The 72089-nt window shown below is 43.2% G+C and overlaps 1 protein-coding gene and 1 long non-coding RNA gene across 3 annotated transcripts; one reads left to right on the top strand and one right to left on the bottom strand.

Moving 5' to 3' along the window:
- Positions 1-21731: 21731 nt before the first annotated feature.
- LOC115679380 (stemmadenine O-acetyltransferase-like) lies at positions 21732-23165 on the bottom strand. The gene has a single exon (XM_030602963.2). It carries the CDS (start codon positions 23088-23090, stop codon positions 21765-21767), a length of 1326 nt encoding a protein of 441 aa, XP_030458823.1. The 5' UTR covers positions 23091-23165; the 3' UTR covers positions 21732-21764.
- An 11099-nt stretch (positions 23166-34264) lies between these two features.
- LOC130138069 (uncharacterized) lies at positions 34265-36666 on the top strand. 2 transcript variants are annotated; one of them, XR_008816482.1, is made up of 4 exons: positions 34265-34849; positions 34987-35112; positions 36221-36505; positions 36564-36666. It is a non-coding gene; the product is annotated as an uncharacterized LOC130138069 (long non-coding RNA). The 2 variants fall into 2 exon arrangements; XR_008816481.1 differs by lacking the exon at positions 36221-36505.
- Positions 36667-72089: the final 35423 nt, after the last annotated feature.

Raw genomic sequence — 72089 nt, 5'->3', positions numbered from 1 at the left:
ATATTATTTTATTCCCGAAACTTTGACGTGGATTTTCGAGGGCTTGCGCGATGAATTTCGCGATTCCGACGCCATATTATGTTGGCCACGCATATATGGAACGCGTATGTGCGAAAATTGGAATTTCGGTTCGGGATTGGAAAATTACGAAAATGCCCCTAGGCCATTTTTGATTAATTCCGAAAATTGGATTTAATTTTGGGATTAACCAAGGTGAGTTAAGGTTAAACCAGGTCTGGTCAACCATGGTTAGGGGCAAAAGACCATTTCACCCCTAAATTATTGGATTAGGGCAAATCCTAGCCTTTGGATCAAGGGCAAAATTGTCCATTGGCTTGATTTTTGACACATGGCACCCTAGGCCCTAGTTTTTGACTAAGATAAGCATTTTTTCTCTCTCCTCTCTCACTCCCACGACCAGACCAGCCTTCAGAAAATTTTCTCTCCATTTTCCCCTCACTTTCTCTCATTTTCTCTCAAATTTTCACTCTCATTTTCTCTCCCGCCGGAGCACGCCGCCGACCGCCGTGCCTCGCCGTCGACCCCCTTGGTCCCCCGCTTCAGCTCAGCCTCGGTTCCGTCCATTTCTCTCTCCCTTTCCCCCTCTTTTTCTCTCTTTTTCTCTCTTTTTCTCATTTTCCATTCTGTGAACAGTACCTCCGGAGCTTCGCCGGAGCTCCGATCGCTGTTCCGTCGACACCCGGCTATTCAAAGCATGTCCATACGTCGCCGTTCAGCCCGGTCCGTACAGCGACCCCCGTACGATTACCGTTCACGGCGTACGCGTTTCGTTCATCCGGACCGTGCGGCCGTCGCCGCCATGACCGGCGCCTCGCCGGCCACCGTTTCCCAGTCGTCCGTACAGTGTGTCCGTACGTGTGTACTATTCACGCCGTCCGTACGGTGTGCTGTTCACCCGTCCGTACACCCGCCGCCGTCCGTCGGGAATTCCGCCGCCGGTTTCACTGTTCATCAGTGATCGGCCGCCATTCCCCGTCGTCGTGACCCTTGTTTTGATGAGTAAAATTCCTAAACCCGGATTAGGACTGATATTGCGTTTTTCTGGACTGGTTTAGGTGTTATCGGTGCATTTTGGACTGGCTTAGATAATAGCAGTATGTAATTGAGACTGGGTTGAGAATTGATTGGTAGAAATTATTATCGGAAAAATTTAGTGGATTAATGAGAATCGTTGGGGAGGATAATGGGGTTTAATGACCAATTTAGGAGTTCGTCGGTGTAATTGCCGGGTATGCCGGGTTGACTGATTGTACGTCAATTGTGCTTAATTGTGGTTGATTTCGTACTGTTATGTCGTATGTGGTGTGGCTAATTTTGTGGAGTGTGATTGGCCATTGTTTGGTTTGCAATGAATTACTAACTTGTGAATCGCACGTTAGGCCGCACGGTATTAATTGGGCCAATTAAGCACGTATTGTGACATTGGGTGTCCGAATTATTGGTGCTCGTGGTTCATTGCATTGCATAACATGGACACGCATTGTGTATGCCAAGAGTGAGGCATGTGATGAAATTGTGCGAGAATGCGTGTCTCGCCATGAGCATGTGATCACCTAAAATACCCCGAAGCGTTATACGCGGGTTCGGATAATAATGAGCCGTGGTGATCACCTAAGGACCTTCGGGTCGATACCGTCCTCATGCACTTTGAAGCAGGACGATGCCCGGTACGTCCGGAAGGCGACCATCCTCATGCACTTTGAAGCAGGCTCTGGTTCGCAAGGAGAACAAGTTGTTGCGCCTCTTGCACTTTGAAGCAGGCTAGAGACACTGGGCCAGATCGGATGCTGCGCCTCATGCACTTTGAAGCAGGCTAGACGCACCGGGCCGTGAAAAATTGATGACTCGAGTCGTAATAATAATTAATTTGGGCAAGTGTGCCAGTGTGGGCCAGTGGGCCAAAGAAATGTGCATGACATGTCAATGACATTTGCATGCATAAACATGCATTGATTGGCATGCGAGTGTGTGAGACTCGGTGTGTGAGCATGTGATTGACATACGTATAATTATGTGTGCCACGCATGTGTCGTGATTATTTTATGTGGATCTGCCTAACCTGCAGGGTTAGATAATTGTTTGGCTATTGTGGTATTGTGATTTGAATAATTGTTTCCAGTCAGGAGATTGCATGCTAGCCTAGCCTAGGTTTAGGGGTTGAACTCACTGAGATTCGTCTCACGGTTGTGTAAACCGAAACATTTTCAGACCCCCAGCAGTAGGATGCCGAGGTCACCACCTCTTTTTGGGAATATCGCCTTTTATCCAGCAGTCGTCAAGCATGCACCCCGGTGGGGATGGAGCAGACCAGAGAAGTGGCTGTTTGGATTATTCTCAGCTGTTGGTGTTTCCTTTTTGGTTGTCGTGAACACTGTAAAAAGAGTTTTAAAATAGTAATATAAGTATGTACATATTTTCTGCGTTGATCGTTGTTTATTGGATGGCTATCCTTGGCTCATATTGTAATTGTCTGGGTTTGTTTATTTTATACTTCCGCTTGTGCTTGATCTCTGTATGGGCGTGGGTCGGCGACGCTTCCTGGGACGTCGCAATTTATCGACCGAAGGTGGGATGCTCACGCTTCGTGGGGTACGGGGCGTGACATGATTGGTTCCCAATGGGAACCAGACCAAATAGACCAGTTCCCAGTTTCTGGAATTGGGAACTGGACCAGTGCCCCTTGGAATCGGACCGGATCGACCGGTCGGGTGAGGTTCCCAGGTGGGCCAATGGAACAGATGTGATATTCAGTTTTTTTTTTTTTGGGTTTTTTGATTTGTTGGTAATGCTCAAGATGAAATTGAAGATGTTCCTGATAATCAATGCATTTCTACAATTAGTGAGGTGCATGTAACATTGTTGGTTTCATAGAAATTTTTCCAATTTGTGGCAAATTTGGTTAGAATGAGCAACTACTGTTGTGTTTTGATTTGTTCTTATCATCTCACTCATGTACATAAGTAAACGTAATCGCTCCAGCCTTGAAGGGCCTTCCTTTGTGAAATGTGATCTACTCGCTAAGTGAAAATCAAAGGAAATCAAAACATCAAAAAAATGTAATGGAATCAACACAACATATTAAAGAGAAATAAAAGACAGGTAAAGTAATGTGCCAAGAAAGTAAATCTAATACAAGTCAAGCAAAAAATATTACATGCATTTGTTTTAAGCCTCAGGACATGGTCCCCATGAGCTTGAAACCCCATACAAGTTGGGCAAAAAATATACATGGCCTTGATCTAAGCCTCAGGAAATAATTTCCATGAGCTTTGTTCAATTGAAATTGAATTCTAAGCCTAATCCTAAAGAGGCTAATCTACCTAACTTTAGATTAGTTAGGAGGTTTCAATTATGTGAACCTATTGACTATTCAAAAAGAAGACTATTCTAAACCGATTTGAATGAGATCTTATGTCTATCAATTGAGGTAAGGATATGAGTCTGAACTAAGCTAAGGATTACCACCTTTATTCAAAGAGATTTTCCTAGATCAAGAAACTAAGTCTATGCCTAAGTAAAAAAACACCTAGTGTCTACCCCCAAACTACAAAATTGAACCTAAGCCTATCATAATGCCCTCTAGATTGAACCAACGCCCCAAGATTACATTGAGCTCAACAGTAATGTCACATTTGGCAATCACTATATCAACATTCATAAATGGAATTGGATCAAAGAGATTTGCCGATCAAAGCCAAGTGATTGGTCTGAAAGAAAACTTCATATGCGATCTATTATCCAAATCCACCTCATAATCGTGACGACTTATAACAATTAAGTAACTAAATGATTATGAATGACCACCACACACTTGTATGGCAACAATACATTGAGGCTCCGTTTGTTTCACCGAAAATATTACATTTCTGAAAAATGTTTTCCAGGAAGCCATTTTCAGGAAAATGGCAAAATTTCTTGAGATTTGGTTGAAATCTTAAAAAGAACTAGGAAATATTTTCTGCCATTTAGAAAGGAAAATTTGATTATATTTTCCTAAATACACATACCCGATTGAGGCGCTAATGACTTGTTCATGAGCTTCCAGGGAACTAGGCATAGGCACCAAGCCTAGCCTCGATAGACCCTGACTCGGGCACCGGGGAACTAGGCACAAGCACGTGGGTCCTAAGCAAGAGCACAACCACTGGTCCCGTGTCCATGGAAGCCGAATATAAGAACCTGGTGCTTGTGCACGACATCTTGGTGCCCCTGCCCAGGAGGCCCCAATGCCTATGCTTGCATCCCTTACACCCGAGCTAGGTCTGTCACGCCCCGCACCCTACGAGCGCGCGGTCATCCCTCGATGGTCGATCATTGAACGCGACGTCCCAGGACGCGTCGCCGACCCAAACGAAACACCCAACAATAAAAGCAAGCGGAAGCGAAACTAATTAACCCAGACAATAAACAATGACAAAGGGATAGTACGAAACAATAATTGCATACCATCATAAAGTAGTCACTATACAAAATGATAACTCGGGCTACCAATTTAGAACCACAGTTTTCAAAAGGGGGCGGTGGATGACAAACTTATCTCCTCTACAAAAGGTACTCAAAAGACAGGGTAAATGATCTATTCTTCAATCCCTGTGGTGCTCTGGCGGCGTCTCCGAATCGATTACGGTCGCGGATCTGAAATGGTTATATAATAACCGTGAGAACGAGTCTCAATAAGCAACCCCCTAAACCCCACGTAGGCCAATGCGTACCCAGACAAGTCATACACGCAATCTACCCTATAACATATAAAATTCACATCATTGTACTCACCTCGTCATCAAGTCCATGCCAACTCTACACGTTAGTCGTCACGTGATAAGGCAATAATAGTAATTAAATAACACATCACAAATTGCTCAAACACCAACCACGCTTTCACTCAATCACTCCAACTAATTCAACCAGTCAATTCAATCACACTCAATTCGCGTGCGTGGCCGAGTAACTTTCCCACGACCTCCCAGGTCCTTTCACACGGCCCGCGTCAACACGCCTCAGGCCAGCCCTCAGATCAAGCCGGGCTCAGTCCCGCGTAACCACGCCTCAGGACATTTCTCTCGACCCGCGTAACCACGCCTCAGGTCATCACTTGCCTTTCTAGCCATACCCGCGTAACCACGCCTCAGGTTGGCAGCCCTCAGATCAAGCCGGGCTCAGTCCCGCGTAACCACGCCTCAGGACATTTCTCTCATGCACATGCACCACCACACAATCTGTCATCTAACACGTCGTACATTTCACAATCAAATTACCAAGCTCACACCAATGTCAATCTGACACACTATAACAACCAATTTAATTCACACTCCCCACATCAATCCACCGATTCGACATTCATGTCGGCACATTCAAATAATCCAATTCACCCACAAGCGCCACGACAATTCAGTCAGGCATATTTATCTAAGTCAATCGCTAAATCAGCCACACAATTATCGCCACAATAATTCACCAATTAAGCACAATCAGTCTAATTAGCCCACGTCTAATTAAATTCCTAAGCCGGTACTAAATTTCACCCTAAACAAGTCTAAAAATACCCAAAGTACTAGGTAGAGTTTAGGAAGTCACTTACCTAAGTTTGGCCCGGGAAAAGTCGGCTCGGGCCCAAAATGGCCCGGTGAACAAGACGGGATCGGGCGCGGCGCGGCCAACAGGCGCGGTGGCCGGCCAATGCGGGCACAATGGCCGATCGGCGTGCCCGGGCGCGCTGGCGCGATGGCCGTGCGGCGTGTCAAGGGGCGCACGGGCGAACGGACGGGCGACGCGCCTAGTCGGACGGGCGACGCGCCCGGGTCGGACGGGCACGGCGCCAGGCGAGCCGCCACGGCGCTCGGCCATGGGCACGCCCTCGGCCACGGGCACAAGCACGGGCACGGGCACGGGAACGGGCACGGCGACGGGCGTGCGGCTTGGTCGCGTGGGCGACGAGCCGGCTACGGCTCGCTGGGCTGGGCCGGGTCGAGCCGGGCCGGTTGGCCGGGCGACCGCGGCGGCACGACACGCGGCGGCGACGAGCTGAACAGGGGGAGAAAGAGAGTGAGCCGGGAGAGGTGAGGGTGAGGGAGAGAGGGATCGGGGCGAGGGGGAGAGATGGCGGACCGGCGATGAGCCGGCCGGCGGCCGGGCGATGGAGGAGCCTACGTGGCGAGCAAAGAACGACGGGGACGGGCCGGGCGACGCGGCGCGACTCGCAACAGCCGGTGGGACGGCACGGAACGGACGAGCTCAGATCGGCGAGCTCCCAGGTCCGCGAACAAACGAGCGGCGAAGGCGACTGGCTGAGCTCCCGCGGTGGCGGGCTGGACGGCAGAGCGGAGCAAGGCGGCCGGCCGGGCAGCGTGTGACGGGCCGAGACAGTGAAGTGGCGGCGAGCCGAGCTCGCGCTTGGGAAGAAAGGGAGGCGGCGTCGGGGCGGGGCTATCGGGCGACACGGCGGCGCGAGGAAGACGGCGGCGGCGCTCGGCGGTCGAGGCGGGCTCGGGCGGCGGTCGGGCCGGGCGAGGGAGCGGGCGAAGCGGAACTGACGCCGGCGAAGAACAAGGAAAAGAAAGAAGAAGAAAGGAGAAGAAGGAAGAGAGAAGGGAGGAGAGAGAAGAAGTGTGTCGGGGGGGGTTGGTCTGCATGGGGAAGACGTGCGCGCAGAGGAGGAAAGAGAGAGGGAAAGAAGGAGAGAGAGAGAGAGACGTGCGCAGGAGGGGACGTGCTCAGCGCGACAGAGGGAGGAGGGAGAGAGAGAAAGAGAGAGAGAGAGACGTGCGCAGGAGGGGACGTTGCACGGGGGTGGGTGACGCGGCGCAGAGGAGAAAGGAGAGAGAGAGAAAGAAAAAGCTAATATTTATCCTCGAGCGTGAACCAACGGACACGGTTCAAACTAAATATTATTCTAACTGTCGCGATTCAAACTCGGAAAAAGATCTAACTGTCCCCGAAAAATCCCAAACAATAATATAAGACAACGGGCCAAAATAAAATAACTCGAAACACACTACGAGGGAGGTCTACCAGTCCAAATCCGCACCCGGTCAAAAATCCACTTTTCACATACTCCGGGTAATACCGACGCTGGCCACAATAATATCGACACCGTCCAATTAAATTCGTCCCGGAACTCCGAGAAATTCGACACCAAAGTTTGGGCTCTAAATAACGGCCAAATTCGATCGAATGCGATTCTAGCGAAATCTCAAGATTTAAAAATAATAACCGGGAGTGATCAGTTCCCGGGCGAGATTTTTACTATAAGCGCACTGACGAAATACCCGTTTTATAAATCCCAAAAATGGGCCGAAATTCGGGATGTCACAACTCTTCCCCCCTTACAAAAATTTCGTCCTCGAAATTTACAGACCAACCCAGCTATTCAAACAAATGGGGGTATTGGTGTCGCATCAACTCTTCGCCTTCCCACGTCGCACCTTCAGTTCCATGGTGCTCCCAAATCACCTTGACCATCGGAATTTTCTTGTTCCGCAGCATTCTTTCTATTCTGTCCTCGATCCGTACTGGCTTTTCCACATATGACACTCTGTCGTCCATGTCTATCTCCTCGTAGTTCAGCACGTGGGTCGGGTCCGGTTCATACTTTCTTAACATTGACACGTGGAATACGTTGTGCACTTGAGACAAATTTGATGGTAGCGCGAGACGGTAAGCCAAGGTACCAATTCTCTCTAAGATCTCGAATGGGCCCACGTACCTCGGGCTCAACTTCCCTTTCTTACCAAACCGAGATAATCCTCTCATAGGCGATACCTTGAGGAAAACGTGGTCCCCCACTTGAAATTCCAAAGGCCTACGTCTCCGGTCCGCATAATTCTTTTGGCGGCTCTAAGCGGTCTTAAGCCTATCCCGAATTACCTTGACTGTTTTGACTGATTGCTGAACCAACTCGGGACCTGTGATGCTCCTCTCACCAACTTCATCCCAACAAACCGGTGTTCTGCAAGCCCTGCCATAAAGTGCCTCGAATGGTGCCATTCTGATACTTTGCTGGTAGCTATTGTTGTAGGCGAATTCCACCAAATGTAGCTGTTCCTCCCAACCACCCTTAAAATCCAAAACACATGCTCGTAGCATATCTTCCAAGGTCTGAATTGTCCTTTCAGACTGGCCATCCGTCTGGGGATGATAGGCCGTGCTAAACTGTAACTTCGTTCCTAATGCCGCATGAAGGCTTTTCCAAAAGGCGGCAGTAAATTTAAGATCCCGGTCTGAAGTGATTGTCACTGGCACTCCGTGCAGACGAACTATTTGTCGCACGTAAATCTCGGCATACCTTTCCAAGGCGAAGTCCTTTCGTACAGGTAGAAAATGCGCTGACTTTGTCAATCGGTCGACTACCACCCAAATCGAATCATGACCCCTTTGACTTCTCGGTAATCCCATTACAAAGTCCATCGTGATGTGTTCCCATTTCCACTCGGGAATTTCCAATGGCTGCAACATTCCACCCGGCTTACAATGTTGTGCCTTCACTTGCTGACATGTTAAACACTTGGCCACGTGCTTGGCTACGTCCACTTTCATGCCGTTCCACCAATAATGCTGTCGCAAGTTCTGATACATTTTCGTACTACCCGGGTGAATACTGTAATTGCTACGGTGTGCTTCAGACAAAATCTCTTCCTTCAGTTCTGTATCACTGGGTACACATAACCGTCCACGGAACTTTAGAATTCCATCCTCGGATACCTGAAAATCCGATTTCCTTTTTGTGGCATCCATACTCAAAATCTTCTGAGTCTCCGGGTCCGTCGATTGTAAAGCCTTAATCTTAGTCTGTATTTCTGGTTCAATCCTCAACGCTGCAAGTAGACTTGAGACATGATTCACTTCAAACTTAAATTCCGAATCCCGAACTCCCTCCAACAGAGTCCACTCCTTGACCATCATATGCGCGATGCTCGATTTCCGACTCAGTGCATCCGCTACCTTATTAGCTTTTCCAGGGTGATACATAATCTCGCAGTCGTAATCCTTAAGGAGTTCCATCCAACGGCGCTGTCTCATATTTAATTCCTTTTGGGAGAATAAGTACCTTAAACTTTGATGGTCCGTATAAATCTGAAATTTCTCCCCACACAGGTAGTGTCTCCAAATCTTAAGAGCGAAAATAATCGCGGTCAATTCTAAGTCATGCGTCGGATAGTTCTGCTCGTGTGGCCTCAACTGTCGCGATGCGTATGCCACTACTTTCCCATGTTGCATTAGCACGCATCCCAATCCTCTTAATGACGCGTCACTGTAAATCTCATATCCTCCCGGGCCTGACGGGATCGTTAACACTGGCGCGGTCGTCAATCTCTGTTTTAATTCTTGGAAGCTCCTTTCGCACTTGTCCGTCCATTCAAACCTCGTCTCCTTCTTTAGCAACCGCGTCAACGGCGTCGCTAATGCCGAAAACTTCTCCACGAAGCGTCTATAATAACCTGCTAGTCCGAGGAAGCTCCGAACCTCGGTTCTATCGTTGTCGGTCTCGGCCAATTCGTGACGGCTTCAATCTTTGTCGGGTCCACCGCAATTCCTTCCCGGATATCACATGTCCTAAGAACGCCACTTGGTGAAGCCAGAATTCGCACTTACTGAACTTAGCGTAGAGTGCGTGTTCTCTTAAGGTCCGTAGAACCTCTTCCAAATGTACCTCGTGCTTGACGGAACTCTTTGAATACACCAGAATATCATCTATGAACACGATCACAAACTGATCTAAAAATTCCTTGAATACCCGATTCATTAAATCCATAAAGGCTGCAGGGGCGTTCGTCAGTCCAAACGGCATTATCGTAAACTCATAGTGTCCATACCTCGTCCTAAATGCCGACTTCGGCACGTCCTCCTTCTTGATCCTCAATTGGTGATAGCCAGTCCTCAGATCGATTTTTGAAAACACCGACGCCCCTTGCAACTGATCAAATAGGTCATCAATCCTTGGCAACGGATACTTATTCTTAATGGTCACCTGGTTCAATTGTCTGTAGTCAATGCACAACCTCAAGGATCCATCCTTTTTCCTCACGAATAACACTGGCGCTCCCCATGGAGACGCACTAGGGCGAATGAAGCCTTTGTCCAACAACTCTTGCATTTGGACTTTTAATTCCTTCAATTCCGACAAGTGACATCCTATAGGGTGCTTTCGAGATCGGTTCCGTCCCCGGGGCTAACTCAATCGCGAACTCCACTTCTCGATCGTGGCGGGCCCGCAATTCCCCGAGGAAAGACATCGGAAAGTTGCACACCACGGCTATGTCTTCTAGTCTCGACTCTCCAGCCGTCGAATCGATTACATTTGCCAGAAATCCTTGGCACCCTTCATCCAACAGCTTTGTTACCTCGAGCGATGAAATCCAGGGGATCGAGGTTCCTCCTCGGTTTCCCACAAACTCAAATCTAGGATGTTCAGCCGGATTAAACTGGATCACCCTGCTACTACAGTCCATAACAGCTCTCTGCTTGACTAGCCAGTCCATACCAATAATCGCATCGAAGTCATGCATACATAATACCGCCAAATCTTTCCTTCCTTCTCTATCGCCAATCACTATTTTACAATCGGGACACCCAAACGTAATCAGCACTTTATCATTCAATGGAGTAGTCACACACAAAGATAACATCAAGCAATTTTGGCTCAATCCCGATAATTCAACGAATCGCTCGTATATAAATGAATGCGACGCCCGGATCAAACAAGGCATAAGCAGCATGATCACGAGAGAGACCGTGCACTGTGACCACGCCAGCGCGTCCCCGAGCCTCCCTCCTTGCCATTGCATATACCCGTCCTCGGGCCGGCGGCCGATTCTCGATTGGCCGGCTGGATAGCTCTAATTTGATTTCCATTCCGGGCGGCGGCGGCGGTGCGAGTGACCCGGCCCGCTTGTTGTTTGGACATTCTCTCATCTCGGTGGCCCCTTCCACCACATGTAAAACATGCTCCGCCCCTATTTGGACAAGGTCCATTCCCGTGTTTTCCACCACACAACCTACACGGGGCATTCTGGTAACGGTTTGGCTTCCCGATATTCCTCCGAGCGGGTGGAACGAAGCGACTATTTCCCGTCATGGGTCCTTTCCCCAGTTGACGGTTGTCCCTAGCCAGAGCATACCGCGATCCAGAAGCGGCAACTCGATCCATCTGATCTCGCTCAATTGCCTGAGCCCTTTCATATATCTCATTGTAGCCTCTCAAGTTCAACGAGATCATCTGACTGCGAAGGTCCGGCTTCAGCCCATCCCGGAACCTCCTAGCTTTGTCCATCGGGTCCTCCACCATCCTGGGGGCAAATTTGGACAGTCTTGCGAACTCGGCCTCATACTGATCTACCGATCTCTGACCTTGGCGGAGCCCCATAAATTCAGCCAATTTCTTTCTCCGGCACTTTCCGAGAAATACTTGCCGTTGAAGGTCTCGGTAAAAACAATCCAATTCGGGCAAGACAGTGGGAATACTTGACCTCCGGTGGCCCTCCACCAATCACTTGCATTATTCTGAAGCGATAGATCAGCAATGTCACTTTCTCTTCTTCAAGACACCCCAAAGACCTCAAAAGCTTTCTCTAGCTCTTCTACCCATCTTGGTGCAAATCGGGGTCGCCTCTCCCATTAAACTTCGGGGTTTCAACCTCGAAATTGCTCAACTAGCTTGACATCGGCCTGTTCGCATTCACTCGCACTATACCCGGATTTCCACTAATCACATTATTCCCCGATTTCCATTATTCCCTATGATCTCACCGGGTACTGCAGCAAGCGGCAGCCGCGCTCCTTTCTCCCGTCTCGTCTACCCGATAATAATCCCGCTTCCTCAAGTACCCTCCACACTTCATCCAACTGGGATCCCCACAACTCCAGCTTGCGGGGCTATACGACCTCGACCTCGACCTCTACCTCGACCTCGATCGCTCATCTTACCGGTCCTCACAAGGCTCACTTGCTAAATTCCACGCAGGAATTAGAAACCTAGGCCAACTATACCAGTCTAAGCCCTAGGCAGTGCATCACAACACATTTCATTAAGCAGGCAGCCAACCACAACAACACCCAATCACAACCAACAGAGTTCGTGCACTTACCTCAAGTCCTGACGCACCTGCACCTCACATAATATTGCATAAAAACCACTCAGCAATCACAATCATACAGTCTGGGATACGCATGACACACAAGACTCCCTAACTGACTACCCCAAAGTCATCGCTCCTTATCACTCCAGGTTTCGACCACTTGGATCGAGCTGACCTTGCTCTGATACCAAATCAAAGGGGATGTCACGCCCTGCACCCTACGAGCGCGCGGTCATCCCTCGATGGTCGATCATTGAACGCGACGTCCCAAGACGCGTCGCCGACCCAAACGAAACACCCAACAATAAAAGCAAGCGGAAGCGAAACTAATTAACCCAGACAATAAACAATGACAAAGGGATAGTACGAAACAATAATTGCATACCATCATAAAGTAGTCACTATACAAAACGATAACTCGGGCTACCAATTTAGAACCACAGTTTTCAAAAGGGGGCGGTGGATGACAAACTTATCTCCTCTACAAAAGGTACTCAAAAGACAGGGTAAATGATCTATTCTTCAATCCCTGTGGTGCTCTAGCGGCGTCTCCGAATCGATTACGGTTGCGGATCTGAAATGGTTATATAATAATCGTGAGAACGAGTCTCAATAAGCAACCCCCTAAACCCCACGTAGGCCAATGCGTACCCAGACAAGTCAGACATGCAATCTACCCTATAACATATAAAATTCACATCATTGTACTCACCTCGTCATCAAGTCCATGCCAACTCTACACGTTAGTCGTCACGTGATAAGGCAATAATAGTAATTAAATAACAAATCACAAATTGCTCAAACACCAACCACGCTTTCACTCAATCATTCCAACTAATTCAACCAGTCAATTCAATCACACTCAATTCGCATGCGTGGCCGAGCAACTTTCTCACGACCTCCCAGGTCCTTTCACACGGCCCGCGTCAACACGCCTCAGGCCAGCCCTCAGATCAAGCCGGGCTCAGTCCCGCGTAACCACGCCTCAGGACATTTCTCTCGACCCGCGTAACCACGCCTCAGGTCATTACTTGCCTTTCTAGCCACACCCGCGTAACCACGCCTCAGGTTGGCAGCCCTCAGATCAAGCCGGGCTCAGTCCCGCGTAACCACGCCTCAGGACATTTCTCTCGACCCGCATAACCACGCCTCAGGTCATCACTTGCCTTTCTAGCCACACCCGCGTAACCACGCCTCAGGTTGGCAGCCCTCAGATCAAGCCGGGCTCAGTCCCGCGTAACCACGCCTCAGGACATTTCTCTCATGCACATGCACCACCACACAATCTGTCATCTAACACGTCGTACATTTCACAATCAAATTACCAAGCTCACACCAATGTCAATCTGACACACTATAACAACCAATTTAATTCACACTCCCCACATCAATCCACCGATTCGACATTCATGTCGGCACATTCAAATAATCCAATTCACCCACAAGCGCCACGACAATTCAGTCAGGCATATTTATCTCAGTCAATCGCTAAATCAGCCACACAATTATCGCCACAATAATTCACCAATTAAGCACAATTAGTCTAATTAGCCCACGTCTAATTAAATTCCTAAGCCGGTACTAAATTTCACCCTAAACAAGTCTAAAAATACCCAAAGTACTAGGTAGAGTTTAGGAAGTCACTTACCTAAGTTTGGCCCGGGAAAAGTCGGCTCGGGCCCAAAATGGCCCGGGTGAACAGTATCGGATCGGGCGCGGGCGCGGGCCAACAGCGCGGTGGCCGGCCAATGCGGGCGAAATGGCCGATCGGCGTGCTGGCGCGCGGCGCGATGGCCGTGCGGCGTGCCAAGGGGCGCACGGGCGAACGGACGGGCGACGCGCCTAGTCGGACGGCGACGCGCCCGGTTGGACGGGCACGGCGCCGGGCGAGCTCGGCCACGGCGCTCGGCCATGGGCACAGCCCCCCGGCCACGGGCACAAGCACGGGCACGGGCGCGGAACGGGCACGGCGACGGGCGTGCGGCTTGTCGCGTGGGCGACGAGCCGGCTACGGCTGGGCCGGCTGGGTCGGGGCGGCGACCGGCGGCGACGGCGACGCGGCGGCGACGAGCTGAACAGGGGAGAAAGAGAGTGAGCCGGGGGGGGAGGGTGGGTGAGGGAGAGAGGGATCGGGGCTGAGGGGGAGAGATGGCGGACCGGCGGTGAGCTGGCCGGGCGAGCTGGCGATGGAGGAGCCGGCCGGCGAGCAAAGAACGACGGGGACGGCTGGGCGACGCGGCGGCGACTCGCAACAGCGGCGGTGGACGGCACGGAACGGACGAGCTCAGATCGGTGAGCTCCCAGGTCCGCGAACAAACGAGCGGCGAAGGCGACTGGCTGAGCTCCCGCGGCGGCAAGCTGGACGGCAGAGCGGAGCAAGGCGGCCGGCTGGGCAGTGACGGGCCGAGACAGGCAGTGGCGGCGAGCCGAGCTCGCGCGCTTGGGAAGAAAGGGAGGCGGCGTCGGGGCGGGGCTATCGGGCGACACGGCGGCGTGAGGAAGACGGCGGCGGCGCTCGGCGGTCAGGCGGGCTCGGGCGGCGGTCGGCTGGGCGAGTAGGAGCGGGGCGAAGCAGAACCGAGACGCCGGCGAAGAACAAGGAAAAGAAAGAAGAAGAAAGGAGAAGAAGGAAGAGAGAAGGGAGGAGAGAGAAGAAGTGTGTCAGGGGGGGTTGGTCTGCATGGGGAAGACGTGCGCGCAGAGGAGGAAAGAGAGAGGGAAAGAAGGAGAGAGAGAGAGAGACGTGCGCAGGAGGGGACGTGCTCAGCGCGACAGAGGGAGGAGGGAGAGAGAGAAAGAGAGAGAGAGAGACGTGCGCAGGAGGGGACGTTGCACGGGGGTGGGTGGCGCGGCGCAGAGGAGAAAGGAGAGAGAGAGAAAGAAAAAGCTAATATTTATCCTCGAGCGCGAACCAACGGACACGGTTCAAACTAAATATTATTCTAACTGTCGCGATTCAAACTCGGAAAAAGATCTAACTGTCCCCGAAAAATCCCAAACAATAATATAAGACAACGGGCCAAAATAAAATAACTCGAAACACACTACGAGGGAGGTCTACCAGTCCAAATCCGCACCCAGTCAAAAATCCACTTTTCACATACTCAGGGTAATACCGACGCTGGCCACAATAATATTGACACCGTCCAATTAAATTCGTCCCGGAACTCCGAGAAATTCGACACCAAAGTTTGGGCTCTAAATAACGGCCAAATTCGATCGAATGCGATTCTAGCGAAATCTCAAGATTTAAAAATAATAACCGGGAGTGATCAGTTCCCGGGCGAGATTTTTACTATAAGCGCACTGACGAAATACCCGTTTTATAAATCCCAAAAATGGGCCGAAATTCGGGATGTCACAAGGTCCATCAAGGCTGAGGCCCAGGTCCATTGAGGCTGGGTGTCAAACCTTGGTGCTTGCACTCGGGTCACCAGACCTGGTGCCTGTACTAGGGTCCGAGCAAGAGCACAACCACCATCCCGCGTACACAAAAAAATGGAATTAAGAACCTGGTGCTTGTTCATGACTTCCTGGCGCCCCCGCCTAGGAGGCCCCAGTGACTATGCTCGCATCCCTTACGCCTGAGCTAGTTCCATTGAGCCTGAGGCCCAGGTCCATTGAGGCTGGGCACCGAACCTTGGTGCCTCTACTCGGGTCCTTGAAGTGTCCAAGTCCATTGAAGAGGGGCCCTGAAAATCGGCGCTTGGGCATGGGCCCATCAAGGCTAGGTCCAGTGCCCATGCTTGGGTCCCTGGTGCCCGGGCACAAGATCCCAATGCTCAGGCAAGTCCATAGAGGCTGAACTCAAGACCCTAGTGCCCGTGGTCGGATCTTTGGCACCGAGCTCAAGTCCCCAACGCTTGAGCCCAAGTTCATCGAGACTGGGCCCGAAGCCCCCACGATTAGGCTTGATCGCTAGGACTTGAGCCCAGCATCAATGGACACGGGCTCAAGCACTAGGATGTCGGGCCTCACCTCAATGGAGCCAAGCACGGACACCAAGGTCTCGGACCTTGCCCTCGTAGACCCAGGCTGGGGCGTAGTAGATTCGAGCACAAGCATTAAGGTTTCAAACTCGGGCATCGGGGTCTCCAGCCTGGCCTTGATTGACCGTGGTACGAGCACTGTGGTCCCAAGCCTTGCCTTGATGGACTCGGGCATGGACACCGGGATCCTAATCCTCACCTAGATGGACCTGGGCTTGGGCATAGGAGATCCGAGCTTGAGTTCTAGGTACCCGGGCACGGCCTTTGTGGACCTAGGGGGCCTGGGTGCCGGGATCCAGGTACGGGCACTGGGTCGTGCACTTAACCTTTGTGGACCCAACCGAAAAAGTCAACCTTTGATCTATAGATGAAAATTTGAAATTTAAAACTCTAAATCTGTATTCTGAGATGGAAGGAATGTCCACATGAATTGTCGCGATATTTTTGTTTTCAATTAAGGGTTAAGTTTCAGATGGAGATTGGATTAGGGACCAGGACCAACTGAAGAATATGACCATAGATTATTTTGAAAATTTGTATCAATCAGTTGGGTTTTGAGACTTCCAGCCCGTGTTGGATCAGTGCCCCCAGGTGGTGTCGAAGGAAATAAATGACCAGTTAGTAGCTGAGGTTACTTTAGAGGAAGTAAAGGGAGTAGTTTTCCAGCTAGGGGCCTCAAAAGCACCCGGGCCGGATGGTCTTAATGGGCTATTTTATCAACACCATTGGGAAATTTTGAAGTGCGATATTTTCAAAGCAGTGAGAGATTTTTTTGTATCCGGGGTGATGCAACCAGACTTTAACAAAACCGTGATTTCCCTCATACCCAAAATACCTAACCCAGAAAGACTAGAACAGTTTCGCCCTATTAGCCTGTGCAACTTTGTATACAAAATTATCGCTAAGGTGATAGCTAACCGATTGAAGACTTGGTTACCCGAACTAATTGCAATGGAGCAAAGTGCATTCGTGAGTGGGAGACAAATTCAAGACAACATCCTAGTTGTGCAAGAGGTACTCCATCAACTTAGAGTCAGAAGGCGAAAGAAGAAATTTCAGGCCATATTGAAGTTGGATATGCAAAAAGCCTATGATCGAATAGAGTGGGATTTTTTGGAGGCCTGCCTAATCAAAATGGGATTCCACCATAAGTGGGTACAATGGGTGATGCAATGCGTATCTACTGTTTCCTTTAGTGTGAAATTTAACGGACAACCTTCTCGGTACTTTCAACCGTCAAGGGGTATTAGACAAGGAGACCCGCTATCCCCTTATCTCTTCATCTTGGTGGCAAATGTTCTATCTACGCTTATCAAGAAAGCCGTGGAGATTGGCAACATCAAAGGCATCAAACTAAACAGGTGGTGTCCCACTCTTTCCCACTTATTCTATGCAGATGATTCTATCTTCTTTTTAGACGGGAAGTTACAGGAATGCCAGAATCTGGCTAACGTTCTAAACCAGTATTGTCTAGCTTCAGGACAAACGATTAATCTCAACAAGTCTGGAATATTTTTCAGTAGAGATTGCCCTCGAAGCCTAAAAGTAAATCTAGCTAGAGAGCTGAGAGTTCCTGTGATTGATAAAACAGGTAAATATTTAGGAATTCCATCGGATTGGGGATGTTCTAAAAAAGAAATGTTCGCATGGATCTTGGGGAGAGTGAATACTAAACTGGAAGGATGGAAGGAGAATTTAATGTCCAAAGCAGGAAAAGAAATTCTTATTAAAACTGTGGTTCAGGCTCTTCCACAGCATGCAATGTCTATTTTTAAAGTCCCAGTGTCCATTTGTAAGACAATTGAGCAGAGAATTGCTGCCTTTTGGTGGAAGAACACTGTAGCTAAACCAGGCATGCATTGGAAAAGATGGGAAATTCTCAAAATTAGGAAAGACATGGGAGGGTTAGGCTTCAGAGACTTAATTGTCTTAAACAAAGCAATGCTGGGTAAACAGGCCAGGAGACTCTCTCAAAACTCGTCATCTCTTTGGAGCCAGATACTAAAAGGAATCTACTTTCCACATAGAGACTTTTGGCATGCGGAAAAAGGCACACGTTCTTCGTGGGGGTGGCAAAGCTTACTAATGGGAAGAGACTCAATTGCTCATCAGGTGCAGTGGTCAGTGGGGGATGGAAAGAAAATAAGAGTTAGAGAAGACAAATGGTTGAGAAGGGGAGTAATTGGAGGACCTGCACCCAGAGGTGAACCTTCCTTGGTGGCTGATTTCATTAATTCAGAGGAGAATACATGGAATACCCAGCGTCTTAAGGATAGCTTTGATGCTCAAACAGTCAATGAAATTCTATCGATCCCAGTTAGACCTCAAATAACAATTGACCAGCTGATATGGACAGGGACTCAATCAGGCGAGTATTCAGTAAAGAATGGATACAACAGCATAAAAGCAGCCGAGCACAACAAAAGCCATGATTCAGCATCATCTTCCTATCAAGTGCCCCGTAGCCTTTGGAGAAGGATTTGGAATTTGAAAATTACTCCTAAAGTAAGAATTTTTATGTGGTCTCTATGCCAAAATGCTTTACCCACAAAGGAAAAATCTCTATCGAAGAAAAATCGTACCAGATCCGTTTTGCACATTGTGCAATGAAGAAGTCCCAGAGACAATCGAACACCTTTTCCTGTTATGCCCATGGACAAACAGAGTTTGGTCACACCCACAACTTGGCATACATATTCCATCACAAGGTTTATCAAGAATCGAAGCTTGGTTAGCAGATCGGACAGCAAATCGGGACAACTCACCTGATCTGAAAGTCATAGCCTCGGTCCTTTGGCAGATATGGAAGGCACGGAACCATTTCGTATTCAGAAAACAACGCCCAGATCCGGCTTTTACTGTAGAAACCGCTCTCGCAAGTTCGAGAATCGTTAGCACTTGGGGCCTGCACAACGCGAAAACCCTCCAAAACCCAACCAGCTCATCCCAGATTTGGTGTCCACCGACGCTCGGGAATCTTAAAATAAATATTGATGGAGCCTACACACCGGGAAGGGAAGAAGGAGTAGTAGCTTGCGTGTGTCGTGATCACCAGGGAAGGCTTGTTGATGGATTCTCTTCTTTTGTCCGTGCAGCTTCCTCCCTACAAGTGGAAACACATGCTTTGTTACAAACCCTAAAATTTCTGATCCAGCGTGAGAGAGAAAAGGAGAATCTAGTGTTGGAGTCGATAATCTTACTTTGGTCAATGCCTTGCACGTCCCCCGTCGACACCTTGGGAGGTCGAGCTCTCTTGTCCGAATGTGTTGCTTTGTTAGAGTGTTTTCCTCATATTCGGATCCAACACTGTAGAAGGGAGGCAAATTTTATTGCGGACTGAGCCGCTAAAGCCCACGGACGCAATTCCCTACCTTCAAATTGGGTTGTTTCGCCTCCTCAAACTCTTTTAGATCTTTTGTGTACTGAAGCCCATTTAATGGGTCTTTCTGGTTCTCCTACTTAAATGAAATGCAGCTTTATTTCGACCAAAAAAAATAAAATTAAGGGTTAAGTTTCTCAATTCGACCAAAACGTTAATTCTTCAATCTATTCATGAATGGCCTAAAAAATGCGATTTAAATGCATAGAACTTATTCTATTTGTGCGAGTGGAATGTAGTTGATGTAGAATTGTATAAACTAACTATTTTTGGTTCAAGGAACGTACTCTGTCACGATGAGAGATCTCCAATCCCTAAATGATTTTATTTTTAAATGCATTGTTTGACTTGTTGGCGAAATTTAAGTGTCAACACCTCCCACGTACAAACCGGATTAGGAACAAAAGAATTGATGAATAGGCGGCGGCATACTCAAAACAAAAGTGGGGCAGAACCTGACTTCTATATTATACAAGCAAATCCAACTCAAATATGAACTCAAAAGTTTAAACCGGCGAAAGGATAATAACGTAACAAGTGCAAAGCCTAATAAAATCTGACTGAAATAAGGTGCATCTATACTGTCTTATTAAGAAATCGTACGCTAGAGCTCGTAAATGCTCGTGGGACTTTTCTTCTTTTCTGCAAGAGATTGTTAGGAACCTTCCTCGGTTACTCTTTTGATGAAAAATCTTGGGTGTTTTCCTGTTAAATAAGTCATATGATATTTTTGGCATGCTGTTTATCCATTTTGATCTTACTTTAGTTGACATGTCGACGTGATTAAGGAAAATGCTCTGTCTATAAATTAACCTATGTACTGCGGCCGCCCTAGTTTAATTAGGCTTTTGACGTTATGGAAGGGATAACTATCTAACATAGAGAAGAAATGAAGCTAGTCAATCCACTTGCTTTGCTTGATCAAATCAAACATCATTCAAATACACATAAGGGAAATATGCACACATAGAAAAACGTACCAAAAGACATGTTCATTTCACTATCGATCCGGGTAAAGGATAGAGTATTTATTTGTTATATAGAATTATGAAATTTTGGTGGGACCATTGCTAATTGTACTATTAAGTTAAAGTTGTTAGATGAATACGTACATTGATATTTGAATACTCTAACGCTCCCTCTCACGTGTATGTTGGACTTTGGCTTAAGACGAAAATGTAAAAAAACACAATAGGAGAGGCAAAAAGAAGTCTCGAAATATTTGAACACGGGATTTGCTACTTGTATATCATGTGAAATTTTAATGAGACCACCGCTATTTGACTCCACTCCTATATATTTCCATGCTCTGGTCATAAGGCAAAGTACAGCCTACACTTTAGGGAAAGTATTAGACTATTTGAATTTTAAACTGGAATAGCTTTACTTTTTAGAATAATTGGTTGTGATTACGCAAACTTTCACACAAACTTGCACAATAGTTAATTGCTTGAAAATTTTAGGGCTGAGATTCATGTTGTTGGCTTTATCCGCTGATGTACGTTGTTTATAACCCAATGCAATTTTAGAATTAGTCAATTTTCGTGTTAGATGTTTGATCCTCAATGTCTGTGAGTACATAATTATGTGGCAAAAAAAAATTGTGAACAAGTTTTAATCGGAAAATGTTAGATGTACATAGCAGAACTAAAAAAAAAATGTTAGATGTACATAGATATCTTACTAAAATTTACTTATTAATTGATGTTGCAAGTTTTCGACCAGAAAAAACGAATGATATTTCAAGTTACGATTGGGTATTGAAGTAACTGAAAATCATGCATGAATCATTGGCTTCTTGAAATACCCAATATAAAAATACCATATCATTTAGTAAACAAAATTAATAAGATTTTTTTGATACATTTAGCTTTGCTCGTGTTAATAATGGATTCTATGACCGCAGTACCAAGCTTGGATTAATGCGCTTTGATATTACAAAAAAAGTATTGATTTCGTATTTAATTTTTCTCATGGTGTTTGAACTTGTTATTTACTCATTTTGAATATTTTATGAATTGACAAAAATGCCGTTACGACAATTTTTTTTTAATAATATGCCACAATGCACATCAAATACTGTACTTCTCATTTCGACAAGGTTTTCCAAAGTGAAATGTCGATAGATGGAACAAGAAAAATCAAAGCAAATGGATAATAACATGAATAATAATTCATATATTATAATCGATGCACATTACTTTTGTATACTGTTTGAATCACACAAGTACAATAATACGCAAACCATTAAACCAGTAAGAACAATAAAGAATCGCCATCATTGTTGCATCGCGCATCTCATAATCAAGGGCTTGGCGCAATGAACTGCAGCAACTCATCGTTGCGCTCGAACTCGATCATGTCGTGCTCGGCCAAGGTGATCCATGCTTCAATCCCATCCCCACACCTAGTTCCCATCAAAATCACCACATTTTTCATGGGAACACTGGTGGTGCACACCCAAGCGGGCCTTCCCCAGCCAAAATCCACCTCGTAGAACGGGAACCTCGCCCAGCTGCTGAACCTGTAGAGCTCAATCTCTCCCGCAGACGCAGCCACCAGCTTCCGTGCCGCCATAAGGCTCTCGCAGGCCTTGGCCAATCCATTCTCGCCTTGAAGCACGCTCAAATATTCGCTATCAATTGCCCTTATTGATTTCCTGAGAATGCCTGCAAAGTCCTGCAATTCAACTTTCTCGATTGGTTCCACGAGTGGTGCCACAATGGACTGCCACAGATTGCCCAAGGCATTCTCAGGCAATGGTTGGGGCCTTATCCTGCTTCTTATGTTCACCACATGTGTCACTGCTGATGATGGGGGACACGTCTTGTTCCAGTCCGGCCTCTTCCTTGCTGCCTCCACGGCCGATTTCCATATGAGGGCAGTCACGGCCTCGACACGAGTAGGAGTAGCACTGACAAACCTGGCCCTGAGACGGACCAAGCTCTCGCCGTCGAAACGAAACCTCTTGGTTAAAAGCTTCTCTCTGCTGATGACCCCAGATGGCATTTGGAAGTTTATGTCCTTTGGTTGGAACAGCTCAGATGCTTTCAAGAAGGGGGTTTTGAGGTTGGCTTTGCCATCGACGCCATTGACAGCAATTTCAGACCATGAATTGAGGAAAGCGGAGACCGATGCGCCGTCAGCGATCTTGTGAGAGATACAGATGCCGATCCCAATACTGCCACAGTCAAAGAAAGCAGCTTGGACCCCTACAATGACTTGCTCCTCAATGTTGGGACTGTTAGTGTATGGAGAGAATGGAAGGAATTGCTGCAGCTGATTGATGTCGGGGTTTGACAGGACTTCAGACAACTCGAAGTGAGCTTTCGCCTCCAAATAGAGCGCGCCGTCGTCATTGCAATCGATGGCAGCATTGCCTTTCACCCTTCCACCTAGAGGGTAGAAGAGGGAAAGTGCCTGCGAGAGCGAAGCTTTCAAGTTTCCTGTCACTGAGGCAGAGTTCGGCACTGCCTTGTCATCGGGAGCCGAGTAGAACAGGACGGCTGGAACGTAAAATGGTGGAGCCAGCTGGTCAAGGAGGCAGAACTTGAACTCCCTGTGGTGAGATGGAGTTGGAGAGGAAGGCTTGATGCTCTCTGTGGAGACAACCTCAACTTTCATGGCCATGTTTTGTTGGAAATTGAGAGATTTGAAAGTTTGTCCTTTTGAGTTTCTTTCTGGAGAGAGATGAGCTTCCTTGGTGCTTTTCAATCGCAAGATCTCGTAGTTTATATAGATTAAAGGGAGGATAAATGTGCAATTTTTGGGTCAAAGGCTCATAGCATCGGGCTAAACAAGAAGTGTATGCTGATCTCTAGCAGTAGCTCACGTTTCGAAGGATAAAGCAGCTATTATGTGTAACGACCCGAGGCCCCATCCTAGCACGATATTGTCCACTTTGGGCCGGAGTCATCATGGATTTAAAACGCGTCGTACTAGGTTAAGGCTCCTCAAGCCTTTATAAGCAAGCCTAAGGCTTCCTCCCTAGGCGATGTAGGACAGGAGAGGTACCCCACTTCCCTGCACACGTTCGGGGTAGTGGCGTGGACACACCGCCATCCCTCCTCCCCGCCCTCTGCCGCTTGGCTTGGGCTGTCACACTCTTCCCCCCTTACGGGCACAGCACCCTCGCTGTGGCCCCACATGCGGTCGGGAGTTGGCTCTGATACCACTTGTAACGACCCAAGGCCCCACCTTAGCACGATATTGTCTGCTTTGGACCGGAGTCCTCACGGATTTAAAATGCGTCGTACTAAGTTAAGGCTCCTCAAGCCTTTATAGGCAAGCCTAAGGCTTCCTCCCTAGGCGATGTGGGATAGGAGAGGTACCCCACTTACATGCGCACGTCCGGAGTAGTGGCGTGGACGCGCCGCCATCCCTCCTCCCCGTGCTCCGCCGCTTGGCTTGGGCCGTCACATTATGTATTACCACCAATGTGAAGAATCTATCAAGTTTTTCCATTTGATATGGTGACTTTGAATATAATATATTTATAGACTTATTCCCCAACTAAAATGATGGACAAAGTTCACCTCATAATGCTTTGAACACATCGGATCATATTCTTTCTATTGGATCGAAGCACTATATATATATATTCTCTTTTTTTAATTAAGATGATACGATAATTGTGGTAAGCTTTTAATACCAGAGTAAGTCTACATACACAGGAATATTCAAAGACAAGTCCTCCATGCCGAGATTAGTGAATTTACAAAGAATTATTGGTTAGTAGCCCGATAATCAGTAATCGCGCTGAATAGGAATTGAACATGAACCCTCATGCTATTCGAGATATCTCGTAGAGAATTGAATTTGGGTATTGGGATCTCTCAACTATTTAATATGTCTCAAGCATTTGGAACATTTCGTCATTCCAACTGAAAGGCACAATGGGTGGACCGCCCAAGATGGGCCAAACCCGGCCCATGAACCACAAAGGCCCACAAGGTGGTTAATTGCCTCTTACTATAAATAGTATACTCCCATTGAAAAAACTAACGTGATTTTTCATATGTATAAAACCATACCCCTTCGAAAGTAACATCTTCTCTGTTTTCCTTTCGAAACATAGTGGGTACGAAAGACAATCGAAGAACACTCTCAAGTGCAAAGTAGCATTTAATCTGTGATAATTCCAGGTAATTTTTGTTATGTGATATGCTTGTACGATTGGAGATACAAGTTGATGGTTATTGAGCACGTTTTTCGTATTGATCGAATTCGTTTCAAACATGTTTCGAATATGTCGGTCGGGAATGAGTTTTCCCAACACTGGTATCAGAGCTCACTTCCTTGTTTCCCGATCATGCATGTGTACGGTCTCTGACATTGAAGTGTATACTGCCTGTTGTTTTGTTTCGGTCTTGTTTTTGGCCCGTTTTCTTTGTGTCAACATACTGTTCATGCATGTTTCGATTTGTGCCTTTTGTCAAAACTTATTTTTGATTAGACAGACAGAAAGTGCTCGTCGAGATGAGCAAATTGAGGGGCGGTGCATCACTAGAGGAGGCCACATGCGCCATGTCACGCCCCAAATCCCATCGAGCACGCGACACACTTAACTGGTCGATTAATGCGATGTCCCAGGGTATCGCCGACCTCACTTATAATTATCAGAGATTTAAAACGATCAATGGAAACCACAAATACCCGGACAATTAGAACTGGGGTAACCAAGGAGAACAAACGTATTCATTCTTCATTCAAACTTATATAATATTCACAATTTACAAACCACCGTATACATATGCACACCATACTATAAACCACCCATATTCAAAACGATCGATGACCTGGGTATTCTATCACCAAAAATGAGACTACTCAAAAAGCCTATTATCAACCCCTAAACCTAACCCTTACGCCCTTTACTTGGCGTCCACTCTGAGTCTGATTCTTCATCGTCTGAATCTGAGTTTCCCTGAACAGTCTGCTCCTCCGAGGACTCCGGCTCGGCATCAATCTCGATCGGGTGGTTTATGTCACCCGACTCCGCTGGAACCGCGTTCCGCTCCTCCGAGTCGGACTCCTCAAAGAACTCGTCCTCTAGCACAAAATCGGGGTCAATCCACTGCTCATACGGGGGAATGTACACTAGTTCTTCTTCTGGCTCGTCCTCAGGTTCAGCAGGTTCATCCTCGGGTTCGGCCTCAAGCCCTTCCTCTTCCGGTTCTTCCTCTGGAATCGGCTCGAGATCCACGTCCATTGGATCATACCCCGCCTGCGACTCATCAGGTTCTGGCTCATGCTCGGCCTCCGAGGGCTCAGGTGCTGCAAGCGCTTGCTGCAATCCAGACTGCGCCAGACTAGTCTCCACACTAGTCAACTCGCCATCAAGAGGAGGTATAGCAGACGGGTCCCAGTCCCCAACTCCATCAAAGGGGACGTCAAATCCGCGGACGGGTCCAAACTCGTCTATTCCGTTTCGGAAGAACCACGCAGTGTATGTATGGGCCTCCCATAGGGGTAATCCTACATCTACCCAGACTACGGTGGTTTGCTTAATCCAGGTCATGAACTCATCTACAGGGTACTCTATAACATCGTGGTTGGTGTGCACCGGTACTCCAAAACGCTCTGGTGGCGGTGGCGGAGGAGGATTCATTGCTCAGGCCGAGGTTCTGAAATGTTTGGTTGAAACAACCATGAGAATATATCTCAGCAAGCACACACCTTAAACCCTACCTAGGCTATCACGTACCTCCAGACAATCATGATAAATAACCACACTCAGCTATTACATCGCAGGCACACAATTAGTACTTACCTAGGCTTTTCTAGCGTGTAACCTGCACGTTAACCATAATAACACCATTCCACTCACATGCATGTTCTAATTACGTTTCATGCATTTATTCCGATCTCATCACATCTTTTCCACACCACTCACCAGTGACCCGCGTAATGGTACCGCCTCAGGTCCAATGCGACCATCTTACACTTGCCTCGCCAGTGGCCTGCGTAATAGTACCGCCTCAGGCTCATTGCGACTAACTCATAACAACACTTCAAGGCCCGCATAATGGTACCGCCTCAGGCCGTGTATCTTGCCCGCATAGTGGTATCGCCTCAGGCTCAACACCCACCACCTACGACGCAACCCGCGTAATAGTACCACCTCAAGTTGGCCGTCCTCCGGTAATACCGGGCATCGTCCCGCGTAGTAGTACCGCCTCAGGACGGATCAATTCCCCGCGTAATGGTACCGCCTCAGGGATTTCCACAATCACACATACCACACCACACTCAATTTCTCGCTCATGCACACACTCAATACCCACTTGCCAATAAATTGGCCAATCACACGTGGCCCGTGCACGCACCAATTCACACACATTCTCATGCTCAATAAACATCCAATATGGCCAATTGATAATTAATTCAATCCGGCCCGAGCGTGCACATAATCAAGCATATTTCAATCAATCAATTGCACACCAATGCACCCAATTTCGTCACTACAATTCAACCACAGTTCAAACGTACAACCAACATATAAATTGGCATTTTTCCATATCAAAACCACAGCAAATCAGTTCCGGCTCTTCACGACATTTTCCCACAATTAGTTGCCGGATCTAAATACCTAATTTACATACCGAACCGCATTTTCCAGCATTCAAACCAGCAATTTCAGCATATACTCGGCCTCTAAATTTCCACAAAAATTCCCCAAATTCATTCATTAGGCCCGCTAATCAATTCCGCCCCTAAAACCATACTAATCCGCATCCAATTAAACCCAATTCCACCTCAAATTTATCCGTTGATACCCGAAGTCGTAAATAAAGTTTAGGGCGTGACTTACCGAACTCTAGACTGACTCGGCTAGAGTGGAAAGGGGCGACAGGCTGGCGGTTCGGTGGTGGCAAGCGGCGACGGCGGCGAGCGGTGATGGCGAGCTGCTCGGCGGCTTGCTGGACGGCGGGCGGCGATCGGCGGCTTCCTTGCCGCTGTTCACGGCCGCGGGGGAGGGAGAGAGAGAGAGAAGGACGGCGGTGATGGCCGACGAGCGGCGGTGGCACGGCCAGGGGAAGGGACGGTCGGTTCGGTGAAGGGGAGAGAGAGTAGGCCGAGAGATGAGAGAGAGAGAGGGGTCTTGGTCTTAAATAGTCAAAACCCAATAATTGAGGGCCAAAATGACCATCTTGCCCTTGTCTCACAAATCAAATCGACGGTCGAGATTCGATCTTATCTTGAGATCGACGGCCGAGATCGAATCTTTCCCAAAAATATCCAAGGGCAATTTAGGAATTTCATAAAATTTCAAGGGCAAAATTGTCCAACTCAAAATTTATGGAAAAATGACCAAAATGCCCTTCCCCTTTAATACTTGCCCTTTATAAATCCCCAAGGGTAAAATGGTCACTTTTCCATTTTCTTGCCAAAATTGAATTTTTCTAAAGGATCCGGGAAAATCCAAAGCTGTACGTTCCAACCACAACGTCGTCCTAACGTCCCGTTGTGACTTCCTAATTTTTCGATGTGTAATTTGGGCTCTAATTAATAATCAAATTTTATTTAACGTAACTCGAGCGTTTCTCAAACTAACAGGAAGCTTTTGGGGAAATTCGCATATTCGACCCGTGACTGATAATAAATCGAGTCACGTGCAAGTTCATTCGGTCCGTGACGACTTCGGTTGTCACTTAATCGCGAGGATCGATCGCTAGATCCGAGGGGCACGATCGTTTGGTATAGGTTTAGTGCCATTCGTCAATTCATTTCGTGGTCCAGCGAAATCACCCGCGATCCACTACTATGACAGTGGCGAACTGACCCCTGGCTATCCTTGGATCGGCCTACAGTGGCTCAAAATGTCACCTCGACGATTTTATGGTCGAAAATCAATTCACGATCGAATTTTTTTTAGTCGCACGAATCTAAATCCCTAATTAGCCTTTCCCTAATGGTTAGTATCCCTGGAATGATCAGTTCTGGGTGAGAACTAACTACGATTACGTTCATAAAACCAAGCATTTCATAAATCTCAAATGGGCAAATTTCAGGATGTCACACGCCCCCACGCACTGCCGTGGCGAAGCGGCGCGTCAGTTGCTACCAACCGCCAACGCTGATGTCATTATGACGTCAGCAGGGCGCAGATCCGGTTGACCCGGATCCCTACCGACACGACCCGGAGACAGAACCGTGACTTGACTTGGAGACCCGTTGACCCAATTCGATTGACCGTTGACTCAACCCGATTGACCGTTGACCAGTCAGACCAATTGGACCAATCAAATCGGATTGGTTCAGATCGGCCAAAAAGACCCCAGTGCGGTTTTTTTTGGCCCGTACGAGCTCATTTGAACTCCAATTTGGGCTTTCTTGGTATCGACGTGCTCGTATTGGAATGCTCTACGTTTTGGTATATTCATATGACATATTTGCTACACTTATGAATGTGAAAATGCACGATGAACCCTATGTATGCATACTTTGAGATATATTCTTTGGCATTTTCTCTAGTATTTCTCTATGGTTTTTGAAATACAAGTGCTAAGTCACAGGTATATGAATAAGCATTCTCTATCTTAATGTATCATGGATTATAAGTAATCCTTTTATTCTGTATTTGTTGCAAAAACAATGGTGCATAGGAGATGCACTCCGATAATCTCAAGAATGGTGGCTCAAAAGAAGAGGCTAGAGAAACTTAGAATCAAGCTAGCTCTTTATCGATGGGACGCTAGTGATGACATGATGACGCACATCATCAAGGTCAACAAAATGATACAAGATATCATTTGGAACGGTTTTATAATGCCGGAATATGTGATGGTCGGAGCCCTAAGATGCACTATTCCTGAGGAGTTAGGAAGAATGCTTGATAAGGTTGAAGAAACCTTAAATGGTCCAAGTTATAAGAAACTTGTGGAGAATTTCCTGCAAGAGTACGTAAGGGTTGGGGCAAGGAGAACGTCAACCCTTGCATTGAATGGGTCTCGACGCAAACCATGGCTCGGATCTAGGGGTTTTCTAAGAGCCTCTATTTTTGTTCCAAAGAAAATGGAATTTCCTAAGGAATTTCATGAGTCTTTTCCTGTCTATTTGTTGGATTGGTACACTTGATATTATTCTTTTAGGATTTGGAATTACTTGTGTATATGTTTTTAGTTTATATTACATGTTCTTGAATATTTATGAATATGTTATGAAGTACATGGTTATGAAAATCTGTGGCCTCTTATTTGATAATGCCATATTATATGGCATGTTATGTGGGAAGTTCTTAAAAGTTTGTATAACTTTTGAAAAACTAAATTTTTTCTTTACATAAATGATTATGTTAATGATAATTTCAAATTAGGATTCTTAAATGATGATTGAGAACATATTGACCTGTCGACTCTAAGACCTTTTGTGAAACTATTCATTAATGTGATTAGTTTATGTAATTATGATGCTAATGAAGCATCAAGATAGGCATTAATAATTCGTGTGTATGTGTCTGAAATGTCAGATACGATGGCTTCAACAACTAAGAAGATAGTGGCCAAACTTAATAAGGGAGAAAAATTGAATGGCGACAATTATGAGATTTGAAATCTCAAAATTCAATATATGTTAGAAAAGCAAGAGGCATTCGAAGCTCTTAACCAGGTTATGGAAGAACCTAAAGATGGGACTACTACCCATCACAAAAAGGATAAAGATGCCTTTGCTGTCTGAAAAGGAAGAACTCTCTTGCTCGTATTACGTTGCTAAGCAGCATGGACAATAACATCATGCGAGAGTTCAGACGTTTTAAGAATACCAAAGATATGTGGGCCGCACTGGCAATAAAATTTGGTCGAACGTTCTATGACCAAACTGAGGCAACTCACTATTTGTTTCGACTTATACAAGATGTCTCATGGAAAGACCATGAAACAATATTTGAGATAGATGTCGAATATGATAAGTGAGCTGAAGGATGCCGACTACATACTCACTAATGAACAGTAGATGCAGGCAGTAAACCGCTCCTTGCCTCAAAGCTAGTAGCACATGAAGATCCATTTGACCCACAATGAGGGTATCAAGACCTTCGAGGATGCTATGCGGCATCTTGAGCTGGAAGAGGACCGCCTCTTGTAGTTAAGCCAGAAACTGATATTTACTTTGCTAGTTCTAGCTCGTATGGAGTTTCGGGCTCCAAGCAGAAGCACCTTGCTGGGTTAAAGAAGTGGAAAGGCAAGGGAGCAAGTTCTACAAGAAAGAAACCGAGGCTCAATCAATGAGAGAAAGGAAAGCGTCCTTTCAAGAGTGAAATGTTATAACTGTAGCAAGAAGGGTCACTTTGCTCATGATTGTGGCGAGCCAAAGAATGTAAAAATCCTTAGCATTTATGAAAGTGCTACTTATATGTCTAGTTCAATATTTCTAACTGAATCTAATCCTTTGTGGACTATAGACTTTGGAGCCACAGACCATGTAGCGAAGGATAGAGAATCCTTCATAGAGTTCAGACGAAGGAACGAAAAGGATATACGTGGGAAACAATTCCAAAGTGGAGGTCAGAGGCATTGGCACCTATCAACTATTTATGCATGGTGGACACACATTGTTTCTACATGATGTGTTATTTGCTCCAAAGATTCGACAGAACTTAGTTTCGGTGTTGGTTTTATAACACGAAGAAAAATCGAGGAACACTGGAAAGGATACAGCATATCAACAAGAGGAAGTTTGTAATGCGGTTGAAACTAAGGAATATAACATTCCAACTTTATGACATCCATGTGGAGCAATGATGATGTTGATCCAATTGAAATTCGCGAATCAAATCTAGAAAGTGTTGCAGAATCTGATTTTGAGACAGAGGATGAAGATCAAGATCAAGATCAAGACGAAAACGAAAGTGAAGATGAAGATGAAGATGAAGACAAAGACGAAGGTGAAGATGAAGATTATGATTTTTTAGACTTTTTATTAATTATGTGTAATTATTATTATTATTGCGACATGTGTTATTGTTGTTGTCATAATTATTGTTGTTATTATTATTATTATTATCATTATTATTGTTATTGTTATTATTTATTTGTTGAATTGTTAATATGAAAGGTCGTCGCTAATTTCGTCGCTAATTGGCGACAAACATAATTTCGTCGCAAAATTAGCGACGACATTGGCAAAAAATTTTATTCGCTTAATTTTTAATATAATAGGTCGTCGCTAATTTCGTCGCTAATTTCATCGCAAAATTACACTAAAAAAACAAGGATTTAGCCACGGAACATTAGCGAAGAACGCCAATTCGTCACTGATTTGCGACGGAAATAGCAACAAAAATAACGTTCGCGGCACGAGCACGACTATTTTTATAGTTCGTTGCTAATTTCGTTGCTAATTAGCGACGGACGGATTTAGCAACAAAAATAACTTTTGCTGCACATCCCCGACTATTTTTACAGTTCGTCGCTAATTCCGTCACAAATTAGCGACGAAAATAACTTTCGTGGCATTTTCGCGACTATTTTTATAGTTCGTTGCTAATTTCATTGCAAATTAGCAACGAATTAAAATCCGTCGCTAATTTGCCACGAAAATTAGTGACGAATTAAAATCTGTCCCTAATTTATCGCAAAAGTCAATTTCCTCGCTAATTTGCGACGAATTTTAATCCGTTGCAAATTAGAGACGGATTTTAATGCGTCGCTAATTTACCGCGAAAATTAATTTCGTCGTTAATTTGAGACGAATATTAATCCGTCACTAATTTGCCATGGAATTAGTGACGAGTTAAAATCTGTCGCTAATTTACCGCGAAAGTTAATTTCGTCGCTAATTCCGTCACTAATTTCCGACGAATTTTAATTTGTCGCAAATTAACGATGGATTTTAATTCATCGCTAATTTATCGCGCAAGTTAATTTCGTCACTAATTCCGTGGCAAATTAGCGACGGAATAAAATTTGTCGCAAATTAGCGACGAAATTAACTTTTGCGGCACTTTCGCGACTATTTTTATAGTTCGTTGGTCATTTCGTCTTAAATTAGCAATGAATTTGAATCCGTTGCAAATTAGCGACGAAATCCCGACTATTTTATTTTCGTCGCTAATTCCGTCGCTGATTCAAATTCGTTGCTAATTTGCGACGAAAAAAACTTTGGCGGGACATTCCCGACTATTTTGATAGTTCATCGCTAATTCCGTCGCTAATTAGCGACGAAAATTAACTTTCGCCGCACATTCGCAACTATTTTTATAATTCGTCGCTAATTAGCGACGAATTCAAATTCATCGCTAATTAGCGACGGAATTAGTAATGAAAATAAACTTTCGCGGCACATTCGTGACTATTTTTATAGTTCGTCGCTAATTTCGTCGCAAATTAGCAACAAATTCAAATCCGTCACTAATTTGCAGCGACAATAAACTTTTCGCGGCACATTCGCGACTATTTTTATAGTTCGTCGCTAATTTGCGACGAAAGGTAATTCGTTGTTAATTTGCCGCAACTATTTTTGTAGTTCGTTGCTAATTAGCAATGAAAGAAAATTCGTCGCTAATTTGTGAAACGACGTCGTCTTGATTTTGGGGTACAATTAGGATTCGGCTCTCTATCGACTCTCTCTCTCTCTCTCGATCAATTCTTCAAACAGAGCAAAAAAAATTAGGGCTTTCTCTCTCTCTCTCTCTCTCTCTCTCTCTCTCTCTCTCTCTCTCTCTCTCTCTCTCTCTCTCTCTATTCTCGACGGCTTCCTCTGACGAGTGTTTCTTCGGATTTGGTGTTCTTTAGCGCGATTTTTTCTTGGAGAGAGGAACCCCTTCGGCGAACACTGGTAAGATCGTGCTGACCGTCGTCCGAGAGTTTCGGATCTAAAGAGGATCGTCGTCCGAGGATTTTAGAGGAGGTACGTTCACGTGAATTTTTTGCACTTTTTGACTCGAGCGAGCGCTATTTCGAATTATTTGGTTTCGGATTTTGTGGGACGTTTGTTTGCTGCTGCTGCTTCTTTTATATTGTATTTTTGTTGCTTCTTTTTGTTCGGATTGGGACTCCTGTTCGGTTTCGGATTCTGTAGGGCGGAGATTGTTCGGTTTCAGATTCTATGGGACGTTTGGTACTACTTCTTTTATATTGGATTTCTGCTGCTTCTTTTTGTTCGGATTGGGTCTACTATTCATTTTCGAATTCTGTAGGGTGGAGATTGTTCGGTTTCGGATTATGTAAGGTGGAGATTGTTTGGTTTTGGATTTTGTGGCATATTTGTTTGCTGCTGCTTCTTTTATATTAGATTGTGTTTGCTGCTTCTTTCTATTTTTATATTGGATTCGACTTATCTCGAGTTGAGTGGATTGGGTCTGATTGGATTTTATATTAGATTGGGTCTGTTTTTATATTAGATTGTTCGGTTTCGAATTGGGTCTGTTTTAAGCCAAGTACCTAATTGATGCACTTAGATTGGCAAACTCGGAATGGGCTGAAATTTCGTCGACTGTGTGGAAATGGGCCGCTGATCAATACTCATGGCTAAGCCATGAGGGACATCGTTTTTTTGCGTTTCGGAGTCATTTAGATAGGTTTTCGAGCAGCAACACATTGTGTTTCACAGATTTTTATTCCGTTTTAAATATTGTGTGAAAGATACATGATACACATTATGTTTCACATAGAACTGCTTTCTAATGTTCATTAACAGATTTTGGAATAGAGGGTTCTAGTTCTTGATTGCCAAATATGCTCCCCTTTTATTTATATATAGGTTTGAAAATATCCTAATTTGATCATGTCATGTAATATGCTCCCCATCATTCATTTTCTTGTTTTCTTCTTAGATAATTAATCACCAGAAAGTGCTTCACTTCACTAGCTTTTTGAATGTTTTTGTAAACAAAGGTAACAACTGTTATTTGTGGCAAAAAAGAGCTAAAGAAGCTCGTAGACATTTCCGGACAATTTGCTATTTATCAGAGGCGATAGCAAATTTGTTTCATTTTCTCAAGTTTATCTCTTGCTCTCTGAAATAAAATGGTAAGTTTCATGATGTACGTCATTATGTGTCCATAATACATATTCATGTTTTTTAAGATATTTGTCTAACCTTCATACTTGTCAGTATAAACGTGGAGGTTACATACATGGTGCAGTTTCACAAAGAAGAGCAGCCCCTTCCCCTTTCTCGTCCCCATCCCTTTCCTCTTCCCCTGCCCTTTCATGTTACCTTCAATCACTACATGCTGATGGACAACATGGACACATTGGCCCTTCCTCCGACCCTCAAGAACATATTAGGGGACAATTTGGACACATGCGAACTGAATCTACTTCAGGTCCATGTCCTTCAATTCCATCTCCTTCGGTTCCACCTTCTTCAGTGCAACACTCAAATGATGAGGGAAATACAAGTGAAGAAGATAGTCGATTCATGATATGCCCATATGGAGATTCGTAAGTACTTCATTTTTTTAAGTATATGTAATATTTAGGATTTTAGATATAGATGTCAACTGAATTGTCCATGTTGCAAATTATCCGTATGCTTCATTAATTCATTGTCTATATCATCCTTTCTAACATGTTTGCAGATTCACGGATACTACGTATGTTGTGAGGCAACTTAATAAAATAGTCAATAACTCTTGGAGGGGCAGTATATTAGTTACAGTAGCGCTCCAAAAGAAGTAAAGGATTTGTGGTGGAATGAGTTCAAGGTAAGTTTTGTTCTTCTAGGTGTTTCTAGTGGCCGTGTTAGGGATCGGATAGTACCCTCTTATTGGTACTTTTAAGTTTAGAATTGTGTCCAATGTCTCACTGATATCCATTTTCTGGATTCGATCTCGCCATTATTGGTACTTTTAAGTTTCTTCTAAATATGTTCATGCAGTTTTTTGGCCATGACCAAACTGAGTTAGTCACAACGTGATGGATAGTCCAAAAGCCATCCTAAAAGGTTGCAAGTTTGGGGGTAATGGAAGCCCAAAGGGAAAATATGCTAACTCAACAAAGATTCTAAATTATCCTCGCTTTAAGTGACTAAGTTTTTTTTCTTTTTTTGTGCGTGTTTTATAACGTTTTTGCACTTTTATGACAAAAATGAACCTATTTACTATTAAAAATCATGAATAATTCTAAAATGAACCTATAACAAAGTGTGTATATTTAGGACAATTAATGATAAAGGAATGGTTTTTCGAGAGACTATTAAAGACCTTGGCTGGTTACTCCTGTGTATTTGTCGTGAATGACTTTCAATAGCAATAGTATAGCTTCTTTTTCTTTTTCCTTTTTTTATCTGATGTCTATGTTTCCATTGTTTTCATATGTAAAGTAAAAGAGCAGGAAGAAGAGACAAGAGTTGACTGTTCCTTAGGGCATGTTATATACGAGAGTGCCACCCCTGTGTTACGAAATGCAGTCTGGGTGCTATTGTTAAATTGCTCCCTACTTAGGCCTCCAAGTTCTTAGAATGTAGATGGAGATGGCTTCATTTTTTTGGCATGTTTACATTCTCACTTGTGTAACAGATATTGTTTCTTCTAAATATGTTCCTGCAATGCCTCTAGTTATAACTTCATCAGTCTGAGGTGTGTGTGCATCCGAAGAGTTGCTCTAATATCATGTCAATGGATATATATATAAAGGGTGGAAGAACTCATTCCGAAAAGTCGGCTTGCCAAGAGAGGGAATGCAAACGCTTATAGTCCCACATCAAGTAGTAATGGATATGAACTTTAGAAAATCCATTGCCGAATTGTCTGGTGCATGGTAATGGATATGTGATCCTCATAATAACTTTTAGTTGTTTTTATATTGATGCAGCGGAAGTTCGGGTGGGATGAAACAGAAGAGGATGAAGTTAAAAGAATTTTGAAGAAGAAAACCGGTGATCACATACGAAATGTGATAAATAAAGCAAATATAAGTCAACTAAAGCCAGATTTTATTACGGGTGACAATTGGACGGAAATTAAGAGAGCTTGGGAAACTGAAAAGAATAAGCAAATGAGTGAACAGAATAAGAAGAATCGAGCTTCTAGTTCTAGTGAAGGGTCTACCACATATGCTGGGGGCTCTATCAATATCGGGGAGCATAAAAAAAGAATGGTAAAACATGTTGTAAGTTAATTTAATTCAATTACTCATTTATGTTTATATTTTGTAGGCAAATGAATTGGGGACGGAACCGACATATACAGCTACATTTGAACGCACATTTCAAAAAAAAGATAAGACATGGACTGGCAATCGAGCAAAAGTTATTAAGGTATGTAAGGTTATACTTGAAGGTGTGTAAGTTTATGGAAACTAGAATGAAAACCATGAATGCTTTTAATATTTATGGTAGTTATATATATGAAGTTATTTTATTTTCATATATATTGTTAATGCAAGAAAAATATGATGAACTTTAAATGAGTACTGCTAGTGGTAGTGGTGGTGATGGTGTTGTTGTGTCTGAGCCATCAATTAATAGTATGGCATTATGGGTGAAGGCATCGGGTGGGATGAAAAGAAGAAAAATATTTGGGATGGGATCTTTGTCAAGGGTATAGACAACGCAGGCTGCTGCAACTTCATCCTCCAATGCGGCTATTTCAAGGAGGACACGACTTGAGGAGCAAATGACCCAAGAATTGAGTCAACTAAAACATTTACTTGTAGAGAAGGATGAAGAAATAAGAGTGGTCAAACAACAAATGCAATTGATCTTGCGACACCTCAAACTTGATCACGATGGGATTCCTCCTGTACCTCCTATTGACACCTAATTTTTAGCTCATTTTTTCATATTTTAAAAAATTTCAAAATTAGGTCTAGGAATCTTGGCCAAGCCTAGAAACCTATTTTTAAAACAAACAAAAAAATTTAGCATTTTTCTGCATTTTTCCTTAATTTCTTTTAGTCAAAATAAGCGAGAAAATCAAGAAAAATAACAAATGGAATCAGAAAAATTCCATAAAAATATTCGTTAGCCTTATTTTAGATCCAATTTCATAAAAAAAATTGTCAATTTTGAAAAATCTCAATCGGGTATATGTTTTTCCCAAAATTTGGCAAAATTAAACCCAAATTGAACCAAAAATGCAATTAAATTTTTTCTAGTCATTTTTAAGTCATAGTGTCTTCACAACAACTGATTATGGGACCTTGAATTGCATAATGGTCGGTCCAATTGCACAATTTGACATAAAAATCAAAAATCCCCAAACTTTGATTGAAAATTAAGAATTTTGAACCCAAATTGGGAATCATGCCCAATATGAAATTGTCGAAATGTGAGACCATCATTTCTAGGGTTAATCAGGTGTGGGTAATTCAATTTTGGCATCAATTTTGCCTAATCAGGTCATTAGGACATCAAATTAAACAAAACCCCATTAACCCGAATATAAAAATGAGAAAATCTTGGATACAATTATAATAAAAATTGGGGAAAATTGTATATTTGGGTTCGGAATATGATGGGGAATTTAATTTTGGGGTTAAATTTAGAAAATTGGGTCAAATTTGAGAATTTGGACCAACTCGGGTATGCCGGGTCGACCGGGTTGACCCGACCCGACCCAAGTAGCTTGTCTTCTTCACCCGACTTTGCCCAAAGTGCACTAAACCCAGAAATACCAAATCAAACCCGCGACTTCACCGATCATTTTGGATTAAACCAGCACGTTTTATTTGATTTGGCCAGCTGGAAAATGTCCAGCTGGCACTAGTTAACCACCCCAACCGATCGGAAGTCGGTAGAATGGACTTTGGGCGAGAAAAAATCGAGAAAAAAAATGAAGAAAAACTGAAGGAAAAGAGGAGGTGTTCGAGGAAATTCCAGAAAAAGAGGGAGAGAGAAAAGGAGGAAAACGAGAGAGAGAGAATCAGAGAGAGAAGATTGTAGGTCCTCCCACGAGTATCCGGCGCTGCCTTAGATGGCGGAGCGCCGGCGAATCGTGAGTTGATCGTGACCTCCCCTCTCTGTTCCAGTCAGCCCAGCTGGTCTCAAAGGCCTGAAATCGGGCATTTTTCGGCCGATCCAGACCTGTTCCGGCGAAGCTATGACCACCAGGGTGAAGACCGAATGTCAGAGAACAACCCTCGGAGCGCCAATCAGTTCGACAATTTCGTTTGATCATCGAACGAAGCAAGCAAAGTCGGTTCACAGTCAGTTTTTTCAAAAATTTTCCAGAATTTCGTTTTGGCCTCAATGTGCATGTTTGAGTGATTTCATTGACGAATCTTGGCATTTTGATGTTCATTACTAGTTTCTAACCATTTTTGATGTTGTTTGATTGCATTTTTGGGCATTAAAATGCACAAACCGAGTCGGCCATGCATTAAACCCCCTCGTCGGAGCATTGCCATGACTGTAGGGCCATTCAAGTTAGTTTCCCTAACCTTGTTTGATGTTTTGATAGTCATTAGAACCGATTTAGACGGCTAGGGCGGCTAGTGTTAGGATTAGTGTTCTGGAAAATCTTGTTTAGGTTAGTATTATCTTAGGATTTTCCAATCGGTTTTTCATCGGCCGGCGAACGTCCGGCGGCGATTTGATTGGTCTAGATTGATACTCGAACACATGGACTTCATCGTGATGCAATCGAAATGGTGAAAAGGTCGTCGGAAGGTCATCGGCGATGGGCACGAAGTCACAGCCTCAAGAGCACAGAACTGAAAATCATGCCCACCAACTATTTGTAGAAATGCCCCAAAGAAGGAGAGCCAAAATGGTGCCGTTTTGGGCACCATGCTCGCCAGAAGGGATGATCGGCGCCGGCGATGCTCGATTTGGCCAAGCCGAACTGGGTCGAATCGGGCCAGTCCAGTTCGTTTCCCCTGGCGGGAAAATTCAAAAAAATTAAAAAAATTAAAAAATATCAGAAAATTCTAGAAAATCACAATAATCATAAAAATTTAGAATTTTTTTAGAAAATTAGAAAATTAGAAAATTTCATAAAAATTCAAAAAAAATTCCGAAAACTCAGAAAATTCAAAAATTTACAGAAAATTCATAAAAATTCAAAAAAAATTCAGAAAATTCATAAAAATTCAGAAAATTCGGAAAATACAAAAAAAATTCAGAAAAATCAATAAAAAAATTGAAAAATTGGAAAATTCATAAAAATTTTCGGAAAACCATAAAAATCAGTTCCCAGTTTTAATAAAAAATTTTCTAAAAAAAAAATCAAAATAATCAAAAGTTTTGAAAATTCACAAAATGGTCAAAAATCATCGTGGCCAACCATAAAAAGTGAAATTTGAATTTTCGGAAGTGCCCAAGTGGCATTTTTAGAGAATTCCAAATTCAGGGGTTATAACCCCTAAAAAACCCTAAAACCCTAAGAAATGTGTAAATCATGAAATGAACAAGCTTTTAGAGCTTCATTAGGGTTTGAGTGTTTTGATTGATTTTTGTTGTAGAGACCACTTAGGGTTGATTGACTTGTTTGATTTTGATTGTGCATTTAATACTTGTTTGGTCTTTTCTGCAATTAGAACGGATAGAATTAGTAGGTAAGCCTCGGAAATTCGCATGACACGTTAGACATCATATCGTTCTTAGGTACCGAAAGGGCATTAGGGATCTTAATTTGGGATCAATAACGTAACTAAGTCCCCGTACTCAAAATCTCTAGTTCGTAGGATCGGGGTATTTCTCCCGTACCTTGATTAGATTTCTAGTCTACCTACCAATAATGACTAATGGCGACTTCAAAATCACAAATTTAGAAATCACTTTCCACTGTCACGTGAGATATGGTCTGGGAGAGACCTTTATACGGAAATACCTCCTTAGCGTGCAAATCCCGAAAAAAAACCCTAAAAAGAGTGGCGCGATAGGCTTAGCGACTCCACTGGGGACAATGAACCTTTTATAAGTGGACTTAGGCCTAGATAGAATGATATGCTTGTGTTTTGTGCTTGCAAGGATCCCAGGTACGTCCAACTAATGATAGTGTTAAATGATTTTGCAGGCGAGTGTTATAAGGGGTGTTGTTTTTGCTAACCATTGTTTTGCAGAGTGGTGTTGGGATTGAATGTGGTTTGAATGAATTTTAGAAGTGTTGTTTGGTCATTAATTGCTATGCATGTTTTTAAATTGCTTTAGCACTACACCATTAGCACACACTACCCGTGGCCCAACCCCGGCTACATTTAGGATTACCCTTAGGAGGTATGTGTTTAGGCGACACTATGGGTCGATTGCTCATGGGATCATTTAAATACAATGCCGATCACCGAGGTGGAATAATATTCCATTACTTTGGGTCGATTGCCTATTGGAATGGAATCCCTTGTCCATTAAGGTGATGACCTTGACCCTTTAGCATATCCTACCATTTTTAGGCGTCAAAACTTCACTGGTTGCATTTGCTTGTCTTTGTGGTTGGTATACCTAAAATCAAACCAAAATATCATGGTAAGCAAGTATCGTTCTGTTCCATTCCATTCTTTTACAATTATGCATGCTAGTTGGCACATTTTCAAAAAATGCCTAAATGACATTCAAAGCTTGGTCTAAATGCCCCTTCATTTTAGAATGCATGATTAGGGCATCATACTCCATTTGACCATTCTTTCATTTTTAGAAGAAATGTATAGGTCTATGGCGGATTTCTCATATAATTCAAATGCTTATTTCAATGTGTTTGAAGTTGCAACCCATAGTTTAGGACTTTATGGTCTAAATGGAGTATGACAAAATGGGCATTTACATCACACATTGAATTTGTCAATAATTTGAACTATATGCTCTTTTAAGGTTTAAATGGACTTAAAATGACATTTGCATTACTTTCGAGACATGCAAGTGTACTTTACCACCTTGTCACCTCAAAAGAACATATGATTGAAATAGAGGCATTAAAATTGATTCGCAATCCATGGTGACTAATGACAAATCTTTTTGCATAATTAGGCTCAATGGGAAAACTAGACATCCAAGTAATTGCCATTTCTTGAAACGAACTTGTTGCTTGGTGGATAGGCATGTCCAAAGACAACCAAACTTATGTCCAAGAAAGGCTTGGATACCTTCTCGAGCTTATGCATGTGGAACATCAAGTCAGCTTAGTCCAAGCATTGGCATATTTTTGGGAGATTTCCACCGCCACATTTCATCTTGGAGAGCATGAGTTGGTACCAACATTAGAAGATTATCAAGTCGCCATTGGAATTAATTCTAAACTTAGGGTCGTAGAGCCACCCATTGGATTTAATCCTGTGAACCTTTTAACCAAATTCCTTAACCTCAAAACTTCCAAAATAGAAAAGCTAATCAAATCGAACATGTGTAGATTTCCATTATCCTTCCTAGTGGACAACTTTTCAAAACTTCCTAGGGAAACGGAAAATACTTCAGCCCGGGTATTCATTCTAGCTTTCTTCGGCTTTGTTCTATTCCCCGTGTCTAGAACGGGATTAGACCCTTTAGTAGCTGTGATCGCAAGACAAGCATATCTTAAATGGGACTTCTCTAATATGCTTCTTGCCCAAACCGTCATCTCCCTAAACACATACCAAAATCATGGGAAGGGTATCTTTCAAGCCTCTACTGGTCTTTTGTCATTATGGTTCATCTCACACATTCGACCTTGGTGTTGTTTCATGAACATTCGCGAAATTTGTTCGGCGATAAATTCAATTGAGCGATACATTTGTATCCAAAACAAATTACCCAAACAATCTTTCTTAGATTGGGCCAATTTCATTAGAGCCTTAACTCCTGATCAAATCCAATGGCGGATCAATTGGCCAAAGATTAGCAAGGCAAAGATCACGAGCCGAGAGGGAAATGCGGTACCATTGCTTGGTTTGAGTGGAGGAGTAGCTTATTGCCCTCTAAGGATTATTAGACAATTTGGGATACTTCAACAAGTACCACCGGTATGGAATCCCGAAGAGTTCGCCTTTGACATCCCAAATGGAATTATACCCGAGGAGGAGAAGAATGGAAATGCGGTACCATTGCTTGGTTTGAGTGAAGGAGTAGCTTATTGCCCTCTAAGGGTTATTAGACAATTTGGGATACTTCAACAAGTACCACCGGTATGGAATCCCGAAGAGTTCGCCTTTGACATCACAAATGAAATTATACCCGAGGAGGAGAAGAATGTCCTTCAAGTCAAAATTCACAACATCATCCTATCCCTGGTTAATCCACTCGAACAAATAATCGAGTGGCCAAAAAGCTTGGAGGAAGACATGAAGATTTGCATGGCCCCTAAAGAATACATCAAATGGATAGAAAATAAGCGTCTAATTGATGTCGAGCCATATGTCCCGTTGAGCATAGTACTGGATCCCGTGGAGGAGTATATCCCGGAATACATTGTTCTAAGCATGCCTGGAGTAGAACCCTACATCCCTGAAGAGGTCGTGATTGATGTGGAAGAATGGGAGTCTCAAGCCAAGGAATAGGAAGAATACCAAAAGGTGGAAGCTATTTTACCTAGCAAAAAGCCTAGGATCGGATGATTTAGATTTCCATTTGAGTTTAAAATCATGATGTCAAACAATTTCAAATTTTATATGCAATAATGGATTGATCATTTTCTAAACACGATTTCAAAACATAAAGGAATCACCATGGATTGCAATTCTTTGAATTGTATGATTCCTTGAGAAAGACATTGATGAAGAATTTTATACAAGGCTAAGACTTGTATAGAATTTCTCATCCTTGACAATCTCATGAAATCATACAATTAAAAAAATGTAGGGTTTCATGATCACTTTACTATGCTGATATTGGGTCTTTTTATAAAGCAGGTTTTTTAGCAACGGAAGGTAAAAGACCTCGGACTCGCCTACAAGTTAGAATGGCGAAAGAAGAAACCCGTGCTCGACTAGCTGAAGTCGAGAATCAAATGACCTACATGGTTGTAATGATGGCGGAAATGAAGGCTTTTATTCTCACATCTCGAGGATCTTATCCTACTACTCCAAATGTAGGAACTTCGAATGCTACCGAAACACCGATTGAAGACCCAGTCAGAAACAAAAAACCGATTCAAGAAAATCCTCCAAAGACTACACCTGAGGTAGTGAATTTAGAAGAGGATGATCAAGTCAAAAAGGCATCCAAAACAAAGGATGAGGAAGAGGCCAAGAGATTAGCCAAAATTGAAGAATGCCTAGCAAGTCAAGGCTATGAGCTTCAAAGGTTCGACAAGTTCTCGCCGTACGCAAAGGTGGTTGTTCCAGAAAACTATAAGGAACCTGAGTTCGTGAGTAAGTATGATGGCACTGGTTGTCCCAAAAGCCATTTGAAGTATTATCTCCGTAAGATGGCAAGTTATTCAGACAACATGCCACTTCTTATCAGCACATTTCAAGATAGTTTGAGAGAGGCAGTCCTTGCATGGTATACAGCCCTCGACATAGAAGACTTCACTGAATGGGATCATTTGGCAGGATAATTTCTTCGTCGGTACAAGTTTAATGTTGAAGTACTCCCAACTAGAGAGGATCTCGTCAGGACTAAGAAACGAAGGAATGAAGGGTTCAGAGCCTATGCTCAGAGATGGAAGGCCGTTGCCTCGCAAGTAAAGCCCACCATAAGTGAAGACGAGCTCATCGAGCTTTTTCTAAAATCATTGCCAACTGAGTATTACGACATGCTTCATGTATCAGGCCGTCAGACATTCACCAAGTTGGTCAAAGTAGGTGAAAGAATTGAATGGGGTTTGAAAGAAAAGAAGGCTCAAGAAACAGCAGCACGAAGGCCTTACCCCGGGAAAAAAGACAAACAACCCATCCGAGAAGTGGCTATGGTGTCGAGCCCAAGTACTCATCAAGTATCATTTCCGAAGCAATCAAATGTTGCTTGGAAAAATCCAAGGCAATTCGAGCCAAATAAAAGGCCCGTAAGGCAATATGCACCATTGCCCCGACCCCTGTCCAAGCTATTACCAATGCTTCTGGAAAGGCATTTGATGGCCAAGGAAGTACCGAGAGACAATCTTGCGAGATTTTCGTGGTATGATAAGTCAAAGACTTGCGCCTATCACATAGGAGAAAGGGGACATGATGTGGATAATTATCCCACTCTAAAGTACAAGGTTCAACAGCTCATTGACAAGAAGATATTGAATTTCCAAGAGCCCAAGCCAAATATACATCAGAATCCTCTTTCTGAACACAATACAGTAAACATAATCAAGAATGAAGAAACAGTGATCGAGTCCGATGAGGAAGATGAATATGAAGTCAAGATTAAAGCTTCTCGATTAAGAGATGCTCGCTTTCGTCAGGAAGCACTCCTAAAAGGTGAGATTGTAGACAACTTGGGAGAAGACTCCGGAAATATAACTTCCAAGTGAAATATACCCCACCGCCATCGGCGTTCAAAAATGAAGTAATTGTGCTTGATGGCTGGGGTGGTATGGACGATGAAACCAGTCCTGAGGAGAAAGCTTTACCCAAGAATGAAATGCTTCAAGATGAAATAGATCCGGATGAAAAGGAGAAAGTAAAAGTCCGTCAGGGCGAAAGGCGTTTCACCCAGAAAGTGGCTAGGGAAGGCGAAACTGTAGATCTACTCAGTCAAGATAGCGGTAAATATAATTACCGTGTTAAATATACACCACCACCATAGGCGTTCAAAAATGAAGTCATTGTGCTGGACGGATAGGATGGCATGGATCAGGTCCCGATCAGCCAATTGAATCTCGAGGAAAATGAAGATCAGGAAAAGAAAAAGAAGAAAAAGACTCGCAGAGGTGATAGGCGATTTGTTCAAAAAGCATGAAGACAAGGTGAAGTTGTTAATTATCTGGGTCAAGACAGCGGTAAATACAATTACCGTGTCAAATATACACCTCCTTCATGGGCATTCAAAAACGAAACAATCACACCTGATGGTTGGAGTGGAATGGATGCTGACGAAGCCAACAGAAGCATGTTATCCATGATTACACCATTTCTAATCAAGCTTGATGAGGTAGATAAATATAAGACGGAGAAAGGTCCCGTCATACCAATCACTATTCAACTTCCCATTGATCAGCTAAGGATCAAGGAAGAAGAAACGCAACCTGTGATCATCGCTCTCCCTCCAAAAGAAAAGTTTGACACTAAGTGTGTACCTTGGGATTACTCTTCCAAAGAAGTCGACGCCATAACCCGATCAAAGAGATGCAATGTCCCGAAGGAAAGTGAACACGAAAAGAAAGGAGTGACTGAAGAAGATGTTAAACAGTTACTCTCAGTCATGAAGACGAGCGAATTCGAGGTAATTGAACAGCTAAGAAAGATGCTAGCACAAATTTTTTTGTTGAATCTCTTCAAGACTTCAGAAAGCCATAAAATGGTGCTTATGAAGCTTTTCAATGAGGTGCACGTCCCGGAGACGATTAATGAGGTACAATTGGAAGACTTTGTTGGCGCTATTCTTCTGAAGGATCAAATTGCCTTCTCTAATGAAGATTTCCCAATTGACAAGCGTTCCCATAATAAAGCCATGTATATTGCCATCAGATGCCGGGGCAAGGAGGTGTCACGGGTGTTGATCGATAATGGTTCCGCACTTAATTTGTGTCACTAAGCACACTGCATCGCTTGGGGATTAGTGAGGAGCTCATCAAACCTTCTAAGGTAACCATGTGCTCGTTTGATGGAATGAAGAAAGATGTTATTGGCAATATCGAGCTCGAGTTAAATATAGGCCCGATGCCCTTCCTGATTGACTTCCAAGTGGTAGATATTTCAAGGACTTTCAACTTGTTACTCGGAAGACCTTGGATTCATATGGCTGGCGCCATTCCTTCAGGTCTCCATCAGAAGGTCAAATTTGTCATTAATGGCAAGATGATCACCATACACGGGGAGACAGATTTCACCACCTATAAGGAGAGTGCAATACCATATGTCGAACCCCAAGTGAAAGAAGAACCAAGTTATCATTTCTTCGAAATGATCTCAATGGTGCAAATTCCTGCCGGTTGCATCATAAAATCCCCGAAGTTCTTAATATCATCCATTATGTCTGGAAGAATGTTATGCCAGTATGGATTTACTCCCGGTAATGGTCTTGGATCAAAGTCTCAAGAAATCAAAGAACCTATCACTCTTCTCGCTACAAGGATGAAGTATTGAGTATGATATATTCCAAATAACTCTAAAGATCACCATGGAGGCCAAGGCCAGGGTCAAAAGAACCATGGAGGCTATAGAGGTCGAGGTGATCGCCTCATTAATCCGTCCATATGGAAGGGCAAAGCTAAAAAGCTTCCCTATCATCAAATCCACATCAAGGAAACTTTTCTTGACCCTCCAAGCTACTTCAAGAAGAAGACTTACATGTAAAGGAAGAATCTATTCTGCCAAGCTTATTCAAGGAGAATACCATCAACGTTATCATAACTAAGGCAGAAAATACCTACGCACTGGAGTAGAAAGATTCTCTTGAACTTTTGCTACTAGTTTTTTCCATTGCATTTTATTGATTGCAATTTCAAGTTTCCTGTGATTTCATTTGCAATTTCAATTCAGTTACAATTTACATTCCTTTTGATGTAGATGTAATCGTGTTTTTCAATTCAATAAAACTGATCAAATGTTTTGTTAAGGACATGTAGAAACAAAATCAAACCTATGATGAACATTATCCTCATTCATGAGGCTTGAGGCTTTGGGTTTCTATATTGCTCCTCATTGTGAAAATGATTTTAATAGCAAGGAAGTCCGATGATATGAGGACTAGCTCTGTCTTTATGTTCTTTCAAAACAAGTTTCAAAATGAATTTCCAAAAAGAAATTTCATAGGACCATGTGTGTTACTTACTTTGTATGCAATTACTAATCATGTTTGTTACATATCAGGCATGAGCATTCACGTATCCATAATAAGTTCGTATGTGACCCAAATCTTTCCGAGGAGATCACTTGTGACATTGAAGTGGATAATGAAGATGAGGAATGGATCAGAAAGGAATGGATCCGTCATGAAGAATCAAAGCCACTCACACTAGAGAAAACGATTACTGTTAATCTGAGCGATAAAGAGAACCCCAAAGAGGTTAAAATTGGAGAAAGTCTTTCCTCAGCAGAAGCAGAATGAATCACAGATTTGCTCAAGGAATATCAAGATATATTCGCAGGGTCTTATGCTGACATGCCAGGCCTTGATCCAAGCATAGTTGAACATGCTTTGCCGATTGATCCAAATATTTCACCGAAGAAGCAAAAATTGAGGCAAACAAAGCCGAAATTGGCAAAGAAAATAGAAGAAAAAGTGATGAAATTACTCAAAGTTGGTTTCATTGAAGTAGTACCATATCCAGAATGGGTTGCCAACATAGTGCCCGTAATAAAGAAAGATAGTTGGGTGCGGGTATGCGTTGATTATCACAACCTAAATAAAGCAAGCCCTACGGATGATTTCCCGCTTCCACATATCGATGTATTAGTGGATAGCACTGCTGGGTTCGAAACATTTTCATTCATAGATGGTTTTTCAGGATATAATCAAATCCTCATGAAAAAAGAAAATAAGGCGAAAACGTCCTTCATAACACCATGGGGCATATTTTGTTACAAGATGATACCTTTCGGTTTGAAAAATGCTGGTGCCACGTATCAAAGGGCAATGGTAACTTTGTTCCATGACATGATGCATAAAGAAATCGAGATATATGTGGATGACATGATTGCAAAATCCAAACAAGGAGAAGATCATATTGAGGTGCTTCGCAAATTGTTCGAAAGACTTAAAAAGTACAAGTTGCGACTGAACTCCAACAAGTGTGTGTTTAGGGAAAAATTTGGCAAACTGCTAGGATTTGTGGTCAGTAACAGGGGAATCGAAATTGATCCTTCCAAGATCAAGGCAATATATGACTTAAAGACTCCTTCTACGGTAAAAGAAGTGAGAAGCTTATTGGGGCGATTAAACTACATCGCCCGTTTCATCATCAGCTTTTGAAACTGCTAAACCATTCTTCAAACTGTTGAAGAAAAATGCCAAAGTAAAGTGGGATACAGAATGTCAACAAGCCTTTAACAAGATCAAAGAATATCTGGTATGCCCACTGGTGTTGGTACCACCAATTCCTGGAGTCCCATTGATCTTATAGTTGACGATTCACTATGAGTCGTTTATGAACGGTGCTTGTACAAAGAAGACCAAATGATGGTAAAGAACAAGTCATTTATTACTTGAGCAAGAAATTCACAACATCATAAGTGAATTACCCAGCAGTTGAGAAGACATGCGTTGCACTGATTTGGGTATTACACAGATTAAGACAGTACACCATTCACCACCAAATTTTGCTGGTGACCAAGAATTATCCGATCAAGTACCTTCTTGAGAAATCCTCCTTGGTCGGGAAATTGGCAAAGTGGCAAGTCTTGTTATCAGAATTCGACATCAGAAGTTCATCCCAAAAGTCAGTCAAAGGACAAGCAATAGTATACATGTTGGCAAAAAATTCGCAGAATATTGCCAGTTCTAAAGAACGACTTGATGACCACATATTGACATTATTCGACGACAGATGGACCATGTATTTTGATGGTGCAACCAACTTATCTGGATCAGGATCTGGGGTAGTACTGATCTCTCCAGAAGGCCAACATTATCTGGTATGTGCGAAATTGATATTTCCATGCACCAATAACGTCGCTGAATACGAAGCGTGCATTCTCGGCTTACAATTAGCCTTTTCAATGAGAGTAGAATGGTTGCAAGTATATGGAGATTCTATGCTCATCATATTGCAAATAACTGGTAAATGGCAAACTCGAGATGCCAAGCTGATTCCTTATCATAGATATTTAGAAGAGATGATAGAAAGTTTCGAAGAGGTAACATTCGATTATCTACTAAGAGCTCAGAATCATTTTGCAGATGCTCTTGCAACTTTGTCATCCTTACTACAGGCTGAAGATGGTATAGATATAAAACTATTGAGAATCAATATTCTCAAACAACCAACTCATTGTATGATAGTCCAAGCAGAGTTCGATAATGAACCATGGTATCATGACATCAAAAGGTATCTTCAATCAGGAGAATTTGCTGAAAAAAGCCAATCAGGTGACAGGAAGTTTATAAGGAAGATAGCCAACAAATTCTTCCTCAGTGGTCCAACCCTCTACAAGAAATCATTTGATTCAACCCTGTTAAGATGTGTGGATGCTACAGAAGCTGAACAGATCATGAAAGAAATTCACGAAGGTGAATGTGGACCGCACATGAATGGACATCTTCTAGCCCGAAAGATTATGAGATTGGGTTATTATTGGATGACAATGGAATCAGATTACATCCAACACGTGAGATGTTGCCATCAATGTCAGGTTTATGGAGATAAAATCAATGCACCACCAAATGAGCTACATCAAATGTCCAAGCCATGGCCATTTTCAATGTGTGGCATTGATATGATTGGTCCAATCAACCCCAAGGCCTCAAATGGACACCGATTTATCCTGGTTGCTATTGACTATTTCACTAAATGGATTGAAGCAAACTCCTACACAAATGTTACTGCCAAGAATGTCGCAAGATTCATCAGGCGGGACATCATTGCTAGGTACAGAGTTCCAGAAGCAATAATTATGGACAATGGCTCCAATCTAAACAATAGGATCATAGATGATTTACTCAAACATTTCCATATTCGACATCTGAACTCATCTCCATATCGTCCACAAATGAATGGAGCAGTTGAAGTAGCAAATAAGAATATCAAGAAGATACTGACCAAGACAGCCGAAAATTATCATGATTGGCATGAATGGTTGCCGTATACTCTGATGGCATACCGAACTTCAATTCGAACATCAACTGGAGCAACCCCATTTTCCTTGGTTTACAGAATGGAAGCAGTGCTACCTGTTGAAGTAGAAATTCCTTCATTAAGGATACTATTTTAGTTAAAACTTTCAGAAGCTGAGTGGATTCAATAAAGATATGAACAACTCAACATGATCGATGAAAAAAGATTAAGAGTTATATGCCATGGGCAAGCCTATCAAAGACGAGTAGCTAAATCCTTTAATCGAAAGGTGAAACCAAGGAATTTCAAAACAGAGGATTTAGTAGTGAAGAAAGTCATCTTCAACAATTCAGATCCTCAGGGCAAATTCACTCCAAATTATGAGGGTCCATATATTGTCAAGAAGGTTCTTCCTGGAGAGCATTGATTCTTGTGGATATGGTAGGAACAGAACTGGCATATCCTGTAAATGCAGATGTTGTCAAGATTTTCTACTCATAAAATGAAGACAAAACATTCAAGAAAAGATTCGGATCACTTTAGAACATGTGCATATCATGCATACCATTCATACCATGTATTTCATGAACATGTTTATCTGTTTTGCAGAAGAAAGCAAGTTTGAATCTAAACCAGTTGACAATTTCAGAATCTCCACTAGAGTTATCAAATAGTAGAGGGAAGTATTACTTCCAATTCTATTTTCCATTGATATCCTTTAATGTGCTTTTCTTTTCATAATCCCCAAGGAAATAAAGGAAATGGAGCAACAACAGAAGAATCCCCAGTGTAACCAAAGCAAAAGCATGCAAACAAGAGGGATCTTGATAAATTGATCATACAGGTATCCCTAAAGAGGTTGCTTTCTAAGAGAAAAATCAAACTTTTTCTTCCCTAAGTGGGATGACACTAAGGCTGAGCAAAAACAAAACAAATTGTTTTGAAAAAGGAAAATACCTCATAAATGTTTCAATCAAAGATTTTAAAACATGCTTTTTTTGAAAATGCACTAAGCATCAAAATTTCCTAAAAGAGATAATTTGACAAAAGGCTCTGAAAAATTTCATAGAAAAAGTTTGAATCAAATTAAATGGAAAGACCTTCAAATGATGAAAGGTAAGCCATATCCAAACACGTCCCTTATACACTCAAAGTCAAAGTGTAGAAGCGAGTGAGAAAAACTTATTCGAAGGAAATAGGGGATATTCGCTATGATTACATGGATTGAAATGATGAAAGGCAATTATTTCACTATCCCAAACACATGCTTATCCCTTGCAAACCAAAATTTGCGCCAAAACAGTGGAAAAGTTTTTCCCAAAACAACCTTGTTAAGAACCACCCCACATTGGGGCAAATCAGGAGGTTTGTGGATTAACAGCTATGGAGAATAGGATTAAGAAAGATTTTATTGCATACTCTTGCATCAATCTTTCTGAGATAACTTCACATGAAGTCATATGAAAGCTCAAAACATCCCAAGAGGAAGAAGAGCACTTCATTTCTTATACCCAAACACATTACCATTGGTAAAGCCCAATTGAGCCTGAATATTCATTTCAAAACCTTAAATTGGTGATCATCTCTTCGCACTGGAGCATGAGCATATGATCCACTTTAATAGATAAGAAACAAAAGGGCAGAACATAGAGTCCTTAGAATTCAAAAAGATCAAAGACAAAAGAGTCTGGGGCATGAAAAAGCAGTGTGCCTGGTAAAAACAAGGTCAAATGCCCAAGAAAAATGTGAAAGAAAAGAGAGTGCAAAAGAAAGCTCAAAACGACAAAAAGTCGTGACAAAGCAAAGTCAAGAACATGAGAGATCATAGGTCAGAGCAAGTGAGAATGATCAAAAGAAAAAGATTGTGATGAATGTTTAGAGGACTCTGATGTTCATAGAAGAAAAGATCTCTAATGAAATAAAAGAAAGAGTGGTGATCACCAATTTCGTAAAAACCCTGAATTTAAACAAATGAGTCTTTTTTAGCCTACCCAATACCAACAATACAACTTCTCCCCAAAGACTTTTCAGATTGGGATGTTGAGAGTAGAAACATGACTTTATGACAAGAAGTCATCACTCAAAGAAGTGTATGCAATACTATCTTGTCTTATCCTCGAGGTTCTTAACTTGTAGATCCGAAATCAGTTGTGACAAAATCCTTTTTCTTGGCCTCAAAATGCCTATCCTTTGAATAGCCATTGACCAAGCTAACATTACAACCCTTTGAAAGACCTTATCGGATCAATTGGATTGTATACATTGCGAACATCTCCGAACACCTAAAAATTGATTAAGAGAGATAAAATTGAGAGATATCAGACAAGTCTCCTTTCAATCAAATGAAGAAAAGACCAAATTCATAGATTAAAACAAATCCTTTCTAATGAAGATCTTCCAAACGATTATTTCAAGCATTTCTTGAAAGACTGCAAGCATTTTGTTCAAATAATTCCTTGAAAAGGAAATTTGATTATCTGGAATATGTTAATGCAAAGAATGCATGTTTCAAAACCACTTTTCAAAAGTTTTTGGTCAACTTAAAACCAAATTTTCAAACAGTTTGTGGTAAGCTAAAGAAAAAATCACATTTCAAACAGTTTTGATCAATTTCAAAACTACTTTCCAAAATAGTTTTTGGTCAACTAAAAAATCATACAAAGGTTAGTGAAACCTCAAAATCACAAAACTCACGGTTAAGGCATTCATTATTTGAAGTCTTCCCAAGGTCCTACTAGTGAGGAACCACTAGGCAAAATCCAAATCCTATTGGCAAGGAGCCTTTAGGCAATTTCCAAAATCCCACGGATGAGGAACTACATGGCAAGTCTCCAAAAATCCAAATCCTATTGACAAGGAGCCTTTAGGCAATTTCCAAAATCCTACGGGTAAGGAACCACATGGCAAGTCTCCAAAATTCAAGTCCTATTGGCAATGAGCCTTTAGGTAATTTCCAAAATCCTAAGGGTGAGGAACCACATGGCAAGTCTTCAAAATTCAAGTCATATAGGCGAGGAGCCCCTAGGCAAATTCAAAGTCCTACAGGCGAGGAGCCCCTAGGTAAATCCAAAGTCCTACAGGCGAGGAGCCCCTAGGCAAATTCAAAATCCTATAGGCGAGGAGCCCCTAGACAAATTCAAGTCCTACAGGCGATGAGCCCCTAGGCAAATTCAAAGTCCTACAGGCGAGGAACCCCTAGGCAAATTCAAAGTCCTACAAGCAAGGAGTCCCTAGGTAAATTCAAAGTCCTACAGGCGAAGAGTCCCTAGGCAAATGCAAAATCCTACAAGCGAGGAGCCCCTAGAAAAATCCAAAATCCTATAGGCGAAGAGCCCCTAGGCAAATCCAAAGTCCAACAGGCGAGGAGCCCCTATGCAAATTCAAAGTCCTACTGGTGAGGAACCACTAGGCAAATTCAAGTCATCAGGTGAAAAGCCTCAGACATTCATGGTTCGTGAGTTCGTCCTTAAACCACGAAATCCGAATAACCATCATAATCATCACCACCATCAATTCATGCCCTTGAATGAGCAACAAAGAAATTCTCACAAACAGGTAAGTTTCTCTCCCTCAATCATTAAGAATCTTTCAAAATGTATTCCGAAAAGAGAACCTTTGGATTAGATCACGAATTTCAAAAGTAAGAACCCTAATCAGTTGTTGTGAAATTTCCATCTTATCTTGTTTAGTGAGTCAACTAAAAATCCAGGTGTTACCTTGTCATTGAGATCAACTTCTAACGAGCTCAATCTCAAAAAGGGGCAGCTATTGACACCTAATTTTTAGATCATTTTTTTTTCATATTTTCAAAAATTTCAAAATTAGGTCTAGGAATCTTGGCCAAGCCTAGAAACCTATTTCTAAACCAAAAAATAAATTTTTAGCATTTTTTTGCATTTTTCCTTAATTTTTTTTAGTCAAAATAAGCGAGAAAATCAAGAAAAATCGCAAGTGGAATCAGAAAATTCCATAAAAATAGTCATTAGTCTTATTTTAAATCCAATTTCATAAACACATTGTCAATTTTGAAAAATCTCAATCGGGTATATGTTTTTCCCAAAATTGGGCAAAATTAAACCCAAATTGAACCAAAAATGCAATTAAATTTTTTCTAGTCATTTTTAAGTCATAGTGTCTTCACAGCAATTGATTTTGGGACCTTGAATTGCATAATGGTCGGTTCAATTGCACAATTTGACATAAAAATAAAAAAAAATCTCCAAAATTAGATTGAAAATTAAGAATTTTGAACCCAAATTGGGAATCGTGCCCAATATGAAATTGTCGAAATGTGCGACCATCATTTTTAGGGTTAATCAGGTGTGGGTAATTCAATTTTGGCATCAATTTTGCCTAATCAAGTCATTAGGACATCAAATTAAACAAAGCCCTATTAATCCGAATATAAAAATGAGAAAATCTTGAACACAATTATAATAAAAATTGGGAAAATTTGTATATTTGGGTTCGGAATATGATGGGGAATTCAATTTTGGGGTTAAATTTAGAAAATTGGGTCAAAATTGGGTCGAATTTGAGAATTTGGACCAACTCGGGTCTGCTGGGTCGACCCGACCCAACCCGGGTAGCTTGTCTTCTTCACCCGACTATGCTCGAAGTGCACTAAACCCAGAAATACCAAATCAAACCCGCGACTTCAGCGATCATTTTGGATCAAACCAGCACGTTTTAATTGATTTGGGCAGCTTGGAAAATGTCCAGCTGGCACCAGTTAACCACCCCAACCAATCGGAAGTCGGTAGAATGGACTTTGGGCGGGAAAAAATCGAGAACAAAAACGAAGAACAACTGAAGGAAAAGAGGAGGAGGTGTTCGAGGAAATTCCAGAACGAGAGGGAGAGAGAAAAGGAGGAAAACCAGAGAGAGAGGGTTGTAGGTCCTCCCACGAGTGTTTGGCGCCGCCTTAGACGGCGGAGCGCTAGCGAATCGTGAGTTGATCGTGACCTCCCCTCTCCATTCTAGTCAACCTAGCTGGTCTCGAAGGCCTGAAATCGGGCATTTTTCAGCCGATCCAGACCTGTTCCGGCGAAGCCACGACTACCAGGGTGAAGACCGAGTGTCAGAGAACAACCCTCGGAACGCCAATCAGTTCGACAATTTCTTTGATCATCGAACGAAGCAAGCAAAGTCAGTTCACGGTCAGTTTTTTCAAAATTTTTCCAGAATTTGGTTTTGGCCTCAATGTGCATGTTTGAGTGATTTCATTGACGAATTTTGGCATTTTGATGTTCATTACTAGTTTCTAATCATTTTTTATGTTGTTTGATTGCATTTTTGGGCATTAAAATGCTCAAACCGAGTCGGCCGTGCATTAAACCCCCTCGCCGGAGCATTGCCATGGCCGTAGGGCCATTCAAGTTAGTTTCCCTGACCTTGTTTGATGTTTTGATAGTCGTTAGAATCGATTTAGACGGCTAAGGGGGCTAGTGTTAGGATTAGTGTTCTGGAAAATCTTGTTTAGGTTAGTGTTATGTTAGGATTTTCCAATCGGTTTTTCGCCGGCCGGCAAACGTCCGGCGGCGATTTGATTGGACTAGATTGATACTCGAACACATGGACTTCATCGTGATGCAATCGGAATGGTCAAAAGGTCGTCGGTGATGGGCCTGAAGTCACGGCCTCAAGAGCACAAAACTGAAAATCATGCCCACCAACTATTTGTAGAACTGCCCCAAAGAAGGGGAGCCAAAACCGTGCCGTTTTGGGCACCATGCTCGTCGAAAGGGATGATCGACGCCAGCGCCGACGACGCCCGGTTCGACCAAGCCGAACCAAGCCGGTCCGGTTTGTTTCCCCCGGCTGGAAAATTCAAAAAAATAAAAAATAAATAAAAAAATTAGAAAATTCTTAAAAATCATAAAAAAAAATTAGAATTTTTTTAGAAAATCAGAAAATTAGAAAATTTCATAAAAATTCAAAAAAAATTCCGAAAATTCTAAAATTTACAGAAAATTCATAAAAATTCAAAAAAATTTCAGAAAATTCATAAAAATTCAGAAAATTAGGAAAATACAAATAAAAAATAAAAAAAATCAGAAAAATCAATAAAAAATTGAAAAATTGGAAGATTCATAAAAATTTTCGAAAAATCATAAAAATCAGTTCCAAGTTTTAATAAAATTTTTCTGAAAAAAAAAAATCAAAGAAATCAAAAATTTTGAAAATTCACAGAATGGTCCAAAATCATCGTGGCCAGCCATGAAAAGTGAAATTTGAATTTTCGGAAGTACCCAAGTGGCATTTTTAGAGAATTTCATATTCAGGGGTTATAACCCCTAAAAAACCCTAAAACCCTAAGAAATGTGTAAATCATGAAATGAACAAGCTTTTAGAGATTCATTAGGGTTTTGGTGTTTTGATTGATTTTTGTTGTAGAGACCACTTAGGGTTGATTGTCTTGTTTGATTTTGATTGTGCATTTAATACTTGTTTGGTCTTTCCTGCGATTAGAACGGATAGAATTAGTGGGTAAGCCTCAGAAATTCGCATGACACGTTAGACATCATATCATTCTTAGGTATCGAAAGGGCGTTAGGGATCTCAATTTGGGATCAATAACGTAACCAAGTGCTCGTACTCTGAATCTCTGGTTCTTAGGATCGGGGTATTTCTCCCGTACCTCGATTAGATTTCTAGTCTACCTACCAATAATGACTAGTGGCAACTCCAAAATCACAAATTTAGAAATCACTTTCCACTGTTGCGTGAGGTATGGTCTGGGAGAGACTCTTATACGGAAATACCTCCTTAGTGCGCAAATCCCGAAAAAAAAAAACCCCAAAAAGCGCGGCGCGACACCTCCGACTAATCCAATAGGTGATGGGCACAATGATGAGCGACATGATGATGATGACATTGCTGATGATGATGACTTTGTCATTCCTTGCTAGTTAAAATTTCCATTTTCATATCATTGTAATATTTTTAAGCACTATGTATTTCATCATCATATAATTATGTATTTTGCACTAAAATTTGATGTTATTAAGTGCTTAATCAATGTTAAATATAAATTCTAGAAAATAATTTTGCTGTTAATTATATTTAAAATCGAAATCGTCCCTAAACAACATTCGTCATTGACTTCGTCGCTAAAGAATTAATAAAAATTCGTGGCTAAATTCGTTCCGGAACAATGTTTGTGGCAAAAGTAAAAAATTTTCGGGGCAAATTAGCAACGAATTTTGCCACGAATAAGTTCGTTGCAAATTACTGACCAAAAAAAAAAAACTCGTGGCAAATTAGGGACGAATTTTATCACGAATAATTAGCGACGAATTTTGCCACGAATACAGTTCGTGGCTAATTAGCGACGAATTTTGCCACGAATAATTAGTGACGAATTTTGCCACGAATAATTAGCGACGAATTTTGCCACGAATATATTTCGTCGCAATTTAGCGACGAAAATTGAAATTTTTCGTCGCTAAATTTTGCGACGCCGAATTGGCGACGAAATTTTTTTCGTCGCAAATTCATTTAGCGACGAATTTTTCCATTTTTTTCGTGGCAAAATTCGTCACTAAAACCTACTTTTTTTGTAGTGAAAATTAGTTTAGTTTTTATTACTAGTTTCACTTTATCATAGCTATATAATATTGGTGGCGCTTTTTCCACTCCTCATTTGGCTCAAACACTCCCTTTCACAGTATAGTGACCATATTATCCCTCACTTTTTCCACCTTAGAATGATGTATCTCCCAAAGTTAGAATGATGTATCTCCCAGAGTCAAATGTGGGGCCCATTTGAGGTCTTTTTTTTTTCTTCCACTTTATTTCGTCTTGTTCTCGCTTGTGTTGATGCGTATTGCCAATGTGTCTTCATCTTCCTCCTCCGAGATCTCCATGCACATTAACAACTGCATGGTCTAACAGAATCGCATGAACTTCCTCTCTACCTCACCATCGCCCCTCACAAACCCTTGGCACGTCTGGTAAAACCACCCTGATGCTTACACAAGGGACAACTTTATCTCCTCCCTCAGCTACTTGTTCGGCACGGTCCATAACATCTGTTTTCGGTACTCCTCCTCAAACATTGCATCGAACTCTGGAGACACGCCCTTGCCACCTCTAGCGATAATCCCTCGAATGTTGCCTCCAGCAGTGATGAGAGGACCTTGCTCTACGTCGCGGCCGCATAGCTCGCCGTGTATTGCCTCACCTTTTTCGCTTGCCTTGCATACTTGAGGTTCGTCAATCTCGCCTTTTCCACCATGTAGTTCAAATTATTAGTGAGGAATAGGTAGGAGAGCAAGACTTCCTTGTAGAGCTTGGCCTTGGCGTTGAACCTCCGTAGTAGGACGAGGATTAACCACGCTAATCATGTTCACTCAAAGCTTTACCAATGCATAGAGGGCTTGTAATTCTCTTTGGCGATTCTTTGATTCTTTGAGCCCCACTTTTGACTTTTAGCGAGGGTAATATGGTCAATACACTATAAAAGGGAGTATGAGAGCCAAAAGAGGAGTGGAAAAAGGGCGACCCTATAATATTTCTCATAATTTAGATTAAGAAACATGTCCCAAGTCTTTAGAACAAGGCTTTTTATAATGTTGACAGATCCGGCTCGGGTTGTTTCTTTCTACTCTTTATTAGCTTTATTAGTGATTGATTTAATTCTTATTGCATGAGCTGTCATGCCCCGACCCTCGAGCGCGCTAACATCTCACCACGGTCGTTATAAATGCAACGTCCCAGGACGCGTCACCGACCCAATCAAATCATTAACAATTAAACGCATGCGGAAGCAAATTTAATTCACCCAACAACAATCAATAAACGGGATAGTAAGAAAAACACACCTCAATTTAAACAACATCATCAGCAATACATCGGGTTAATATATTACAAGTCCGCCACATGGATCTTCCCAATTACAACCACAAAAGGCAGAGGGTTAACCTAGCTCCTCTATCTATGAAGACAATCTCAACAAGTGTTCCTCCTCAAAACAATCAGTTCCAATAGAACGCGATGCGTACTCATACCCGAGCGCCTGAAAAATGGCTAACAACAACGAGTGAGATAAATCTTAGCGAGTTAACGACCTAAGCCCCGACTAGGAGGTCAACCCATCTCGGATGCACCTAAAACATGTAGTGATACATCGACGGCAGATCAATAGCAAAGCTACCCTTGCTTTGCCTTAACTATACACACGAGCAGGCTACTCAACCCAATATAAACATACGTGCCATTAAACAATTGCATACATTCTTACCTTGCCTTGGCACACACGTCCTGCACGTTATAAACCATCATATACAATCATAATGCAACAAGGATATAATGTAATCAGAATATGCAACAACTTTTCCATGCACAATGCATCAACACATGTCCCGATTATAAGGTGAAACTGCTTCGGCCCGTCCCATATCGTGCCTCACAATTTCATCCCATAATCAAGTGCAATGCCACCACAATCTTTCACGCGTATTCCAATTACTACAGCCACACCTAGGGCACGGCACAACCCGCAATATTCGCATCAAATTGGCGGTCTTCCGGTATAACCGGGCATCATCCCGCCCCATCAGGCACGGCATTGTCTCACCCGACCACAATGACGGCATATCCCATAAATGGGTTCATTCCAAATCCGATTCGCGAATGACTACGTCTCCCTTACTACTAGCGACGGCTTCCAATTATCAAATTGAGGACACCCGTTAGGACCACGGCTAAACCCTAGGTTGGCGGTCATCCGGTAGAACCGGGCACAAAAGAACCTTTAGGTGATCATGTACACATAGCAACCACTCAAGTTCCACCATTATCCTTTTTAAAAGCCAATACAGACATGATCCGTGCTAATACAATAAAATGTTGCAGTAAAAATGCACTAAAATAATCACACGTGATTATACATATATCAATAAATTCTCAAACTCGGTATGCTTCTATATTTAAGTATCCACAATATATTTCTCACACAAAACTTGACAAATAAAGCCGACACCTCAAGGTTTATTAATTAAATTCCCACAATTTTATATTTAATAATAATCAGTCAATTCAATTCAATATACAAACCAATATATAAGGAAAAATTCCAACTTAGGCATCACAATTTAAGCCTAAAATAACCACAATTTAATTTCAGAATTTCCACAAAAATATTAATAAAATATTAATATTTAAATTCGAAATTTATTTATTTAATAATAAAATAATCCGATAGCTTATCATCAAATCCCCGATAGCCTATCGCATAATTGACGATAACTTATCAATAAAATTTCGATAGTTTATCATATAATTGACGATAGCTTATCAATAAAACCTCAATAGCCTATCGCATTTTCTCGATAACTTATCGAGTCCACTTATCACATATCGTGATAGCTTATCAACTAATACTTAATTAATTAGTACTAAACATAATTAACTTAAACTAACTCATCATAATCAAGTTTAACATACTAATCAAGGGATTAGGGAGATAACTCACCCGTTAGCGATTCCGATTACACGGACGCGACGGCGGCGGCGAGGGCTACGTGTGACATGGTCCGAAAACGACATGGAACGATGACGGCGGCTGGGTCTCGGCTGAACAGCCGCTGTGGGCGGCTAGTTTAGCTCACGGTGAGGCGATCCGGCGATGGAAATGGCTTGGACGAGCGGCGTACGGCTCCGGGCGGTCATGGCGAGCTGCTGGCTGTTCTGTGATGGTGCATGGCAGCAAGAACAGTAGCCCAAAGGCTGTTCTACTGGTTTGGGCGTAAGGGACGAAGAAGGGGAGAATGTGGCCGATTGGTGACGAGAGAGAGAGAGGAGAGAGAAAGAGAGAGAAATGAGATATTTTCATGCAAGACTTGTTCTTCAAGCCTAATTCAAGTCCAAACTCATCATGAAAATTGCCCCCAAAGTCTTCATGCATCATGACAATCTCCCAAAGTCTTCGTGCATTAAACCCTTTTGTTTCAAGATCATAAATGCTAGAAGGCTATTTTGGTAATTTTACAAAGTATAAAATACTAAACGCGTATACAAGCTAGAATTTTGTACGTGTGACATTCTGAAATCCGACCCACTTGGGATTTATGAAATGAATGGTTTATGGACGTGCTTGTAGTTAGATCTTACTCGGAATTGATCACTCCGGGAATACTAACCGTTAGGGAAAAACTAATTTGGGGTTTTAAATTCGCGCGAATAAAGAAACTCGATCGTGAACTGACTTTCGATCATAGAATTGTCGAGGTGACATTTTGAGCCAATGTAGGCCGATCCAAGGATAGTTAGGGACCAATTTGCCGCTGTCATATTAGTGGATCGCGGGTGATTCCGCTTGACCACGAAATGAATTGACGAATGACCCCAAACCTATACCAAACGATCGTGCCCGTCGGAACTAGCAATGGATCCTCGCGATTAAGTGACAACCGAGGTCGTCACGACCTGAGTAGACTTGAACGTGGCTAGATTCAGTATTGGCCACGGGTCAAAAGTGCGAATTTCTCCAAAAGCCACCCGTTAGTTTGAGATTTGCTCAAGTTGCGTTATTTAAAATTTAGTCAATAAATTAGAGACTGAGTTGGGCATTGGAAATTTAGACAGTCACGACAGAACATTTGAACGATGTTGTCATTTGCTCGGTTAGCCTCGGATTTGTCCGAATCCTTTAGAAAAATCGAATTTCGATGAGAAATGGAAAATGACCGTTTTACCCCTAGAAGTTTGTTAAGGCCAAGTGTAAATGAGGAAGGGCATTTTGGTCATTTCACCCTCACTTTAGAAATGACAATTTTTGGACAATTTTGCCCTTGGGAATTTTGTGAAATTCCAATTATGCCCCTGGATATTTTTGGCAAGGATTAATCCGCACCGTCGATCTTAGGATAAGATCGAATCTTGGCCGTTGATTTGATTTTAGAGAGGAGGTAAGATGGTCTTTTGGCAAGGCATTAGACACCAATTATTGGTGTTTAGCATATTTAATCCCATTTCTCTCTCTCTCCTCTCATTTTCTCTCTCTCACTCACGCCAATCTCTCTCTCGCTCTCCCTCCCTTCTTGGCCGTGAGCTTCCTCCCCAATCCACCGTGAAGTGGCCAGCCGCCGCCGTGGCCGGTCACCATCGCCACCACCACCGTTCCCCTCTCTCTCTCCCTTGTTTTTACCCCACCGAAACACCACCAGCCCCATCTCAGCCCCTGTTCAGCCGCAGGAAAACCAGCAGCCAATTGCCGCCGCTCGTGAATGCCGGTGAGTCGCCAGTATCCCTTTTCGTGAGACACCGCTGCAGCTACTGTTTGCCCTCTGTCCAGCCACCATTGAGGCCTCAATTTCGCGTAGGAATCACAAGTAAGTGATATCCTAACCCTCGCCTACGATAACGGGTATTTTCGGGGTTAGTTCGGGGTCGTTTTAGTGAGTTTTAGGGGTTAATCGTGGGACAATGGTTGGACTGATTTGGCTGAGTGTTTTGGGAGAAATTGTGATGATTTTTGAGGTGGATTTGAGGTTAGAATTGATTGGTTAGGTAATTAGAATGTTCCCGAGTGATTATTGTGGCTTATTGCGCGAAAAACGGTCCTAAATGCGCCGTTATGGTGATTTTCTGTTGTGGCCGAGTTACTGTTCATCTTGTGGCCGAATTGGTGTATATTGGTGATTAAAATATAGTGTGTGTTGGTTTGGGGGTTGTCGGTAGGAGTACGACACCCGCGATTGGCGGAATTTGGCCTAAAATGCAGAAATTCTGGTTAATTGTGCACGTGTGAATTTAATTGGATTGGCTGAATTGAGGATGAATTGGTGATGTTTCGGGACTAATTTGGGGCTGAGTTGAGTGTTGGACGTTGTGGATTGAATTGACGAGCGTATGGCTCGATTTAGGAGTAAAATGGTGTCGGTTTGGAGTGTTATGAGGTGGCTGAATTGTGGTGTTAGTTATAACTTGAAATGAGCTTGGAAATGCTGAATTTATGCCATGAATGTGGTTGTGATTGTGGGCCCGTTAATGGCCTCGTATGTTTGTTGAATCGTGAGTTGATTGATTTAAATGTGGGCCGTTATGTGCACGCATGAGCTGAATTGATTTGATTGGTAATTGGCCACGATTGGTTGTTGATTGAGCATGTGAAATGCGTGTGGTTTGGTGCGTGCACGGGCCGAACTTGATCGGCTAGTATATTGGCATGTTGGTGTGTAAATCGAGCAAGTGAACGAGTGAGAAATTGTGTGTGATGCTGTATGTGTAGTTATGAAAATCCCGGAGGCGGTACCATTACGCGGGGAATTGATCCGTCCTGAGGCAGTACTAATACGTGGGACGATGCCCGATATTATCGGAGGATGGCCAACCTGAGGCGGTACCATTACGCGGGTTGTGCCATAGGTGGTGGATGTTGAGCCTGAGGCTTTACCATTACGCGGGCAAGATACATGGCTTAAGGCGGTACCACTACGCGGGCCAAGAAGTGTTGTGAATATGAGTTGGTCGCAGTGAACCTGAGGCGGTACTATTACGCGGGTCATTGGCGAGTTAAGTGGAAAACATGATATGGTCGCAGTGAACCTGAGACGGTACTATTACGTCATGAGATGGTCGCAATGAACCTGAGGCGGTACTATTACGCGGGTCACTGGCAAGTTGAGTGGAAAACATGAGATGGTCGCAGTGAATCTGAGGCGGTACCATTACGCGTGTCACTGATGAGTTGAGTGAAAATAGGGTGATGAGGTAGGAACGAATGCGTGAAATGTATTCGGAATGTGCATGTGGTTGGAAATTGTGTTATTATGGCTAACCTGCAAGTTGCACGCATGGGAAGCCCAGGTAAGTGTAAATTGTGTGCCTGTTATGTGGTGGTTGAGTGCATTTGTGTTTGAACTTGTCTGGAGATACGTGTTAGCCTAGGTGGGGTTTAGGGTGTTACTTGCTGAGAAGTGTTCTCATGGTTATTTCAACGAAACAATTTCAGAACCCCGGCTTGAACAATGAATCTTCCTCCGCCGCCGCCGCAGCGTTTTGGGATACCGATGCACACCGACCATAACGTGGTAGAGTACCCAACAGACGAGCAAGAGGCTCAGAGGAATTCAGATTCAAGTTCTAAGCAGTCGGACTCGGAGTGGATGCCATCTAGAGGGCGTAAGGGTTAGTTTTAGGGGTTGAGTAAAGGATTTTGAAGTGTCTCATTTTTGGAGTAGGGTATACCTAGGCTACTGATCTTTTTGATATCGGTAGTGTATAGTTTAGAAGGTCGGTGTGCATGTATATTATGTGGATTGTAAATGATGGATATTGTATAAGTTTGAATCAATAATGGATGTATATTCTCCCTTGTACCCCTGGTCAATTATTGTCTAGGTGTTTGTGGCTTTCGCTGGTGTTTTATATCTCTGATGGTTTGATTTGGGTCGGCGGCGTTTCCTGGGACGTCGCACTAATTCTACCAAAGAGGGGTGCCATGAGCTCGATGGGGTTCGGGGCGTAACATCCCGGTTTGATTTGGTATCAGAGCGAGGACAGTTCGATCTAAGTTGGTCGAAGTCTGGAGTGATAAGGAGTGGAGACCCTAGGGTAGAAATCTAGGGAGACCTTAGCGAGTCATAGGATGGAATGAGCTACGCGTACCTCCGGTCTGTTTGTTGTGATTATTGGATGAATTGAGTGTTATAACGATTGAAATGCATGCGCGTCTGGACCTGAGATAAGTGCACAGACCTTATTGATTGTGGCCTTGTGCTGTGGTGATTGATTACCTGCTGAGTGGATTATTGCGTTAATTCACTGCTTAGGACTGGACTGGTATAGCTGGCCTAGGTCTCTAATTCCTGAGTGGAATTATAGCAGGTAGGTGAGTGATAGAAATCGTGAGGATGAGTTCGAGAGATAGAGGCATCGGGGGTCCATCCAGTTCACAAGCCCGACCTGCAGGAGATCCGAGAATGGATGCGGTCATGAGGATCCTAGAAGAGATTGGAAATTTGATAGGGACGGCAGACTCAGGAAAGAGCTGCCACTATTGTCCAAGCTGCCGAGGCCGCTGTGGCCGCTGCTGCCAATAATAATAATGGAAATCAAGGGCAAGGGCAGATGAATGTGAATAGGCAGATGCACCAATTAGTGGAGCAGTTTCTAAAATTAAAGCCCCATAAGTTTGATGGTAGAGGCAATCTTGAGCTTGCATCGCTTTGGGTAGAGGAGTTGGAAAAAGCCTTTGAGGTATTAGGATGCACTGAGGAAGAGAAAGTGACTTTGGCGGTGTACCAACTCCAGGGAAATGCAAGTGGCTGGTGGAAAGCCACCAGAGGAAGGGTATTCCCGGCTGGTACCGCCCAGACTTGGGCGATGTTTGTGGAAACCTTTAATGGTAAATATTTTTTTGAGAGTGCCCGGGAACAAAAATTATCTGAGTTTATGAGGCTACGTCAGGGGCAGAGTTCAGTGGATCAGTATGAGGCTGAATTCGCTTGGTTATCTAAGTTCGCCCCGAAGATGGTCAAGGACCCGTTGGATAGGGCTCGGAGGTTCCGAGACGGCTTGAAACCGGACCTTCGCAACCAAATGATTTCATTGAATTTGAGAGAGTATAACGAGATTTATGATAAGGCTCAGGCGATTGAGCGAGACTTGGCGGATAGGGCCGTCGCTTCTGGGTCGAGGTTTGCCTAGGGTAGGGACAACCGCCAATTAGGAAAGAGGCCAATGACGGGTAATTGACGTTTCGTCCCTCCTGCTAGAAGGAATATAGGGAAATCGGCCCGTTCTCAGAATGGTCCATGTCGGGTGTGTGGGGAAAGATATGGAAATGGACCTTGTCCAACTAGGGGCGGAGCATGTTTCGGATGTGGTGGATTTGGTCATCACATAAGGCTTTGCCCCAACCTCAGGCAGAATAGATCGCCTGTGTTGCCGCCACCCCGGAACGGGAACCAAACTTGAGCTGCCCAGACAGCTAATCAGAATAAGCCACAAGCCCAAGGACGGGTGTACGCCATGGCCAGAAGAGAGATTGAGAACGCGCCTGGTAGTTACAGGTACAGTTTCCTTGTGCAATCATGCTGCGTATGCTCTATTTGATCCTGGGGCGTCACATTCATTTATATCAGAGCAGTTTGTTGAATTGATTGGTATAGAACCGCAGTTGCTTGATGTTGTATTGTGTGTTACAACTCCCTTGAATGATAAAGTGTTAGTTTCGTTGGGGTGTCCGAATTGTAAGATTGTGATTGGTGATAGGGAGGAAAGGATCGATTTAGCGGTTCTAGCCATGTATGATTTTGATGTGATAGTGGGTATGGATTGGCTATCTAAGCAGAGGGCTATAATAGATTGCAGTAGCAGGGTGATCCAATTTAATCATGTTGGACATCCGGAATTCAAATTTGTGGGAAATCGAGAGGGACCCTCGATCCCATGGATTTCTTCGCTAGAAATGACTAAGTTGTTGAACGAAGGGTGTCAAGGATTTCTCGCGGCTGTGGGTGATTCGACGGCTGAGGAGCCAAGGCTAGAGGACATAGCCGTGGTGTGCGATTATCCCAATGTCTTTCATCAGGAATTGCCGGGATTGTCACCAGAAAGAGAAATAGAGTTTGTAATCGAGTTAGCCCCTGGAACTGAGCCAATCTCGAAGGCACCTTATAGAATGTCATTATCAGAGTTAAAGGAGTTAAAGGTGCAAATGCAAGAATTATTGGACAAAGGTTTCATTCGTCCAAGTGCGTCTCCATGGGGAGCGCCAATTTTATTTGTGAGGAAGAAAGATGGATCGTTGAGGTTATGCATTGGTTACAGGCAGCTAAATCAAGTGACGGGCAGCTAAATCAGGTGACGATAAAAAATAAATATCCCCTACCGAGGATTGATGATTTGTTTGATCAATTACAAGGGGCTTCGGTGTTTTCTAAAATTGATTTGAGAACGGGATATCATCAATTGAGGATTAGGAAGGAGGATATACCGAAAACGGCATTTAGGACGAGATATGGACATTATGAATTTACGGTAATGCCGTTCGGATTGGCGAACACCCATGCTGCCATTATGGACTTAATGAATCGGGTGTTTAAGGAGTTCTTAGATCAATTTGTGATTGTTTTCATAGACAACATACTGGTGTACTCGAAGAGCCTAGAGGAGCATGAGTTTCACTTGAGTAAAGTTTTGCAGACTTTAAGAGAGAATGCACTGTATGCTAAGTTTAGCAAGTGCGAGTTCTGGCTCAATCGAGTAGCATTTCTCGGACACGTGATCTCTAGGGAAGGAATCTCAGTGGATCCAACGAAGATTGAGGCGGTAGTGAAGTGGTCGAGACCAACGACGATAACAGAGGTTCGAAGCTTTCTGGGTTTGGCAGGATATTACCGACGCTTCGTGGAAGGGTTTTCGGCAATAGCGACATCGTTGACACATTTGTTAAAAAAGGAAACAAGGTTTGAATGGACCGACAAATGTGAAAGGAGTTTTCAGGAATTAAAACATAGATTGACAACGGCACCGGTGTTGACTATTCCATCAGGACCCGGAGGATACGAAATTTATAGCGATGTGTCGTTGAAAGGACTGGGGTATGTACTCATGCAAAACGGACGAGTAGTGGCCTACGCATCAAGGCAGTTAAGACCGCATGAACTGAACTACCCGACGAATGATTTGGAATTAGCCGCTATAGTATTCGCCCTTAAGATTTGGCGACATTATCTATGCGGAGAGAAATTTCAGATATATATAGATCATCAGAGCCTCAAATATTTGTTTTCTCAAAAGGAGTTAAATATGAGGCAGCGTCGGTGAACGGAGTTGCTGAAGGATTACGATTGTGATATTTTATATCACCCCGGGAAGGCCAATCGGGTAGCCGATGCATTGAGTTGGAAGTCAAGCATCGCACACTTGATGGTCAAGGAATGGGTTTTGTTAGAAAAAGTGCGAGACTCGGAGTTTAGATTCGAAGTAAGTCAAGTCTCGAGCTTACTAGCCACGCTAAGGATTGAACCAGAGATCCAGGCTAAGATTAGGACTTTACAGTCTTCGGATCAAGAAGTCTAAAGGATTCTAGAGATGGATGATACCAAGAGAAAGTCAGACTTCCAGATATCCGAAGACGGGATACCGAAGTTCCGTGGATGATTATGCGTACCTGACAATGCGAAACTTAAGGAAGAAATTTTGTCAGAAGTGCATCGTAGTAGTTATAGTATCCATCCAGATAGTACCAAAATGTATCAGAATTTGAGGTAGTATTACTGGTGGAATGGCATGAAGGTGGACATAGCTAGGCATGTGGCCAAGTGCTTGACGTGCCAGCAAGTAAAGGCGCAACATTGTAAGCCCGGAGAATTATTGCGACCTTTAGAAATCCCAGAATGAAAAAGGGAACATATAACAATGGATTTTGTGACGGGATTACCAAGGAGCCAAAGGGGCCATGATACTATTTGGGTGATTGTCGATAGATTGACAAAGTCGGCACACTTTTTGGCTATACAAAAGGACTTCGCATTAGATTGATATGATAAGTTGTATGTGCAACAAATTGTTCGATTGCATGGGGTACCAGTGACGATTACCTCATATCGTGATCCTAGGTTTATCGCCAATTTTTGGAAAAGTCTGCAGATGGCATTAGGATCAAAGCTACAGTTTAGTACAGCTTACCATCCACAAACAGATGGCCAGTCTGAGAGGACGATTCAGACTTTAGAGGATATGCTTAGGGCATGTGTATTAGATTTTCAGGGTAAGTGAAAAGAGCAATTGCCCTTAGCAGAATTTGCGTATAATAATAGTTTTCAGCAGAGCATCGGAATGACGCCCTTTGAAGTGCTATATGGCAGAGCTTGTAGAACGCCCGTGTGTTGGGACGAAGTAGGAGAAATGAGTATAACCGGACCAGAATTAGTTCAACAATCAATTGAGGCTGTTAAGATAATTCGTGAGAGGCTGAAAACAGCTCAAAGCCGTCAAAAGAGTTATGCAAATAGAAGGCGAAGACCTTTAGAATTTCAAGTAGGGGATCACATATTTCTTAAGGTGTCGCCCATGAGAGGACTGTCCAGATTTGGTAAGAAAGGGAAGTTGAGTCCGAGTTACGTGGGACCCTTTGAGATTTTAGAAAGGATTGGAGATTTAGCTTATCGCCTTGCACTTCCGCCAAATTTGTTGCAAGTGCATAATGTGTTCCACGTATCGATGTTGAGAAAATATGAACCGGACCCAATTCATGTGTTGAATTATGAGAAGATAGAAGTGGACGACAGGGTGTCGTATGTCGAGAGACCAATAAGGATCGAAGATCGGAAAGAACGAGTTTTAAGGAACAAGACGATCCCGATGGTCAAAGTGATTTGGGAACGTCACGGGACAGAAGGCGCGACGTGGGAAAGTGAAGAGCAAATGCAACGTCAATACCCTCACTTATTTGAGTAGATAGTTGATTTGTAAATTTCGAGGATGAAATTTTTATAAGGGGGGAAGAGTTGTGACATTCTGAAATCCGACCCACTTGGGATTTATGAAATGAATGGTTTATGGATGTACTTGTAGTTAGATCTCACCCGGAATTGATCACTCCGGGAATACTAACCGTTAGGGAAAGGCTAATTGGGGGTTTTAAATTCGCACGACTAAAGAAACTTGATTGTGAACTGACTTTCGACCATAGAATTGTCGAGGTGACATTTTGAGTCAATGTAGGCCGATCCAAGGATAGTTAGGGACCAATTCGCCGCTGTCATATTAGTGGATCGCGGGTGATTCCGCTTGACCACGAAATGAATTGACGAATGACCCCAAACCTATACCAAACGATCGTGCCCGTCGGAACTAGCGATCGATCCTCGCAATTAAGTGACAACCGAGGTCGTCACGACCTGAGTAAACTTGAACGTGGCTTGATTCAGTATTGGCCACGGGTCAAAAGTGCGAATTTCCCCAAAAGCCACCCGTTAGTTTGAGATTTGCTCAAGTTTCGTTATTTAAAATTTAGTCATTAAATTAGAGACTGAGTTGGGCATTGGAAATTTAGACAGTCACGACAGAACATTTGGACGATGTTGTCATTTGCTCGGTTAGCCTCGAATTTGTCCGAATCCTTTAGAAAAATCGAATTTCTACGAGAAATGGAAAATGACCATTTTACCCCTGGAAGTTTGTTAAGGCCAAGTGTAAAATGAGGAAGGGCATTTTGGTCATTTCACCCTCACTTTAGAAATGACAATTTTTGGACAATTTTGCCCTTGGGAATTTTGTGAAATTCCAATTATGCCCTTGGATATTTTTGGCAGGGATTAATCCGGACCGTCGATCTTAGGATAAGATCGAATCTTGGCCATTGATTTGATTTTAGAGAGGAGGGTAAGATGGTCTTTTGGCAAAGGCATTAGACACCAATTATTGGTGTTTAGCATATTTAATCTCATTTCTCTCTCTCCTCTCATTTTCTCTCTCTCACTCACGCCAATCTCTCTCTCGCTCTCCCTCCCCTCTTGGCCGTGAGCCTCCTCCCCTTTCCACCGTGAAGTGGCTAGCCGGCCACACCCATCGCCGCCGCTTCCAACGCCGAGCCGGAGCCACTGCCGCCGCCGGAGCCACTGCCGCCACCGTGGCCGCTCACCGTCGCCACCACCACCGTTCCCCTCTCTCTCTCTCCCCTGTTTTTGCCCCACCGAAACACCACCAGCCCCATCTCAGCCCCTGTTCAGCGGCGGGAAAACCAGCAGCCAATCGCCGCCGCTCGTGAACGCCGGTGAGTCGCCGGTATCCCTTTTCGTGAGACACCGCTGCCGCTGCTGTTTGCCCTCTGTCCAGCCACCGTTGAGGCCTCAATTTCGCGTAGGAATCACAAGTAAGTGATATCCTAACCCTCGCCTACGATAACGGGTATTTTCGGGTTAGTTCGGGGTCGTTTTAGTGAGTTTTAGGGGTTAATCGTGGGACAATGGTTGGACTGATTTGGCTGAGTGTTTTAGGAGAAATTGTGATGATTTTTTAGGTCGATTTGAGGTTAGAATTGATTGGTTAGGTAATCAGAATGATCCCGAGCGATTATTGTGGCTTATTACGCGAAAAACGGGCCTAAATGCGCCGTTATGGTGATTTTCTGTTGTGGCCGAGTTACTGTTCATCCTATGGCCGAATTGGTGTATATTGGTGATTAAAATATAGTGTGTATTGGTTTGGGGGTTGTCAGTAGGAGTACGACACCCGCGATTGGCGGAATTTGGCCTAAAATGCAAAAATTCGGGTTAATTGTGCACGTGCGAAATTAATTGGATTGGCTGAATTGAGGATGAATTGGTGATGTTTCGGGACTAATTTGGGGCTGAGTTGAGTGCTGGACGTTGTGGATTGAATTGACGAGCATATGGCTCGATTTAGGAGTAAAATGGTGTCGGTTTGAAGTGTTATGAGGTGGCTGAATTGTAGTGCTAGTTAAAACGTGAAATGAGCTTGGAAATGCTGAATTTATGCCATGAATGTGGTTGTGATTGTGGGCCTGTTAGTGGCCTCGTATGTTTGTTGAATCGTGAGTTGATTGATTTAAATGTGGGCTGTTATGTGCGCGCATGGGCTGAATTGATTTGGTTGGTAATTGGCCACGATTGGTTGTTGATTGAGCATGTGAAATGCGTGTGGTTTGGTGCATGCACGGGCCGAACTTGATCGGCTAGTATATTGGTATGTTGGTGTGTAAATCGAGCAAGTGAACGAGTGAGAAATTGTGTGTGATGCTGTATGTGTGGTTACAAAAATCCCTGAGGCGGTACCATTACGCGGAGAATTGATCCATCCTGAGGCGGTACTACTACGCGGGACGATGCCCGATATTACCGGAGGACGGCCAACTTGAGGCGGTACCATTACGCGGGTTGTGCCATAGGTGGTGGATGTTGAGCCTGAGGCGGTACCATTACGCGGGCAAGATACATAGTTTGAGGCGGTACCACTACGCAGGCCAAGAAGTGTTGTGAATATGAGTTGGTCGC

The sequence above is a fragment of the Syzygium oleosum genome, unplaced genomic scaffold (assembly GCF_021117445.2).
Source record: "Syzygium oleosum isolate NSW1041296 unplaced genomic scaffold, Sole_v2.1 Sole_v2.04, whole genome shotgun sequence".
Taxonomy (NCBI): domain Eukaryota; kingdom Viridiplantae; phylum Streptophyta; class Magnoliopsida; order Myrtales; family Myrtaceae; genus Syzygium; species Syzygium oleosum.
This window is presented reverse-complemented; position numbering and strand designations above follow the sequence as displayed.

What these genes read in the sequence shown, in the direction of transcription:
- LOC115679380 (XM_030602963.2), bottom strand. Translation starts at nt 23,090, where the DNA reads ATGGCCATGAAAGTTGAGGTTGTCTCCACAGAGAGCATCAAGCCTTCC.